This window comes from Pipistrellus hanaki (assembly GCF_964339955.1).
Source record: "Pipistrellus hanaki genome assembly, chromosome: 1".
NCBI lineage: Eukaryota > Metazoa > Chordata > Mammalia > Chiroptera > Vespertilionidae > Pipistrellus > Pipistrellus hanaki.
The window spans coordinates 70,002,076-70,074,164 of NC_140503.1; the positions used below are offsets into that span (position 1 = coordinate 70,002,076).

Genomic DNA, 72,089 nt, shown 5'->3' on the forward strand with positions numbered 1-72,089 from the left:
GGGGTTGTAGCTCTACCAGGGACAGGCCAGTCTGCTGCTTTTTCTGATGTTTGTGGCACACAGTTGCTCAAGTTTTCACTGGGGTGGAGTATTGTTCATTATTTGCACTTTGATTGCACATTACACATATACATAAGTAAGGCTTTTGTGACTCTTCCACCCTCACCAAAGCCTTACTTAAAGTTCATTTAAATTTAGTATTATGTGTATCAAAATGTGGGAGAGATGGAGGATTAGACACAGTACCAAGGATCCTCTTGGAATGAGTGAATAGAATGGAGCCTTTTTTTTTTTTTGAAGTAGTAGTAGTAGTAGAAGTAGTAGTAGTAGTGGTTTGGGCTCCTACAGGTGAAATAAAGGAATGTGGCTAGAGAAGTAAATGGAGAAGTAAATACTAACAAATAGAAAGAATATTCTCTCTGCCAAAACTGGTTTGGCTCAGTGGATAGAGCATCGGCCTGCGGACTGAAAGGTCCCGGGTTCGATTCCTGTCAAGGACATGTACCTGGGTTGTGGGCACATCCCCAGTAGGGGGGGTGTGCAAGAGGCAATTGATCGATGATACTCGCTCATTGATATTTTTAACTATCCCTCTCTCTTCCTCTTTGTAAAAAATCAATAAAACATATTAAAAAATCAATAAAATATATTAAAAAAAAGAAATAGAAAAAGAAAATCATGATACAACATGTGCTTCATAACAAATGAATAAAACAGTATAATATGAATTCAGGGAAAAATCATTTCTAGTCAGAGTAGACAGAGAAAAATTTAAAAATATAATGAAGGGCCCTACCCAGTTTGGCTCAGTGGATAGAGTGTTGGCCTGCAAGGTCCAGGGTTCGATTCCCAGTCAAGGGCACATGCCTGGGTTTTGGGCTCGATCCCCAGTAGGGGGCATGCAGGAGACAGCCAATCAATGATCCTCTCTCATCATTGATGTTTCTTTCTCTCTCCCTCTCCCTTCCTCTCTGAGATCAATAAAATTATATTTTAAAAAAATTGGAATATAATGAATACAATGAAGGATTATTCTGTTGTTGTTCATGGATAACTTGGATTTGAGCTCTGTCTTTAGTAGGTCAATTGGCAGAGAAATGCAAAAAATATAGATAATATCTGTAATTTGATCATAGTTAATAAAACACTTTTATAGTAATACTTATTTCAAATCCCCTTATGATACTGCCATTTGCTAAGCATAATAAATCAATCAGGAAGCCAAGAACCATGATTTCATTTATACGTGGGATATAAAAGTGAAACTCGTCTGGCAGGCGTGGCCCAGTGGTTGAAGTCAACCTATGAACCAGGAAGGTCACAAGTTTGGTTCCTGGTCAGGGCAAATGCCTGGATTGTGGGCTTGATCCCCACAAGGGGGTGTGTAGGAGACAGCCAATCAAAAATTCTCTCTCATCATTGATGTTTCTATCTATTCCTCTTTCTCCCTCTCTGAAGTCAATAAAAATACATAAACTCAGACTGGAACAATAGTATGTATGGTGATTATCAGAGGGAAGAGAGTGGGGATGTAGTAAAGGGGGCCAAATATATGGTGATGGAAGGTGATTTGACCTTGGGTGGTAGGAACACAATGTAATATATATCATGTGTCTCATAAATGTACATTTGAAACCTATATGATTCTATTACTAATGCCAACCCAAGAAATTTAATAAAAAATAATAAACTAGGTTCAAATGATCCTATGAGATGGACAGGGAAGTCAAGACTATTTTTATTTTACAAATGTGGAAACTGAGGCTCTGTGAGCCAGTTACTTTAGCTGAGAGAGATTGAAGTGGGACTAAAAGCCTAAGTCTTATGACTATTTTTTAATACTTTTTCGTTCACATCATCTGCTAAGCAGATTGAAAAAAAAAACAGAAACACAGAGGTGGTAGAATGTAGAGAGCACCTGGGAAGGCACCTGGGCATTCTTTAATTATTGTCATCTGAACCCAGTGGCTTGGCAAAGCCATGCCCTGGGAACACACTTTGCCAAAAAGACAAGGTTGTTGTCAGCTTGACCTTCATTTCAGCCCAGATATCAGGAAGTGAGTTTTGATATCTAAATCCAGTTTAGCACCAGGAATGCTCAGGGCTTACTCAGAATGCAAATAATCTCCTTTGTCTTGACCTTTTGGTAAAACTTCTGGTATTGGGGGGTATAAAATAAACACGCTGCATCATCTCTGGGCCACTGTCTCTCCATCAGAAGAGGGCAGTGGTCCACCTGGCCCCAGCTTTTCTTTCTATCTCTGTGTCTTGTCTCTTTTATTTCTCAGTCCCTAGCCATCCCTACTCAGGAACTGGACCCGCTTTCTAGTCACACTGTATGTGGAAAAGAGAAATATTTGCAATAGAATGCATGGTATTCAAACTGGAGCCCTTTTTATGCTCAATATCTGGTACATAGAAATTGTTTGATAACTGGCTATCAATCAATTAACTCAAGCTCAGTCTTTTCTTAAACTATATTTTTATTGATTTTATGGAGAGGAAGGGAGAGATATAGGGAGTCAGAAACATCAATGGGAGAGAAACATCGATCAGCTGCCTCTTGCACGTTCCCTACTGGGGATCCAGCTGCAACCAAGGTACATGCTCTTGACTGGAATCAAACCCAAGATCCCTCAGTCAGGGACCAATGCTCTATCCACTGAGCAAAACCAGTTAGGGCACTTAAGCTCCATCTTGAAGTCAATTTCTACACCAAACAATATTGTGAGCTGTAGTACCAAGCAGGTTGAATATTCAGCTTGGGACTCTAGCTTAGCTGACATCAGTTGTTAAAGGCTGAAATGGGGTTTTATTAGTTGATAGTCCTGTATCATATAGGTAAATCATTTCAATAATACCCCTGGGATCTTCTCACTTAGATTGAGAAAAATTAGGCTATGGAGGTGTATTAGTTTGCTATGGCCGCCATTATAAAGTATCATAGACTGAGTGGCTTAAAAAACAGAAATTTATTTTCTTAAAGTTTTGAAGGTTTGAAATTCAAGATCAAGGTGTTAGCAGGCCTCTCTCCTAGGCATGAAGATAGCTGCTTTCTCTTTTGTGGCCTCGCATGGCCTTCTCTGTGCATACACATCCCTGATATCTCATCTATTTCTTACATATCCTATATAATAAAGAAGTAATGTGTAAATTAACCATCACTCCAACACACAAGATGGCTGCCCCCATGTGGACACAAGATGGTCAATCGGCAGGGGAGGGAAGTTGGGGATGACCAGGCCAGGAGGGGAGGGCAGTTAGGGGTGATTGGGCCAGCACAGGAGGGCGGTTGGGAGCGACCAGGCCTACAGGGGAGGGCAGTTAGAAGGGACAGGGCAGCTAGGGGCAATTGGGCCAGGAGGGGAGCAGTTAAGGCATCAATTAGGCTGGGAGGGGAGTGATTAGGGGGTGATCAGGCTGGCAGGCAGAAGTGGTTAGGGGCAATCAGGGAGGTAGGCAGGCAAGCAGTTGGGAGTCAGCAATTCTGGATTTTGATAGAGATGTCCGACTACTGGTTTAGGATCGGGCCTAAACCAGCAGTCAAATATCCCTTGAGGTGTCCCAGATTGGAGAGGGTGCAGGCTGGGCTGAGGGACACACACACACACACACACACACACACACACACACGAATTTCATGCACCGGGCCTCTAGTATATATATAAAGAATGTTTTTGGTAATATACAGAGTGAATTACCCAAGACAAGGAATGGAAGGGTTGGATGAAGTGTGGTAGGGTGTGATCTGGCTTTAAGGGGTCAGTTGCTGTTTATTACACTGAGCCTTTGCTCCATTGTGTTCCACGCCCTTTCTGTGCTCAGTTCTTTGCCCTGTTCTTTTGGGTATAGTCTGCCTCTTTATCTGGACTAAGGTTGTTGGAACTGATTTTTTTTAAAAAAATCCTAACTCAAGGACATGTTTTTATTGGTTTTTAGAGAGAGGGAGAGAGAGAGAGAGAGAGGGAGAGAGAGAGAGAGAGAGAGAGAGAGAGAGAGAGAGAGAGAAGCATGGATGTGAGAGAAAAACATTGACCAGTTGCCTCCCCTGTGAGAGCCCTTATCTGGGATGAAATCCACAACCTAGGTATGTGCTCTGACCAGGAATCCAACCCTCAACCTTTTGATATATGGAACAATGCTTCAACCACAGGCCAGAGCTTTAAAAAAAAAAAAATGTGTTTTTTTAAAAAAATCTTCATTCTGTTTCTGCCACTGAGTGAGGCAAGATAGGAATCCCATTCTTAGAGAAGAGAAATAAAAAGTGATCCTTTAACAGGAGAAAACCTCCACCTAAAATAAAATAATATTTTAATTTTAGGAATTAGATAAAATAGAGGTTTTAAGGTTGGTAGTGGTGGTGGAATAAGTATTTAAAGAGGAGAACATCTACTTCTGGTCTAGAGGGAATGAGAAATCTCAGTGGAGAGAGCAGGAATAAAATAGACTTTTTATCCAAAGGTTCCTCAGCGGCTGAGTCTCCTATAAATGCTGATGTTGCAAGTCACTATCTGGAGACATCTTTTCTTTCTGTAAGGCAATGCTGAGTGACTTAGAACCTGTCCCTTCTGTTCTTCAGTTTCCTTGATCTTGAGTGTGGGGGGTGGGCAGGTTAATGAGTACATTTGGACAAGGGAGCCCCTCAGCAGTTAGAAGGCATGATCAGATAGAAGAAAGGGTAATAAGGCAATAATAGGCTATAATCACCCCTTGATTATTATTTGATTCCTGACTACAGGAACCCTAAATGTATAAAATAAACATAGTTTCAGTTTCTTTTATGTGGGTACAGGGCAGCGTGGCCAGAAAAGATAAGAGCAGTGTTGGGCAGTAGACCTTTATGTAAGGATTGAAATGTTACTATGCTGTGCAATATGGTAGCCACATGTGGCTATGGAGCAGTCAAAATGTGGTTAGTATAACTAAGGAACAGATTTTTTATTTTTATTTCATCTTTATTTTATTCAGTTTAAATTTTTACCTATGGCTAGTGGGTACTGTTTTAAATAGTGCAGGATTAGAATTGCTGTTGGTGGGCTGGTGGTACCTCTAGCTTTTCTTCTGATCCAATTCACAGTTAAGTGGTCTAGAGAGAGAAAAAAAGAAAAAGAGACAATGGGGAATAACCATAATAGACAACATTTACGGTGTGCTTACTGTAATTCCAGGCATTACCTAAACACGTAAGCAATTTATATAATTCTCGCAACAATAGTAAGTACTATTATTATCCCATTTTACATATGAGGAAACTGAGGCATAGTGAAAACTTTACTTGCCTTGGGTCGCACAACTGATATGTAAGGCGTAGAGATAAAACTCATACGCAGGTAGTTTGATTACAAAGTCCATTCTTTTACACTACACAGATTCAAGATAACGAGGTGGCATTGGGTGAGTAAGGCCATACTTCCCAAACTCTGTGCCAAGGTAAAAGTCCACAGAGGCACCACGGGATATTAAATTTTTTTAAGGAGTCCTGGTCAGTGTGGCTTGGTTGGTTGGGTGTTCTGTGCACCAGAAGGTTGCCAGTTCCATTCCCCTTCAAGGGGACATACCTGGGTTGTGGCTGGATCTTGGGTAGAGAGTGTGGAAGAGGCACCAAATGGATAATGTGCTCTCACATCTGTTTCTATCTCTCCCTCTCCCTTCCTCTCTCTCTCTAAAGTAGGGGTGTCGAACTCAATCAGAGAAGGGGCCAAAATCTAAAATCCAGCCTAAATCGAGGGCCGAATGGTTTACTGAACAGTCATAAACTGACAATGTCATAAACTGACAGCGGAGTGCAGTGATGACAGCGCGGTGTGGGCCACATTGCAAGGCCTGGCGGGCTGGATTTGGCCCGCGGGCCTTGTGTTTGACACATGTGCTCTAAAGCAATAAACTATCCTTTAAAAAAAAAAATTAAAGGAAAAACAGCAATAGTCAACATTTCCTGTATACAATCCAAATTAGCAGCTGGAAGTAATTTACAATTTGAACATTAGATTCTGCTACATTCCTTTTGATTTCAAAATATCTTTGCAAAATCTAGTTTTCGACGCCTCAGATAAAAAAGTAAGTACTATGTGAAAATCACAGAACAGGAGATGGGGGTAGCAGTGTTGGATTCCAAGGTTTGAGAAGTTGTGCGGTCTCCAACAGGCACATCAATTCCTTTAGTAATTATTTGTGGCTATTTAAAAAACATTTATTTTTTACTTCCAACTTGTGTATATTGTTTTTTAAAAACAGTTACTGAATTGTTATGAACCAACTACTTAAAAAGCAAAACTGTTAAGTATTTCTTATGACCTAGGGTTACTATAAAAATATTGTTGAGATACTAAGCTCATTATAAACTAAGAAATTGGTAACCTCTGACCGGGGTGCTGAAACTAGATCAAAATGGTCATAAAGGAGTAGAGCAGCAATTTTCAACGGTGTGCCGCAAAATTTTTCAAAGCATGCCATACATGCTTTGGCACTGACCTTTTTCCCCTTAGATTGTCATTAAAAAAACGACAAGAGCTAACACAACAACAGCTGTCCGGTGTGAATGAATCAAAATTATATCTATTTTTTAAAAGTCAGATTGGTAAAAAAAATATATTTTTTTTGGTATGCCACAGAATTTTAGGGATTATTGTTTATGTGCCATGAGATGAAAAAGGTTGAAAATCACTGGAATAGAGTATTGGGCCTTTGCTTGAGATGACTATAAAAACTGATATAAACAGTCACTTTACGTGTGAGTCAGAACTGCTTGCGCAGGGGGAGTTCCTTTGTATGTCTTACCCCTCAAACTCCTGAAATGTTAAAACTGTCAAAATAACCTTTGGACTAAAGAAACATTGTATCCCAAACAACTGTTTCTGTAGATAAGAAGAAAGCAGATATTATGGCTACCGGCCTAAAAAAACATTCTTTAGAATTAACATCGCTGTTTTAGCTTATCTGCACCTAAAGAAATTCCTTCTGTTTGTGTGTTTGTTCCCGTTTCCCTTTCTCACAAATACCCTCTCCTTTCACCTCCAATGTGGGTTTCTGCCTGAATCAGTGCTTCCTGAATAGCTATTCTTTTGGATCTCACATGCTTGTTTGCTTCTCACATTTGCCTATTATTATTTTTTTTTTCCAAATTATAAGAGGAAGTTTATTTAGAAAGTCACAGAGGTAGTAGAAGTGAGCTGGGCTTTGTGGACTCAGGAAACAAGTTACAGAGGCAAAAGAAGGGCCCTTGAAGCTTAGGAGAGAGAAGGGTAAAGTTACCACGCCTTGGAGGAAGTAGAGGGGGAAGGAATGCTCCGAGAGGGACAGCCACTGACCTATTGTTTTATTTTATTTTATTTATTTATATATTTTTTAGGAATTGCTTCTGCATGTGGCAGCTCCTTCTTTGCTATTTTTTATTTTTTTAATCCTCACTTGAGGATATTTTTCCATTGATTTTTAGAGAGAGTGGAAGGGAGAGGGAGAGACACAGAGAGAGAAACATTGATGTGAGAGAGACACATGGATTGGTTGCCTCACTGACCAGGGCTGGGAGCCTGCAACTGAGGTATGTGGCCTTGACCAATAGCGAACCCTTGACCCTTCAGTCTGCAGATTGATGCTCTATCAAACTGAGTCAAACCGGCTAGGCCATATTATTAAATATATGATTTCAGAGAAGAAGGGAGAGGGAAAGAGAGATAGAAACAACAATGATGAGAGAGGATCACTGATCTGCTACCTCCCATATGCCCCCCACTGAGAATTGAGCCCTGGGCAAGTATCCTGACAGGGAATGGAACCCTGACCTCCTGATTCATAGGACAACGCTCAACCACAGAGCCAAACCGGTTGGGCTGGCTTATTATTTTTAAGTTAATGAGGCCTGAATACAAATAATAGACATTTTATAGTTTTGACCAATTAGTATCTGCTATACACCAGTGTTCATAGTGCAGCAGATGCACACAAACACAGAACACCTGAATCTGTACCATTTAAAGGTCAAAACCTGAGGATAGCAGTAAGAGATGTAAATAAACCAAATTTAGTTAGGGGTAGGACAGGATCCAAGGTAGGGTTTAATGCAACCTAGAGGCTGGGTCCTCTTGTTGAATAGACCAAGATAAAGATGTGACTTGAGAAGACCTGCTGGATCTTGTAGGGTAGACTCCTTTGGGGCATAGGTGAAACAGATTGAAGAGATTGGGGCTTCAAGTGAAACTTGGCATTCGGGCCTTGGGTTGGCCGGGAGAGGGAGCATAACTTTGGTTGCTGAACTTGAATTCAGAATAAAGTATGTTGTGAAGTTCTGAAGGTTATACCATCTGACCAAGGAGGGGTCTGGTAAACTGTCCTTGCCTGTCACATAACAGTACATTTCTTGGGTGATGGGAATGTTTATATATAATGCAGATTTTTCCCCCATATGATGCTGTAGAATTACTATAGAAAATTGAGACTTGTCCCTGAATTTTTCTTTTGTAGATATATTGTAGAGCATCTACTTTTGGTTTCTTTACACTAACTTTAGAGAGTCCATTAAACGAATTAAGTTTGCACTTTTTAGAAAAATATATTTTTATTGATTTTAGAGAGGAAGGGAGAGGGAGAGATAGAAACATCAATGATGAGAGAGAATCATGGATCGCCACAATCCTTAGCATGTACCCTCGAGCTGAATTGAACCCAGGACTCTTCAGTCCACAGGCCAATGCTCTATCCATTGAGCCAAACCAGCTAGGGCTGTACTTTCTTATATATAAACATGTTCTAATCTTGTCTTTTGTGTAAGTTGGATTGGATTTGGAGTATTTTCTTGTTTGTTTGTTTTTTAAAAAAAAGCTTTTCAGCAATCAACTGGATGGATATTTCCTTGGGCTGAATTTTTCCAGTGACTGATCTTATCCATCATTTAATATAATGCTTTTGATGTTTCAATTGTTCATAGTCTCATTACTAAGATCATTAAGATTTAATTTATTTTTTAAATTGTATTTATTGATTTTTAGACACAGAGGAAGGGGGAAGAGAGAGAAACACCAGTTTGTTGTTTTATGCATTCATTGGTTGCTTCTTGTATGTGCCCTGACTAGGGAACCCTGGTGTATCAGGACAATGTTTTAACCAACTGAACTACAGGGTTAGGCCCACTAAGATTTACTTTAAATCAGCCTGTTATCTTTGCTAAAATTACTGAATGAATAGGGATAGTAATAATAATAAAAAAAAACAATTATAAAAAAATGATAGGATAAAACATTCATTTGGCACTGTTTCTGTTCTTTTATATATATATATATAAAATAATATATATATACTAGAGACCCAGAGCATGAAATTCATGCACCCGGGGTGTGTGTGTGTGTGTGTGTGTGTGTGTGTGTGTAGGTCACCTCAGCCCAGCCTGCACCCTCTCCAATCTGGGACCCCTTGGGGGATATCTGGGATGAAGCCTAAACAGGCTAGCGGACATCCCTCTCACAATCTTGGACACTGGCTCCTAATCACTTACCTGCCTGCCTGATTGATTCTAACTGCCCCCCCCCACCCCCGCTTGCCAGGTTGCTCCCAACTACCTTCCTCCCCTCCCTGCCAGCCTGATCACCCCAACTTCCCCTGCCTCCCCACTGGCCTAGTCGCCCCTCACTGCCTTCCCTCCTCCCCGCCAGCCTAATTGCCCCCAACTTCCCCTCCTGCCGGCCTGGTCACCCCCAACTGCACCCCCCAGATGGCCTGGTCACCTCTAACTGCCCCCTGGCAGGCCTGGTCACTTCTATTGCCTCCCCCTGCTTGCCTGGTCAACCCCAACTACCCCCCCCACCACTGGCCTAGTCACCCCTCACTGTCCCCCCTGCCAGCCTAATCACCCCCAATTGCCCCCCCCCTGCTGGCCCAGTTACCCCTCACAGGCCCCCCACCAGCCTGGTTGCCCCATGCAGCCTGCTGTTCAGTTGTTTAGTTGTCCCTCACTAACCCTCCTGCCGGCCTGGTCACCCATGCAGCCTGCTTGTTCAATCATTTGCTTGTCCTTCACTAACTCTCCTGCATGCCTGGTCATAGGCAGCCATTTTGTGAGGGCATGAGAGTTAATTTGCATATTATATCTTTATTATATAAGACTAGAGGCCCAGTGCATGACATTCGTGCGGGGGGGGGGGGGAGGGGGTAGTCCCTCAGCTGGCCTGTGCCCTTTAGCAATCCAGGAGCCCTCAGGGGATGTCCGACTGATGGCTTAGGCCAGCTCCCCGCTGGACATCCTTAGCACTGCTGCAGAGGCAGGAGAGGCTCCCATCACCTCCACTGTGCTCAGCTTGTGGCTGAGCGGTGCTCCTGGGTTGAGCATCTGCCCCCTGATGGTCAGTACCCATCATAGTGACCAGTCTTTCTGCTGTCTGGTTGACTTGCATATTACCCTTTTATTATATAGGATTAGATTTTAGGTGAGTGGAAACAGATGGAAGATTCCAATAGCTAAGCAAGGGCCATTGATTTATGATTTTATGTGAGGCTGGCTAAAATTGTAAAATGGGGAGAGGAAATAGCTGAATTTATATTTATATATATATATTAATAACGATATATTAATATATATATATCTTTATTAATTTCAGAGAGAAAAGGAGAGGGAGATAGAAACATCAATGATGAGAGAGTAATCATTGGTTAGCTGCCTCCTGGACACCCCCTACAAGGGATCAAACCTGCAAACTCAGGCATGTACCCTTAACTGGAATTGAACCCAGGACCTTTCAGTACACAGGCCAACACTCTATCCACTGAGCCAAATCAGCTATAACAATAGCTATATTCTTACAAGAATGTTATATAATATAATTTGTTACATGAGTCTTTCTCCAGTTATCTGTATTGCTTGGATCCAGTATTGTGTAAATCCAGGGATTGTCTGGTTTCCCATCTCATACCCCTCTTCGTGTTGAGGATCCAGGAATTCTTTCCCTTAAAAGTTCTATCTTCTCCCCATCTGGGCCTAGATTTAGACACAGATCCTGTAATCTCCAGGTCAGCAATGGGTTGACCCAGTTTGCTTTGTCCAGGAAGTGACTCAGACACAGACTCACTTAATTTTCTTCTGGAATTGCACGATCTAAGGTTTACAATTTTCTCTTTTTAATCTTTCACGGTGTGCTGCATACCCAGCCTGGCATAGGGTTACAGATTCAAGGGAGAGGGATGGGGGTGTTGGCAGGGAGGGGAGCTTCCCCTCCTGGCTTCTAGCCTTCTTCCCACACCGTTTCCTTCTCGCTGGGAAACCCCGGGCTCTGCGGACCGGAATAGGTGCAGGGTCGAAATGCTGGAGGTGCAGCCCTGGGAAGGAACTTGGGTTTACAACCCAGCCTCCGGCAATTGAAACTGGGTGTGTCACCATGGAGATGGGGCCGGCCTTCGTGCGTGGCTGCCATTGGCTGGGCGCTCCCGGGCTGGGGATATAAGCCCGCGCCCAGCTCACAGTGCTGAAACGGCGGCGGCAGCCTAGCTCAGCGGAGCAGAACCCTGCGGAGAAGGGCAGGCTCCCCGAGAGAGCCGAGAGCGCGTCCACGGCACCATGGAGGAGAGCCGGTGAGGCGGGCACCAGGCCCGAGGAACCCCGAAGGCCCCTGGGGAGGGGAAATAGCTGTCACCGAGCCCTGGAAACTTGGCACTCCGAACCCAGAGGTGGCCGGGAGAGTGCCCTGAAGATGCAGAGGCCTGGCATGGAGCCGGGTGCCAAGGACAAATTGGCAGGGCAGTGTGGGGCGGCTCGGGCCGGCGGAGGCGCACGTGGGAACAGAGCTGAGGAGGCGCCGCTAGACCAGGGAGGGACCGGTTGGCCCCGAGGAGTCTGTGCAGGCGCGCGCGCGCCCACACGCACGCACTTTTGGGGTGTAAGTGTAGAGGGAGGCATGCCCCCATCCCCATGTGCTCTTCACAGACTCCCTTTCTAGTGTCTAGGTAAAGCTGCAAGGTAGTTTTTGTGCCTGTATCCTGAGTTCCTCCTTCAGAGGAGATACCGCTCACGTCCCTCGCCTACCCAGCCTTTCCCTCCAAATTGGAGATTCAATTAAGTTGGGGGACGGAGTCTCCAAGGAGAAAAGGAAATCTTTATTTTTTGAATTGAGCAACAGACCCTGTCCACTACCCCCACCTCACCCCTTTGAAAACCCTTCTCTTTGCTTTGTGGCTTTTGGATGCCCAGGGCTTCGGGGTGTTCTTGGGGTCGGACGGCCAATGAGGAAGTCCTGTAATCTGCGGCTAGTTATGCTGGGTGTCTGGGTCTTACTTCTTTCGTTTCCTTAGCCCCTCCTGGGGACGCTATCGGATGAACTTTTTGCCATCTTATTGCTTCTCGTCTCCATCATCTCGTGGCCCAGCTCCATTGCCCTCGTCCCTATCCCTGAACCTAGCTACCTTCCTGGTGTATTGTAGAGCCATGTTGTTTCAAAGGTTCTTCTTTTGAAGGATAGGTTTTCCTCTAGAGAAGCTTCCTTAGTTGTAATCAGCTCTGTTGCATCTCAGTTTGACTTTTTTTTCTTCTTCTTCTTTCTCAATCTTTGATCTTTTCAGATGGGTGTGAGAATTGGACTGGACCTGTGAGAAAAATTCAAGGTTGATTGGGGGTGGGGGAGGGGCAAGTGTTCTGGGTACGTGTGTGTCCTTAGGTCTCTGAAGGGCAAAGGACCTTGGTACAGAGAAGGGGAAATGGGAGAAGACTGGGAGGAGAGCACAGCAGGGGGGAAAGTGGGAGAAAGGCTGTGGAGCAGGAGCATGATTTATGGAGTCTAGGTATTTGGAGCTCATTAGCAAAATTAATTAATTTTCAAACTGAGCTGTAAGATGGGAGGGTCTCCTTGCCCTCCTTGATTTGATTATTTCAACTATACGTCTGTGGACCCTGATCCCTTTACGTCTTGTAAATCTTTGTCACAAGGAGAGATAGTAAATTTGAAAGTGATACAAAACTTAAGTTGGGGCTGGTGGTGGAAACATTAACTTTTGTCAGGCTTTCCAATGAACTTCCTATCATGCTTTCAGTGAGTGTGATTCAGAAAGGGGAGTGGGCAGGTGGGCGAGCTTAACGTTGCCTTTCCCGAGAGAGGCGCCTCCAATCTGGGCAGCTCTTCGGCTAGCTTCTCTGTCTGTCCCCTGCCACCTCAGGATACCTGCCAGCCTTTCTGTAGTAAAGGTCCTTAGTCTCTCATGCCCTTGGTATGGGAGCAAAACTCACCTTGATTTTTTCTTCTTTCCTAGATTCACATATGAAGATTATCAACATACTGCAGAGTGGCTTCTGTCCCGCACCAAACACCGACCTCAAGTGGCAGTGATCTGTGGTTCTGGCTTAGGAGGCCTGACTGATAAATTAACTCAGACCCAGTGCTTTGACTACAGTGAGATACCAAACTTTCCCCAAAGTACAGGTACTGGCAAGGAGAGAGGGGTGGGACTGAGGGATATTGATAGGATTTTTTTTTAATCTTTATTGTTGAAAGTATTACATATGTCACCTTTTTTTCTCCCACTGACCCTTATACCCTGCCCCTGCACCCCCACCCAATGCCTCTACCACTCTTTTGTCTGTGTCCATGTGTTATGTATGCAAGTTCTTTGGTTGATCTCTTCCCCACCCCACCCCCACCCCCGCCCCCGCCCTTCCCCTGAGATTCTACATTAATGGGATTCTGATGGGAGGGCAGTGCTTCTATGCCCAGGCCTTTATAAACAGGGGCGGGCCGTATAAAGCCCATGAAATCATTTGGTCTGGCTCTGCCAAGGCATTAGGGTGTTACTCAAATGTTTGGCCAACTCTAGCAGGCTAGTTTTTAAGTCAATAATTTTGTATGGCCTCAAATGATGTTCTAAATATGCCAATGGCCCGGGGCAGAAAAAGGTCCTCACCCCTGCTCTATAGCATGGGATTAAAGACAACTTGTAAGAGTAGAAAACAAACCACCATGAACAGAGTGACTTTAGAATGAAATTCCCCTAGAAGGACTGTCATGATAGGGCATGTATGTGTCAGTGGTACTAGACGAAGACACGTTTCCTCTGCTTTAATGACTCAGCCCTCCCTGAAGCTCTACCGCACCTCCCCCGTACACCCTGTAGTCACCACAGACATACTCACACACCTACATCATCCCTGCAGCTTAAATGGAAAAAGCCTTGCTTGTACCCTCCCAGGACAAAGCCAGGCCTCCTCTGCCATTTCTAATTTCCCCGGCTCTAGGATAAGGAACAGGCTAGAGCATAACAACAGATGGACACACAGGCTACCATGTTCTTGAAAACAAATATATAAATAGTCCATGAATACACAGAACCTAACACACTGGCCCTTTTGAGGGGAAAGGGCAGATGTCCCCTATGCACAGAGGGACGGAGGATAACATACCCAGCATCCTAATAGCAGCTGGAAAGCTCTACAGCAAAGGCTTACAAAAGGGCCACGTGAAATAGAGGCAAGTTTCAAGTACAGTACAAGGGTGGTTTACTTATTAATTTTTCAGATAATTAACTTTTATTGGTTAATATAATACTTCTTTGGATTTCTACCTTCCTCTTTTCCGTGGAGAGTTAGGATTTTTAACAGATTAAAAGAATGTTTTTATTGATTTTAGAGAGAGGAGAAGGGAGAGGGATAGAAAGATAGAAACATCCGTGGGAGAGAAACATCAATCAGGAATCAAACCAGTGACCTCTTGGTTCTGGTCAATGCTCCAGTGACTGGCCACCTTGGCCAGATGACTAACCAGGTTTTTTCAGTTCTTTTTCAAACCCTTTGGAGCCAGACTGGGAGACCAGAGCAGGAAGGTGGGGATGGGGGTTGGAGAAGGAAATACTAAAAAGAGAGATGGAGAGCGAAATTTTGTAAGGGAGACAGCATTGACATTGGCTCCACCTGCCACCTCTATCTGCAGGGAGAAGGGCACTCTACTAAGTAATAAGGGGATTCATTTTTTAAGCTTTATCAATTTATTACGTATATTCCACTTGAGTTTTCCTAACCTCACCTATGTTCTATTACTGGTAATTAAAAATAAATAAATAAACTTCTCTATTTCCAAAGGTCTCTTAACACTTTCCCTTGATTTTGGTTCTTCTCCCAGATCATCCATTTTAAAAAAATATATTCCATTGATTTCAGAGGGGAAGGGAAAGAGCGAGAGAGATAGAGAAACATCAATGATGAGAGAGAATCATCGATTGGCTGCCTCCTGCACCCCCCCTACCGGGCATTGAACCTGAAACCCAGGCATGTGCTCTTGGCCAGAATTGAACCTGGGACCGTTCAGTCTGCAGGCCGACGCTCTATCCATTGAGTCAAACCAGCCAGGCAGACCATCCATTTTTTAAAAGATAACTTGGCCTTTTCATTAGAGGAGAAATGTCAGATAAGAAAATGGTAATGATGGTTATTACATCTGTGTGGGAGTTATTTTTGCATTCCCACACCCCATCATGGGCATGTGTTCCCACAGGACAGTTTGGGAGTCCTCATGGAAAAGACTGTGTGTGGGTCCAAACTCAGCTCCTTGCCCTTATTTAGTAGCCTCTTTAGGAAGAAGAATATACTATGAGCGTCCTTTCAGAAGTGAAGATGTATATAGTTTAGTTCAGGTAATACGTAGGAATACATACTTTGAGAATTTTGGGAAAGTGGTCTATAATTATTGCATTCATTTTTACCCACTAATTCTATTTTTTTTTTTTTTCTTCTCACTTATTCTTTTACCATATGGCTTTCTCATTCTTTGGAAATTTCTTTAAAAAAATGTTTTTCCCCGCTGAAACCAGTTTGGTTCAGTGGATAGAGCTTCAGCCTGCTGCGGACTGAAGGGTCCCAGGTTCCATTCCGTTCAAGGGCATGTACCTTGGTTGTGGGCACATCTCCAGTAAGGGGTGTGCAGGAGGCGGCTGATTGATGTTTCTCTTTTATCGATGTTTCTAGCTCTCTATCCTTCTCCTTTCCTCTCTATAAAAAAATCAATAAAATATATTTTAAATAATGTTCCCCTTCCTTTGATAAATGTTCACATTGAACATTCTTACCCCCATAGTCCTAATTTTTGAATGTACTTAAATATTTATTTGTAAGTTTATGATTCATTTCTACTACCACTGACCTAAATTTATGAAAGTGAATGTAATAACATCTTTTTTTTGCTTAATTATATCCTCAATTGAGTACAGTGAGTTGACTCATAGCAGTTACTCAGTGTTGTATGAAAACATCACCCCATTCATTTCCCTTTCTTTCTTTGTATTCAGTGCCAGGTCATGCTGGTCGACTAGTGTTTGGGGTCCTGAATGGCAGAAACTGTGTGATGATGAAGGGCAGGTTCCACATGTATGAAGGCTATCCATTCTGGAAGGTAAATTTGGGACATAAGTCTGGGTTGGATCTGGAAGAAAGGGAGAGAGCTCTCTATTCCTCTTTATTGCCTAAATTGGTAGATTTTTGGTTCCCTCCTTTTATGATGTATGGCATGCTTATCTGAAAAATGGATTGGTGAACTTTTAAAGAACACTTTCTGATCTCTTTTTATTTTGCTTCCAAGGTGGCATTCCCAGTGAGGGTTTTCCATCTTCTGGGTGTGGACACCCTAGTGGTCACCAATGCAGCTGGAGGGCTCAATCCCAAGTTTGAGGTTGGAGATATCATGCTGATCCGTGATCACATCAACTTACCGGGTTTATGCGGTGGGAACCCTCTCATAGGACCCAATGAAGAAAAGTACTTACTTTGCTCCTTGGTGTATAGATGGGAGGTGGTGGTATAAGGACTTGTCTGGAATTGAGGAGAGAGCTCATTGTCTTCCATTAATCTGAGATAATCCAACCTGTGCCGTAGGTTTGGAGTTCGCTTTCCTGCCATGTCTGATGCCTATGACCGGGAGATGAGGCAGAAGGCTCACAGTACCTGGAAACAAATGGGAGAGCAGAGAGAGCTACAGGAAGGCACCTACGTTATGGTGGCAGGCCCCAGCTTTGAAACTGTGGCAGAATCTCGTATGCTGCAGAAGTTGGGTGCTGATGCTGTTGGTGAGAAGGGATACTTGGCTAGAGGCTTGAAGAGAGAGGGACCTGGCAAACTAGAGAAGGGAAGGAGTAAAAGGTTATAGACCTGATAGTGGATTGGGAGAAGATTTGACTTGAGAAAGATTGAGTTTTTAGAAAGTGATTTCTAGAAAGGTATTAAGGTGGTGAAGTTTGATGTGTGACAGCATCAAACCTCCCCACTCAGCATCAGGGGCTTAAACAGCTATACTGCTAATGACCTATACTCGGTTTGGTAACTGTTTGTAAAGATTATTCTAACAAATGTCATCCATCGTCACCTTCTGTACCTCTGGCGGGAAGATGGAGCTGCATCATTTGAACTGACTTGGAAATTACCACAGACAGTTATAGATTAGGTTACACGGTGAGGAAAAGAGTCATTTAAGGATCCTGACATGTGGCTTTCCTTTCTCTCCATCAGGCATGAGCACAGTACCAGAAGTTATAGTTGCAAGGCACTGTGGACTTCGAGTCTTTGGCTTCTCTCTCATCACTAACAAGGTCATCATGGATTATGATAGCCTGGAGAAAGCCAACCACGAGGAAGTACTAAATTCCGGGAAACAAGCTGCGCAGAAATTGGAACAGTTTGTCTCCATTCTTATAAATAGCATTCCACTGCCTGACCATGAGACTTAACCAACCCCAGAGTGGCCTGGCTCTCAACATTATGGGACCCAAGTAGCTGCTACCTACTTTGGACCCTTGCTGTGGTGACATGCCTCTGGTGTTAGATAGTGGCAGAAAGGAGAGGAAGTTCCCTATCCTTCACTTTCCCCACTTCTCCCACCAGACCCTTCTGGTGCCTAGTGCTCTTTTGCTCAACTGTCTTCTTATAACAGTAACTTCCATTATTTTCACTTTCATTATTTTCAAGAGCTGGAGCCCAAGCCAAACCCTACTACACATCCATGAACATTCCCAGGATTTGACTCGGGCTACTGACTTCGGCACAGTAATGGTTGCTGCTAGCTTTCTAAGATAATGCTTTCACATTCCTGGGGACTCAGGTCTACCTCCCACAAAGCCCTGGAGACCATACAAGGACCAGCTCAATATCTATTGGACCTTAATACTACCATATTTTGAGAATAAAGAAAAAGATGAAATAATTTATTTTTATTTTTTGTGCAATTTGGGATAAGGCTGGGGCACAGGCCAAGACTGGCATAAAAGGCTGTGAGAGCACATGTCTTGTGAGACTTTCAGCTTCTCAGCCCAGTAACTAAGGACTGAGATCATGTATGTAAATTACGGAAAGGTTAAAGAAAAGGGAAGATGATGAAAATAGAGGAAGTGTTAGAAAATGATAAGGAAGGGCTAACTTATGGTCTATCAAGGCCACTTCCCTCAGGCCAGTCTTGATCTGTCCCTTGCCTTCTCAATGTTTTCCTGTTTATGCTCATGAATACCTGAATTATTTTATGTGCTGCCAGCCACTTCACGGCTGATTAGTTTTGTCAACCCCGGGTAAGTTGAGTTGGCTCTTACTCCACTTCTATTTGAGCACTTTCTTTTCCCCTATTGTTCACGTTCTGGGCTCCAGTCTTTCTCTTCATTTTTGCTTAGTCAGAACCTCTCTGTGATGCAGCAGCCAGACATGGCCCCCTTTTTTTGGCTTATTGCACTGTTTGTGCTTATCAACTTGCAGTCAGCTGGCTGGCATGTTTGACAACCACGCTATCCTCCCAGCCTGATTGCCTTTTGAGAAAGGAGAGGGCTGGATGAGCCTCTAATGGTGACATGTCAATTAGTAGAATAATATGGAAGAAGCATTTTGGATGGAAAGCTTTTGAAATCTCTCTCAAATCGTGTTAAATTAAGAATATAAAAATGGTCTTTTCTTAAGTGCCTATTCTTTTTTATTCTTCAATTACAGTTGACATCCAAAACTATTTTGTATTAGTTTCTGGTATATAGTATACTAGACAGACAGCAATAGAATTTATGAAATGGTCCCCCTGATAATTTAAGTACTTGGTACCATAGGTGGTTATTTATTACAATATTGACTATATTCCCTGTGCTGTACTTTATATTCTCATGATTATTTTATAACTACTAATTTGTACTTCTTTTTTTAAAAAATAAATTTTTATTGATTTCAGAGAGGAAGGGACAGGGAGAGAGAAATAGAAACATCAATGATGAGAGAGAATCATTGATCGGCTGTCTCCTGCATGCCCCCAACCGGGGATTGAGCCCACAACTTGGGCATGTGCCCTTGATCGGAATTGAACCTGCGACCCTTCAGTCTGCAGGCCAATGCTCTATTCACTGAGCAAGACCAGCTAGGGCCAACTTGTACTTCTTAATCCTTTCACCTTGTTCACCCAGTCCATCAACTCCCTCCTCTCTGGCAACCATCAGTCTGTTCTTTGTATCTATGAGTCTGTTTCTGTTTCACTTGTTCATTTATTTTGTTATTTAGATTCCACACAGAAGTGGTATTTGTCTTCCTCTGACTTATTTCACTCAGCCTGATACCCTCTAGGTCCATCCCATGAGATTCATGCACTCAGGGTCCCTCAGCTTACCTGTACCCTCTAGCAGTCCAGGAGCCCTCAGGGGATGTCCCACTGATAGCCCTGCTGTGGAGGTAGGAGAGGTTTCCCGCCATGCCCACTGCACTCGCCAGCTGTGAGCCTGGTTTCTGCTGTTCAGTTGACTTGCATATTACCCATTTATTATATAGGATAATATTCCATTGTATGGATACACCACTTTCAAAAAAATCAAATGTCTTCAATTTCGAAGTGCCAAATTCAGCCCAAATAGAATGTATCAGTTTAGGTAACCAAGAGAATAAAGGCACAAAATCAGGGGAGGTAGATCTTGGAGGGACACCTAAAGGATTGTTCTTGGGGAAAAAAAACCTGATGATGAGACTATTCTCCAGAGGAGCCTGCAGAACGTCTGCAAAATGGACTGTTTCTCCTGAATCTCATGATAGGTATCAAAGCATGTACTCTCCATCAAGTTAGGCTTTCTTCCCTACCCTATCATGCTCATCTTTACCAACATCAATAATGTTTGTTAATCAGGTACTTTGAATAGAACATTGTCTGAAAAAACCTAATATAAATTGATAAGACAAAGTGCTTGCAATCTAGATGGGAGACAGGAAATAGCCTGAATTAGTTGTGTCCTCTCTGCCTACTTGCAGTCTTTTCCTGTGTTATCTTGCCATTGTTTAGAATTGGCTTCCCCTTATGAACTTTTTTTTTTTTTTTTTTAATCCTCTCCTGAGGATATTTTCCCATTGGTTTTTAGAGAGAATGGGAGAGAGGGAAAGACAGAAATATTGATGTGAGGGAAACACATGGGTTGGTTGCCTCCTGCAGAAGCCCCAACCAGGGCCTGGGCCAGGGAGGAGCCTGCAACTGAGGTCCTGCAACCAAGGTACATGCCCTTCACTGGAATCAAACCAGGAACCCTTTGGTCCACAGGCCAATGCTCTAACTGAGCCAAATAGAGCAATGATTAATGAAGAGTAGCGTATCCTGGCTTGTGCTATAGGAATTCAGAGGAGAGAACCAACACTTGGGATGGGGAGTGGGAAAAAGATTGCTGACACTTGAATTAGGTCTTACAGGAAAGAGAGGTAATGCGGATTGGCAGAAGGTACTACATGCAGGTGAATTAAGGAATGCTTAATCATTTAATAGGTTGAAATAGTTAAATTGGAGGGAGCAGTGTGAGATAAGATGGTGTTAACATAAGAAACATTCAAACCTGTGAAGAATTTTTGTGAGTTTGAGCCTAATTGTTGACAAATGTCAGGAAGCAGAACTCAATGGATTGAGATAAAGCTCTAGAGCAGAGGTTCCCAAACTTGTTTGTGTCGTAGACCCCTTGCCATGTTTTTCGGTTTTGGGTAGACCCCCTACTTACCTGATATTGATTTTTTTGTAAATTTCTAACTAGTGAAGTTTAGTGTTAAAAGTTAATAAAAAATAATGTACCTACTTTTCTCCGGCATTCTCAAACAAAATAACATTGATTCACTATAATTTGTATGATAAACTACCAGTTTATATTTTTTAAAATATTTTCTCAGCACTTTCCTATTCAAGATTCAGGAAACGAATGAACGTATTTTTCTCACATTCATATTTATAGAGTGACGAATTGAACAAGTCGGTGCAAGTTCGCGAAGCTTTGAGACAAAAATTGGCAAGAATGTTTACTGCGCGTATGCTTGTAACAAGATGATACTGGTATATCATTATGTGCAGGTTTTTATCCTACAACTTACACAATTTTATAAACATATATAATAAATTTTTTACTTCATAGGTACTTTTATAAATAATGTATATGTTTTTATATTATAAGATAATATGATGTAAGTAAATAGGTACTATCAGTGTATGTTGAGATCCACTATCGTGGACCCCCATTTTCATTTCATGGACCCCCAAATTTTTTTTTCGCTGACATAGACCCCTTGCAGATTGTCATAGACCCCTGGGGGTCGATATAGACCACTTTGGGAATCACTGCTCTAGAGAATGGCAGTTTTGTACCTTGTACTATATATTACAATCAAAAGGGGAGACGTAAGTGGGTTACATAAAATCCATTGATGATAGATTAGGGAGGTGGGAGAAAGCAAAGCAGGCAAACCTCTGGGTTGGATAAAAAAATAAAATGATACTTTTCTTACATGGTTGCAAGATAGTTAACAATCAACAACTAACTGAGTAACAATGAGGGCATTTGTGGTCTTCCGCAGAGCAATGCCTGTGCCTGGAGGGGACCAGAAAAAGGGAAATTACTTTGACATTCCAATGATATGTTATCTTAGATGCAAAAAGTTGATAGGCGGGCTCAGTTCAGTTAAAGATTGACCTTTGTCAGGGAAGATACTGGCCTAAGACATGATTAGCCACCATCACTGCTTTTTAGTTTAAAAAGTTTTAATTTTGGACCATTCTTTTGGTTACTTTAGGTCTCTAAGTTTGCAAGGCTGCCATGTAGGCCTTCCCTGAGTTAGGTAGCATGTGGCCCCTTTTTGTCCACACATAACCCTTTTGGTCACAAATCAATCCAAAGGATGATGCATTGATAACCAACCCTTTGGTTAGATTATGGGGTCCTATGGTGCTAGGAAGGCTCATTATTAGGAAGTCTCAATGTCAGCATTTGTCTTGCTGAATAGGGTGGACCACTGGGGATGGGCAAGATTATAACCTTAGATGGTATTCAAAGTCGAATTATTATCCTATCTAATAAAAGTAATATGCAAATTGACTGTCACATCAAGTCATAAGATGGCCACCCCCATGTGGACACACAGGGCCACCACAAGATGGCCGCCACAAGATGGCCTGCAGGGGAAGCAGTTGTGTGAAGTTAGGGGTAACCAGGCCAGCAGAGGAGGGCAGTTGGGGGAGACCCAGGCCTGCAGGGGAGGGAAGTTAGGGGGGGACCAGGAAAGCTCAGAAAGAAAAGGATAAAATGGGGAGCTAAAAAAAAAAAAAAAATTATCTGTGTTTTTCCTTAGAAGCTTCTAATTTCCAAAATCAAGATACTCTTTCCATCATTCATTCAGTTTCATTTTAGAGCTGGCATTCTTTTTTAAAATTTATTATTTTTCATGTACCCCAAAACAACTGAATTTTAAAGTTATTTTCTGGTTAAACCTTCCCATTTCTGTAAAGCACTCACCAGTAAAGACTTCCTATCAGGGGTATTAATGAGGGCTGAGGCCTGGGAGTTTCCAACCTTGGAGGCACAATTTCTCATGTTAATTTTAGTTTTTGTTTGTTTGTCTTTGTTTTTATATCCGCAGTCTGAGCAACTTTTCGAGGGTTGTTATGTAGTGGGTCAAAGTGTGCTGTTTATGGGTTGAACTCTACGAAGCTCTCATCCCTCAAGTCCCATTTTACCCTTGTATGAGCCTCAGTTTCTCTCCCGGCTGTCTGAAACAATCGGAAGGGCCTGGGACACTGATTGACTAAAACTATGGCTGCTCCACTGGAAGAGCCAATCAGTTTAATTACAGTTGAGTTGAATTTCCATATGGGGCTCCTGTATGTTGTGAGGAATGACTTCTGACACCTCCACAAGGATTCTTTGTTGCCGAGGAACATCTGAGATTTGGGCTGGAGGGGGGATGTGCCCCTTTATCACTGGAGTTGAACGAATTTAGCTCTCATTTATACAGTGAAGAATTTTTTTGCTTAGACTCTCAGAAAGCAATTCCAACTGAAAAGCCAGAGTTAAAAACCAGCCACCCATTTTTTCCCCCTCCTATCTTACCTTAGCCTGGGTTCTGTTAACCCTTAGCTCCACCTCAAGTATTTAAAAATACAGCTCAAAGTGAGACTGGTGTGGCTCAGTGGATAGAGCGTCTGCCTGTGGACTGAAAGGTCCCAGGTTCGATTCCTGTCAAGGGCATGTACCTTGGTTGCGGACACATCCCCAGTGGGAGTTGTGCAAGAGGCAGCTGATTGGTGACTCTCTCTCATCGATGTTTCTAACTCTCTATCCCTCTCTCTTCCTCTCTGTAAAAAATCGGTAAAATATATTTTAAAAATAAATAAACAAAAATAAAAATAAAAATACAGCTCAAATAAAGTCAGACCCTTTAACAAAAGTAAAAGTAAAGGAAGTTCCTGGATCCAAGAGACAATTCACCCAAGTTCACCAAATTGGTGGGGAAACGGTGGGCTTAATGTGCCCTTTGCTGGATCCTAGGACCAGTCGGGGTCTGCAGGGTGGTCCTGGGTGAGCTGCTCCTCCTCCTCCTCCTCCTCCTCCTCCTCCTCCTCCTCCTCCTCCTTCTCCTCCTTTTTTCCCCCTGGGGGAGAGGAAGTGAAAGGATGGAGAGGGAAGGGTGTGCTTCCTGGATTTCCTGGAGGGAGAATGTCAGGATGAGCCTCTTTAGAATCCTGCTGACTACTCCACGTAATGTTAATGTGAGAAACATTCAAAACCTGTGAAGAATTTTTTGTGAGTTTATTTGAGCCAAATTATTGACAAATGCCAGGAAACAGAATCTCAAAGGATTGAGATAAAGCTCTGGAGAATGTCAGTTTTGCACCTTGTTTTAGACACTACAATCAAAAGAGGAGATGTAAGTGGGTTACGTGAAGTCTGCTGGTGATGGATCAGAGAGGTGGGAGAAAGCAGAGCGGGGAAACCTCTGGGCTTGGATATAAAGTAAAATGATACATCCTTTTAATTAGGTGCGTACAAGATAGTTAACAGTCAGCAATTAACTCAATACCAACGAGAGGATCTGTGGTCTCTGCGGAGTGTGCATGTGCTTTGAGGTGTCCAGGAAAAGAAAAATTGGTTTGACATTCCAAAGATTTATTATTGTAGATGCAAAAAGACGATAGGCAGGCTCAATTCAGGTAAAGATTGACCTTTGTCAGGGAAGATGCCGGCCTAGGATATGATTTGCCACCATAAACTGCTTTTTAGTTTAAAAAGGTTTCATTTCGGACCATCCTTGGAGGTTACTTTAGGTCTCTGAGTTTGGAAGGCTTCCATGCAAGCCTTCCCTGAGCTAGTCAGGTTAGCATGTGGCCCCTTTTTGTCCACAGTGAAGAGGAATTACACAGTTTAGGGCTGTGATGCCAGGTGAGGAGTAAGAACGTTATTCTTGAGGCAAGTTGGCAGTCATTGAAGGCTTTTAAACTTAGGGCTGACAGGTGAAAACCACACAGTAGTATTTTGATGAATTGAAGCTTAACTGAAAGCAGGAAGGCTTGTTTTGATGGGAGAATTACTTTCACCCCAAAATAGCTGTATAATTGGTGGTGCTAAAAATTTAATTTTTAATCAGGTTGAGGTATTTTTGTACTGTTTAAAAGAATTTGCTGTTGGGAGCATTTGAGGTCTTGCTCCCTACATATGTGTCAGTTTGGCTCAAACAAACTCATAAATGTTCTCTAAAAAGTAAAATAAGAATAATACGCTGTTATAAAATAAAATAAAGGCAAAGTGCAAGAATTAGAAATGAAAATATATATTTAAGTTAAATTAGTTTTCTCTTTTTTAGATTAAAATTTTAAATAGGTGATATAATTACATAATTTAAAAAATTAAGGAACTTTAAATGTATATAGTGAAAAGTTTTACCTTTATTCTGTCCTCTATCTGCCCCATCCACTGGTAACTACTTTTATCAGTTTCTTGTGTGTTCTTCCAGGATTTATAAAAACATAAACACATAAAAATATGTATTCTCATTTTTTTCTTGTCTTATTATTACACACAGAAGTTAGCATGTTATAGGTACTGTTCTGCACCTTGCTATTTTATTCTATCTTAATATATCTTGGAGGTCTTTTCACATCAATAAATCAGTGTGAAAAGTTAGGTCAGTGCTGTCAAAGATACATGTCTGGCCGAAACCAGTTTGGCTCAATGGATAGAGCGTCGGCTTGGGGACTGAAAGGTCCCGGGTTCGATTCCAGTCAAGGGCATGTACCTTGGTTGCGGGCATATCCCCAGTAGGGGGTGTGCAAGGGGCAGCTGGTCGGTGACTCTCTCTCATCGATGTTTCTAGCTCTCTATCTCTTTCCCTTCCTCTCTGTACAAAATCAATAAAATATGTTTTTTTAAAAAAAGATGCATGTCTGTCACCTCAAACATTTTAGAAGCAAAGGAAGAACATGGCCCTAATTTATTTTGTGTGTGCATTTCCCACTTTGTTTGTTGATTACTAATAGGAATACACACAAAGAGGTAATGTTACTTGCTGCCCCTTCAAAGCCAGAAGATGAGGAGACTGGAACCATTCATTCTGCTCAGTGCCTTCCGCTGAAATCCATTTGGCTTAGATTTGCATTCCCTTTTTCTTTGTAACTAGGCCTCTGCTTTTCACAATGACTTTTATTTCTAAGGGACACCATTTGAACAAACACTGGCTACCTGCCAGCTTTTTCTGTCGTTGTCAATTTGAATTTTAATAAAAATGAAAAATTCCCTGTCTTTAATCTTTATGCCAGGTTTTAAATTTTGGCCTAAATTAGATTTGATGTTGTTTGGGATTATTTTGCCTTTGTTCTCTTGTATTTAGGTCAAATAAGCTCCATTCTTTCATCAGGTTTTCACTTTCACTTCCATCTCAGTCTGTTCATTTTAAGAAGTTTACTTTATCTCACTTGTCAGTCTCTTTGTTTTCTCTTGTTCTCTTTTCTTATTCTGTTATTCATGTTTCTTATGCCATTTTGTCTGTCAGCCTTCGTCTTTTCTTTTTCTATTTTATTTTGAACTGTTTCTATTGGAGCTCCTGCTATAACCTATAATAATAAAAGGGTAATATGCTAATTAGACCAAATATCTTTCTGGGCATCATTCTGGACATCCTTTCAGCTGTTATATTTGGGGCCAGGGCCAGATTGAAGCAGCCTGGGTCCTGGGCGCCTGCCACTGGTGGCCAGAGGGAAGCCAGTGCTGGCAGGAAGTAGGAAGGCCTACTCTTGAATGAATTTTCATTCATCGGGCCTCTAGTTTTATAATAAAGGACTGGTCTGCCTGGTGAGGGACGCTAATAGGGAGGAGGGAGGTCTGAGCTCATGGCGCCTGTAGTCACCTAGGCCAGTGGTCGGCAAACTGCGGCTCAAGAGCCACATGCGGCTTTTTGGCCCCTTGAGTGTGGCTCTTCCACAAAATACCACGTGCGGGCGTGCACGAACAGTGCGACTGAAACTGTGGCCCATGTGCAGAAGTCGGTTTTCGGCTCTCAAAAGAAATTTCAATCTGTTGTACTGTTGATATTTGGCTCTGTTGACTAATAAGTTTGCCGACCACTGACCTAGGGGATGCTCCCAAGGCAGCCCTGCCCTGAGGAGAGTAGAGGAGGCTCAGGTCCATCGGGGACCAGTCTCTGTTTTCACACCCCAGTGGACACAAAGGCCGAGACACTGTGTCCTTCAGAAAAGAGTATTAAGAAGCCCGAGATGGATGGGGAGGGACCAGTGTAGCAGATAAAGGTGGGATGAGGGTGGTCTAGGGATTAGGGACTTTTCTTTTTTTTTACGTTTTTTTAAAAATGTTCTTTTCTGCTGAAATTTTAGTGTTCCCAAAAGCTTCTGTCAAATGACTCTTTTTTTTAAAAAAATATATATTTTATTGATTTTGTACAGAGAGGAAGGGAGAGAGATAGAGAGCTAGAAACATCGAAGAGAGAGAGAGTCATCGATCAGCTGCCTCTTACACACCCCCTACTGGGGATGTGCCCGCAACCAAGGTACATGCCCTTGACTGGAATCGAACCTGGGACCCTTCAGTCCCCAAGCCAACGCTCTATCCATTGAGCCAAACCGGTCCCAGCGGGATTAGGGACTTTTCAAAGCAGCTGCCTGGACCCCAAGGATATTTTCCCATTGATTTTTAGAGAGAGTGGAAGAGAGAGGGTAAGACAGAGAGAACTATTGATGTGAGAAAAATGCATCATTTGGTTGCCTCCTGCACGCGCCCTTACCAGGGCCCTGGCCAGGGAGGAGCCTGCAACCGAGGTACATGCCTTTGACCAGAATTGAACCTGTGATTCTTCGGCCTGCAGGCTAACGCTCTATCCACTAAACCAAACCAGCTGGGGCCTGATTGACTTTCTAACAAATCAACAGAGGGAAAAATGGAAGTGGGGAGATCAAATAGGAGACCACTGTAGTAGACCAGACTGAAGGTTGGTTTGGGCTTGGTCCAATTGTGGAGATGGAGGTAATAAGAAGAGGTCAAATTCTGGAAACATTTTGAAGGTATAGCAGATATGACTTAGAAGTAGGAAATGAGAGAAATAGATAAATCAAGAATATCTCCTAAGTTTTCAGCATGATACATCAGGTGAATGAAATTGCCATTTTCTGAGATGAGACCCTTTAAGAGAAGAGTAATTTTGCTTTTTCAGCTGTTATATTTGGAAAGTATAGAGTGTTCATGTGGAGTGTTCAGTGGAATAAATTAGTCTAGAATAAAAAATAAGAGTTTTAAGCTAGGTATATAAACCTGGAAGTCATTGGCAAATATATAGATTGCATTAAAACAAGTGATCTGGGAGGACCCAAGATGGCTGTGCCCAGGTGAACACCTAGCCGCAGCCGCACACAACAATTTCAATAAAATACAACTAAAATATAAAACGGACATTGCCCAGGACTACAGGAAGGTTGACTGACTGGAAATTCTACAGTGAGAAGCAAGGAGAAAACCAGAAGGAGGCGCAGAGGAGCTGGAAAAGCCCAAGGTACGGAGACGCGGCGCACGGAGAGGACGGAGCCAGAGAGGAGGGGGAGGCGGAGTGCCTGGCAGGCGTTCCCTAGCGGAGAGGAGATAAAACTCCGACTGTACTGGGCCCCCGACTGCTCTGAAACCCAGTTCTAGGCCAGACCCCAGTGACTCAGGCTCAGCCATAGGGAGCCGGGCTGTAAGGCGGAACCCCGGGGAGCAGCGAAAGGAGATCCCGGAGGCGCGCACACTGCGTGCAGAGAAGGGACGGTCGGCTGTGCCGCGGGATTGCCCTGACGGGAAGGAGACTGGGGCTCCAGACTGCTCTGAACGCCACCTCCAACTCCACTTCCAACTGAACTGAACCCCAATACCGGGCTCATTGTGGGAGAGCATAGACTGTTTGGCAGCAGGCGAAAATCGAGGGCACCTTTCTCTCAGAGGCGCCGGCAGCGAGCACTGAAGGACCCGCATAGGGCGGGGCTGACGGAAGCCAAAGCTGTAGGCTCCACCCTGAAACCCCATCCATCTGTAACTGTGAAATGTGACAACAAAATAGATCACAAACGAAAGAAATGGAGGACAAAAAGCATCTGGATATAGAGTTCAAATCTATGCTTATAAGGTTTTTCAAGAATTTCCTAGAAAAGATGGATAAGACCTATGAGGATATGAAAAGAGATCAACTAGAATTAATAAGGAGTCATCAAGAAATGATAAGGGATCAACAAGAAATAAAGAATACATTGTCTGGCCGAAACCGGTTTGGCTCAATGGATAGAGCGTCGGCTTGGGGACTGAAGGGCCCCGGGTTCGATTCCGGTCAAGGGCATGTACCTTGGTTGCGGGCACATCCCCGGTAGGGGGTGTGCAAGAGGCGGCTGGTTGATGTTTCTCTCTCATCGACGTTTCTAGCTCTCTCTTTCTCCCTTCCTTTCTGTAAAAAATCAATAAAATATATTTTTTTAAAAAAAGAATACATTGTCTGAAATAAAAAATATTTTACAGAGTCCTAAAAACAGAAGGGAAGATCGCAAGAATCAAGTCAAAGATTTGGAACATAAAGAGCCAGAAGACACTCCTCCACAGAAGCTAGAAGGCAAGAGAATCCAGAAAATTGAAGATAATGTAAGAAACCTCTGGGACAACTTCAAGCGAACCAACATCAGAATTATGGGGGTCCCAGAAGATGAGAGAGAGCAAGATATCGAAAACATACTGAAAGAAATAGTGACAGAAAACTTCCCCCACCTGGTGAAAGAATTGGACTTACAAGTCCAGGAAGCGCACAGAACTCCAAACAAAAGGAATCCAAAGAGGACCACACCAAGACACATCATAATTAAAATTCCAAGAGCAAAAGACAAAGAGAGAATATTAAAAGAAGCAAGAGCAAAGAAGGTAGTTACCTATAAAGGAGCACCTATACGATTGCCAGCTGACTTCTCAACAGAAACCATACAGGCCAGAAGGGAATGGCAAGAAATATTCAAGGTGATGAATAGTAAGAACCTACAGCCAAAGATAATCTATCCAGCAAAGCTATCTCTCAGAATCGAAGGTCAGATAAAGAGCTTCACTAATAAAAAAAAGCTAAAGGAGTTCATCAACACCAAACCAGAATTATATGAATTGCTGAAGGGGGTTCTTTCAGAAGAGAAACTAAACAAAGATAAAAATTATGAACAACAAATAGGTAACTATCAACAAGTGAATCTAAAAACCAAGGAAATTAAAAAAAAAATCTGATAAACAATAGTAACTATTGAATATAATAGAATCAGAGGTATGGAAGGGGAGTGAACTGACTATTCTTGGGGAAAAGGGGAGAGGGGGGCGTGGGAAGAGACTGAACATAAACTGTGCACCTATGGATGAGGACAATGGGGAGTGGGGAAAGGGCAGAAGGTGGGGTGGGAACCTGGTGGAGGAGAGCAATGGTGGGGGGGGGGAAAAAGGAACATTTGTAATAATATGAACAATAAAAACTTATTTTAAAAAAATAAAAAATAAAATAAAACAAGTGTTCTGGATGATATCATCTGGGGACAGAAATCAGGATGGGGAGAAGGACCCAGCAAAGGGGTTTGAGAATGACCCATTAGTAGGGTAGGAGAAAAATCAGGAAGTAGGATGTCTTGGAGGGCAAGTAAAGAGAGTATTCAAGGTCACTACTAACTTTGACAAATAGTCTCAGTCGAGCAACACCTTGATTGGAGTGAACACCAGAGATATGAGACATGAGGAAATAGAGACAGCATGTACAAACAACCCGGTTGAGAAAAGTTGCTATATAAGGAGTGGTAGTTGGATGTAGAGTTAAGAGAAAGGACTTTTATTTTTTATTTTATTATTATTATTTTTTAAAAATATATTTTATTGATTTTGTACAGAGAGGAAGGGAGAGAGATAAAGAGTTAGAAACATCGATGAGAGAGAGTCATCGATCAGCTGCCTCTTGCACTCCCCCTACTGGAGATGTGCCCGCAACCAAGGTACATGCCCTTGACCGGAATCGAACCTGGGACCTTTCAGTCCCCAAGCCGACGCTCTGTCCATTGAGCCAAACCGGTTTCGGCTTATTTTTATTTTTTTGATGGGAAACATTTTGAAATGGAAAGGAACCAACTAGAACTTGGGTGGGATTTGAAGGAGGAGAAAAGATGGATAGTGAAAGGAAATGAGTCCATATTGGGAGTTTACCTTTGACTTGATGCCTGTCCATAAGAGGGCAGAGAGCTAAGAAACAGAAACTGCTCTGTAAGGTGGCCCCCATAGGCACTAATGACTCTGTTTATACTTTTCAAAGGTATTAGAGGGAACACATTCCTTCCTTCCCAGAACCTCAGTGCTAAAATCTAGCTTCAAGACCCCAAAGGCTACTAGTATAATGTCACCAGGAGGGACATTAAGAGCTGGAGGGAAGAAAGCAATTATAAAGTTGGTTGTGTGTGTGGAGGAATGGCTAGTACAGAGAAAAGTTGTAGCTATTATGTTGAAGCATTTAAAAAAACTGAGGCTGTCTTATAAATAGGTTGATTCCCCTGGGAGTAACCACTGCCACTATGATTTCAAAAGGGCCATTGATGCTGAACCAAAACTGTGTGGCCACATTTTAACAAAAATGCCAAATAAAGAAGAACCTAATCTGTGATGAGAGGGAGGAAGACAATACACCTTTTATGTGAATAACCACAGAACGTAACATGTACATAATGCATTACAGTGCAAAAATGATAAACATTCTTTGTCCTTACTTTAAAAAAAAAATATATTTTCATTGCTTATAGAAAGGAAAGGAGAGGGATAGAGGGATAAAAACATCAGTGATGAGAGTTAAAACCCTCAATCAGCTGCCTCCTGCACCCCTCGCCCCCCATTGGGGATCAAGCCTGCCAACTGTGGTGGAGGAGGGGATTGAACTGTGACCTCCTGGTTCCTAGGTTGATGCTCAACCACCGAGTCAGCTGGCCAGGTTCTATTTTAGTTTTGATATTTATAGATACTACTGAGTAAGTATCATTAATCTTATTCTAATTTTCATTTTTCAGATGAAAAAAGAGAGGCTTAGAATAAGGTTACTTGATTTTTCCACCATCACACAAAGCAAAGGAATGGCTAAGCTAGGATTCAGATTCAGGACTTTTGTCTTTATATCTTTGAATCTACATACAGTGATGTGGCTGGATGATGTGTCAAAACACATCACATATTTAGGCTGAATATGAAAGATCTCAGGGAAGTTAAGATTGGTAGCACATTAAAGATGAATCAGGTAATGAGGAACTGTCCTCCATTATCTAATCAATCAATGATTTTTTTTGTCTTCTATTATTTTAAAAAAGATTATTGAGCCCTGGCCCAGAGGCTCAGTTGGATAGAGAGTCATCTCATTACGCCAAAGTTGTGGGTTTGATCTTGAGTCAGGGTACATGCAAGAATCAACCAATGAAAGTATGGATGAGTGGAACGACAAATTTATCTTTTTCTCAAATCAATAAATAAATTTAAAAAAGAATGATATTAAATGAGAACCAAATTTATTCTATGCAACTTTGAAGAGAGGACCAGAACAAGGAGACAGATTGCACTAACTATTAATTTAATATTAATTAATAAAATTAATTCCACAAAAAAGAAATTATGTTCTTGAACTGTTGAAGTTGGTGCTAAATGAATATTTAGCAAAGCTATCAAGGGAAATCTTTGCCCTTACAACTTCTAAAATTGTGGGAGTGGGGGATGGCAGGTGGCTAGGTTAGAAAGAGTAGGGAACTGTGACTGATCCCAGGAAAAAGTGAAAGCAATTCACTGCATTATCAGGCAGGGAAGGCAACTCTGAGTTAAGCAATGGAAAAACCAGCAGCAGCATACCTGCAGGAGTTGACCAGGGTGGGGACCAGTGTCGTAAGGAGGAGGGAAGCAGGAAGGGTGACACAGGAACTTTGGGGGGGGAGCCTTGCTCGGAGTTTCAGTCAGTTGGTGAAAGAAGCCTTTTGTCCTGAAAGGCAGTTTAGAGGGAGGTGTTTTGTGGGCAGTAGTCTGTGAGGAAAGTGTTGGTCAGGGAGAGGGTATAAGGCCAGTAGTATGAACAGCAGGGCTTGTTGAGAAATGTGCTTTGTGGGGAACTTGCTTTGCTGGGGCTGTGTCTGGTGTGGTGAGAGACGCCACAGGGGCAGAAGGAAGCAACCCAGCGATTGGTTTTAAATATATGGATATAACTCAAAACTTTAATTAAAATCCTATGGGATTATAAAAATACATATTAAAGTAGAGCAATTGGACAATATCAAGAAGAAATAAAGACCTCCTTTGTCCCCTCACTGTTACCAGTTTGGTGTACTTGATATATATTTTTGAAATTTTATGTCTCCACTTTGTCTCAAAATTTTTTACTTTGAAAATCTTCAAGCCTTGAGAAAAGTTGAAAGAATAGCATGATAAACATTAGTATTCATACCTTCTACCTAAGTCATCGATTGTTAAAATTTTGCCACATACACACCCTTCTGTTTTCCTGAGTCATTTGAAAGTAAGTTGTTGCAAACATCATGTCAATTCGCTTTGAAATACATTGGCATGCATCTCTAAGAATAGGGACATTCTCCTACATGGCATCATTACCGTTATCTCACTTAAGAAGATCATTATAGCCCTTGCTGGTTTGGCTCAGTTGATAGCGCAGCCACCTGTGGACTAAAGGGTTCCAGGTTCGATTCCAGCCCAGGCTACATGCCTGGGTTGTGGGCTCCATCCCCAGTAGTTGGTGTGCAGAAGGCAGACCATCAATGATGGATAGGGAGCCTTGATAGTGAAAGGAAATGAGTCCACATTGAGAGTTTATCTTTGACTTGATGCCTGTCCATAAGAGGGCAGAGAGCTAAGAAACAGAAACTGCTCTGTAAGGTGGCCCCCAGAGGCACTAATGACTCTGTTTATACTTTTCAAAGGCATTAGAGGGAACACATTCCTTCCTTCCCAGAACCTCAGTACTTCATTTGTTGTATGCTTAATTTTTGACTGGTCCTTTTTTTGTGTTGCTCCCTGAAATTTTCACTATGTTCCTTGAAATTCTCATTAAGTTTCTTGAGCATCCTTATAAATTGTTTTGAACTCCATATCTGGTAGTTTTCTTGCTTCCATTTTATTTAGTTCTTTTTTTCTGGAAAGTTTTCCTGTGCTTTCGTTTGTGACATGTTTCTTTGTTTCTGCATTTTGGCTGCTTTCCTGTGTTTGTTCTTTATTTTTTTTTTTTTTTAATATATTTTATTGATTTTTTTTTTTACCCCCTCCCTCCCCCCCACACATCCCCTCCCTCCCCAGAGTTTTGTGTCCATTGGTTGCACTTATATGCATGTATACAAGTCCTTCGGTTGATCTATTATCTCCCCCCGATCTTCCTCCCCTCCCTGCTGTAATTAGATAGAGCTGCTATGTCTGCCAGACTTTGTATAATCACCTTGTATAGTAGGTGTTCTGTAGGGCCCAGTGGTTCAGCCTTCCCAGTCATCTGAGTTGGGCATGCCAGGTGTACTCCAATGTTAGGTGTGCTCTGTCTTATTATAGTTGAGTCTTGATTAATTTTGGCATCACTGGGAGGGATTAACCTCCAGGCCAATTGGTTATGAAGATCAGCTGTGACTACAGAGGAAGAGCTGCTGTGCAGGAGGCAACCCTATGGAGCAGGGCTTGCTTCAGTGGGGCTTTGGTGCTCACTGAGTACACCTCTTGAGTGTGTCACTGGTGGATATGGAAGAGTTGTAATCCAGCATGTTTGAAGTTGACCATCAGGTGTACTGGCACTGGGGCCTCCTGGGAAGTGAAAAGTCAGCCTCTGTCTATGCCCTGCCTGGAGCTACCCAGAATGTGCTACAAAGCAATCTGCAGATGGCTGCTACTTGTGTTGAGCTTGAAGGTGCCCAGGAGAGACCAAGCTGTGACCCACTAGTGCAAGTCCTAAAGCCAGTTATTGAGAGGTATAGAGCATGCTGAAGCCAGCTAGTGCTTGTTTGAGAGATTTTAGAAAAGTCCAAAACATGAGGCAAGAGAGGCCAGTTATACGGAAAAGCCACTGGAAATGGTTTGGATTACCTGCAAATACAGAGAACCAGGATCTAAGGAAATTATCAGGACAGGGGAAAAGTGTGAGCCAGATTGATGGAGATTCAGATATGGAGAGCCTATCAGCTCTGTGGCAGGAAGGACTCAATAAAGGAACACTGGTCTCTGCCAACACTTTTTTTGGGAGAAAGCTCTTGTCCTGATTCCAGACAAGTTAGTTTCTCCCTGAATGTCCCAGGTTCCTTTAAAGCTGCTGGAGCTCAGGATTTCAAATAAGTCCATGTGCAGGCCATTTAAGAGGAACTTCCTGGGCTGAAACCAGTTTGGCTCAGTGGATAGAGCAATGGTCTGGGGACTGAAAGGTCTCAGGTTCAATTCCAGTCAAGGGCATGTACCTTGGTTGCGAGCACATCCCCAGGGGTGTGTGTGCAAGAGGCAACTGATCAATGTTTCATGTTTCTCTCTCATCATCGATGTTTCTAACTCTCTATCCCTCTCTCTTCTCTATAAAAAATCAAATATATATATATATATATATATATATATATATATATATATAGAACTGCCTGGGACTCCTGCAGCCTCTGTGTCACTCAGTCACAATCTTCTGCTGGTTTTTACAGCCAGAAATTGTGAAGACTTCTCTTTTTGGTCCTGGGACCCTGGGCTGGGGAGCCTGGTGTGGGATAGGAACCTCACTTCTAGAAACACATACAGCCAAGATATTCTTCCCCATTTTAAACCATCACATGTGGAAGTGGGATCAGCTGGTTCCAAGATTCTGCTTGGTATCTCTGTCCTATCAATCTCCATATGTTTCTTTAATTACCTAGTTGTAAGACTTCCATTCAGCTAGGTTCCAGGTGGTTCTGAATGATGGTTGTTCTATGTTTTAGTTGTAAATTTTGATGTGGTTGTGGGAGGTAATGAGTACCAAGGTTATGCAGTATGCCAGTATGCAGTTTTGACCAGAAGCCTCAGCCTCTTTCTTCTTTCTTTCTTTCTTTCTTTCTTTCTTTCTTTCTTTCTTTCTTTCTTCTCTCTCTCTCTCTCTCTCTCTCTCTCTCTCTCTCTCTCTCTCTCTCTCTTTAAAGGAAACTGTTAGTTATGCTGTGGTTAAGACTTCTATTTTCACCCTTGAAAAAAACCCACATTTTATCACAGCAATACATGGTCAGACTTAGCCCCAATTTAAACACTTATATAAAGTCATAACCAGTTTTATTGCAAAAGGACCCAGTACATATTTACCAATACTAGTATCTTAATAGCTACCCAACAAGTCCATATATAGAAACATAATCATGAGAAGCAAGAAGTACAGCCCATCCCTTCTGCATATTAGCCACTTATTCCTCCTGAGCAACAGTATTCACCTCACTGAGGTCTGTGAACAGTCACTTTTTGCATTCATCCTGAGTGAAAGATGGGATGACTTAAGTATAAATGCAACATATTATAAACAATTTCTTTCCAAAAAAAGTCACAAATTAAACCAAAGTATTTTATAGATTTGCCTTCTCTTAAGCTCTCTCTCCCCTTATCCTGCCAGCCAACTGGATGTCTTTGAATATGAAGGTGACTATCTTAGCGTGGCTGGCACATAGATTAGTATCTTCAAATAAACCCACCAGGTAAGCTAAGTAGCCTCCTGCAGCACATGGATGGCGGTTCTCTGAAACTCAGTGGATTTCTGGTAACAATGGATTTCTCCAAATCCAATGGTCCTGGGCCTGTAGTGATGAGATTTTTTTCACCCCTCTGCTAGAGGGGGCTCCTTTCCTGGCTGCGTTAGTGGCCAGATGTGAGGCACTTTCCCAGCCATGGGTTTGTGAGCAGTCTGGTTTGGGCCATATTCTACCCAGCTCTGAAGTCTTAGGCCACTTCTTCATCGGCCATGCTGCTTCTGCTGCCCAAGTTGGAGTCGCAGTCATAAGCAAAGTAAGGAAGGTGCTATAATGAACAATCAAACTGTTAGAGGCAGAAATAGAATATTGAGGACAAGCTATTATAAGAAATAAAACAAGAGGGAAAAGAAGATAGCTGCTGATGGGAAAGAAAGACTGCAAGATAGTGTGTGAGTGAGAAAACAAAGGGGGAGTGTGTGGTTGCACGGGGAGTCTTTGTTGGTAAGTTGAGGGACAGCTATACTCCAGGAGACTGTGGGGGACTGCTGGATGGGACTCCCCTAACCGGGCAGCTCCCACTGCTGCTGGGTTTCCTCCCAGAGCGACCGGATCAGATGCAGAGACTGCGCCATCTTGAAGGGAAAAGTGGATGTGGTCTGGAACCTGAAAAGCCCAGGGAATCTACAACTATGGCACCCATCGAACAGCTGTGAACCGAGAACACGGGTCCCCAAATGGCGCAAGCACATGGATTCAGAGGAGCTCTACTCTCCACCACAGAAAAAAGAGAGAGAACTATATAACCAGACACTCAGAGAAGAGAGACCATGGGGAGACAAAGAAACAGCCCATGTATGAAAGAAAAGCAGGCATCACCAGAAAAGGAAGTAAACGAAATGGAGGCAAACAACCTGTCAGAGAAAGAATTCAGAGAAATGATCATAAGGTGGCTTAAAAGAATGGAAGACAAATTTGGTAATATATGTAAGAAACAAGAAGAAATTAAGAACCAAAAAGAAATTAAAAAATGACATCGCTGCTGTAAAGAATTCAATAGAAAGTATCAAGAGTAGACTAGAAGCCAAAACTGGTTTGGCTCAGTGGACAGAGCATTGGCCTGCAGACTGAAAGGTCCCGGGTTTGATTTCAGTCAGGGGCATGTACCTTGGTTGTGGGCACATCTTCAGTGGGGGTTGTGCAAGAGGCAGCTTATCGATGATTCTCTCTCATCGATGTTTCTAACTATCCCTCTTTCTTCCTCTCTTTAAAAAAATCAATAAAATATATATATATTTTTTAAAAAGAGTAGACTAGAAGAAGCAGAGGACTGCATCAGTGAGCTAGAAGACAAGGTATAAAAAAAAACAAAAAACCCAAGTGGAGCAACTTCTAGAAAAAAAAATAAAATAAAACAAGAAATATTAATCATGCTCTGTTAATTGTAATTGTCTTATTCTGATTTAGGAAAGCCCACTCTAACCTGGCTGAGAGTCAACCTTGGACCTGGCAGTTAACCTTGGAACTGGGAGTCAACTTTGGAATTTGGTCCATCCCCATTCAAGAACTGCCTCTTATCATGGAAAAATTAACAACTTGTTGCCCAAATAATGTGCCCCAGGCCACATTGCCTACTTCGCATGCCTGTAATTCCTACTTCCCCAAGTAATCTTTGTCCTACCCTCTAGAGGCAGCTGACTTATGAGGGGTTGCAGACTTTTGTCGATGACCTGCAGCTCTCTTATATTACCTGCATTATTGGAATAAATGCTCAGGTATGATTAAACCCTGCCTTTGCTTAATTGACTCAAGTAGTGACAGGCAGCCTGGACCTACTAGTTGTCCAGTTACAAAACCACTTTGGGGATGGGAGTAATTATCATAAAACAAAACAAAACAAAACACAAAGTCAGGGAAAGAAGATGACTGTTAAAGGAATGTATCTCAAATGGAGAAATCTTAAACAGTGAACAGCTAATAAGAAATAATATTTTTTTTGAGTGCAATAGAAAGAATCCTCAAGAATCATGTCATTAGGCAATTTATTTTTATCCAACAAGCCTTGCCCTGTATGAGCCATGGGGCCCTGAAGAGAATCTGAAGGTATTTTTGTAGGCTCAGGCAAATGAGCAACACCCATTCTTTCTTCTGTTTCCTCTCTCCCAGGGCTGGCTGATTCCACTTGCTCCTGATTCCCTCCTGAGTCACTCTTGGAGGTAGAGAATGACAAATAGGGGCCACAGTGCTTCTAACCTTCCTGGTATCTCTCCCCTGGTCTCCAGCACTGATTCCCCCACATACATTCACCCCTCTCCTGTCTCTCCCTCAGCCCTTTGAGAATTCCATTTTAATCTTGCTCATGGTAGAAAAGAATAAACAAAAAGAGTCACTATTATCAAGCTACTAACTGTGAGAAATGCTCACCTGTCTGAATTCCAATAATGGACTTGGAGGCAGAAGTATGGCTAAAATGAGACTTTTAATATGTTTTTGAGAGTGGATGTTTGTCTGGTTATACAAGCCCACCTGGGGTGGTGAACACAGTCTATTTATTCAGTCCATCCTCCAGTTCCTCATTGGCTGAGTACTATGAGGTCACATGTGTCCTCATATATCCCCTAGGCCTTATTGTCTCCTATTGGGTCATTTATAATAACTGGGCTGAGGCCTTTTGTAATTGCCTTCACTTCCCTTTGTCTAGTGGACTCTTCCTGGAAAAATGCACTACCAGCCATGTGCACAGTTCTCATAACCTCTCCCCACCCATTCCCCACATTCTGTTTGCCTTGGGGAAATTCAGTAACCAACTGGCCATGTACTATGAAGATGAATCATAGAGAGGCCTGGCTCCTACACTATTAAGATGAATCATAGAGAGACCTGTCTCCTACACTAACTAAAATCAAGTAGGCTGAAGCATAAAGAAACTATTCTATTCTTATGCTAACAAGCCTGGGAACGTAAACTTTTGAACTCTTCCTGTAGATAACCTTCTGACAACCCCCTGAAAGACTTGGGGGAGAATGTTCATATGTCCAGACCACCTGACATTCATTATGCAGACCATCAGACATCTGGAAGATTATAATCTTGGGCCAGTCCAGAATGCAGGATTGATACTTCTCAAATATGAATGTTTAACCATAAGAACCCTTAACTGTTCATTCTTTTTTTGGAGCACTCTTGGTTTTGCCTAGTTGTGTTTCTGGTTTGCAAGATACTTGAATAAATCTTTATCAACTATGTCTGGTCAAGTCCTCCTGATGCATATATAATTGGGGGCCAGCAATAGCTGGCTGCTGCCCAGTTTCAGACCTGATATGGCTCAGCATTAGGACCAGTGTGTAAGGTGAGGCTAGCCACTACCCAGGGCTGAAATAGCACCACTTTCTACGAGTACTTGCCTCCCTAGGCTCACTCTTCCTTGAAACCTCTGCTGTTTTGCAAAGTACCTCCCAGAACTGGGCAGTGGGAATTGGAAAGCAGATATAGTTCAGGAAGTGGTTATACTACTGAGTGCAAACCTACCCCCCTTTCCCCCCCCCAAAAAAAAAACCCACACAAAAACCCCACAACAGCCTGAACTCAGTCATCCTTCAATTTTTTTTTCACAAAGCCCACAAACTTCCTTTTTGTAATTTCCTTCTCCTTCAAGGTGATTTTTTTTTTTTATTATGAAAATTTTCAAACGTACACTGAGTAGAGAAGGCTACAATTAATCCTTAAGTGCCCACCAATTTCAACAATAATTAACATTTTGCCTATCTTGTTTATTTCTCTTCCCTATTTTATTATTTTTACTGACATATTCATTTATTGTTAGAGTACTTTTAAAGCTAATTATAAGTTTATTTTAAAGTGGGGAGTTGAGCAGAGGAAACCAAGCTTAATGCGTTCAGCTCTCAACCCTAGCTCCCCATCACTACCTCAGAGTTACACCAGGTGAAAATCCAATTTCATAGTCTGATATTCATTCTTCTAATAAATAATGTTGACTACATTCTTTATGCCAGAAACTGTACTGAGGAAAGAAAGAGAGCTAGGATAAGAACCTCTCAGTTCAGCGGGAAAGAAAAAAAGCAAAAGGGTAATACTGTTGGTGTGGCTTGACTATTTATATACTAGAGGCCCAATGCACAAAATTCATGCAAGGGGTTCGGCCCTCGCAGCCCCTTCAGGACTTCATCCAGAAGGAGGCCCAGAAGGACATTCAGCTGTCTGGTCTAATTAGCATATTATGCTTTTATTATTATAGATTACTAGGAGCCTGTTTGCAGGAAGATTCCTGCCATCAGCCACTGCCACCTGCCCTGCCGGCCACCGCCACTGCTGCTGTTGCATGCATGCGTGCGTGCACACACACACACCGCTGCCACTGCTGTCCATGTTTTCCCTCTGGCAGCCACCTTTCTTTCCGCTTTTCCTCCCTCTTCCTAAGCTGTCTTCAGTCTTCACTCCTCCCTCCCTCCGTGTATGCAAATTAGCCGCCATCTCTGTTGGGCTACTCACTCTGATTGGCTGTGGGAGTAGCGAAGGTACGGTCAATTAGCATTTTTCTCTTTTATTAGTGTAGATAGCTGCAGCAAGAGTGTTAATTTGCTGTATAGGCCTTTTTACATCTGCTTTGTGAATCTAAAGCCATATATTATTGACAAGGCCACAGAATTAACTTCTTTCAGGAAGTTTTCAAAAGGAATCTCAAGTGGGCCTTTTAAAAGCCTCTGTTGCCGAAACCGGTTTGGCTCAGTGGACAGAGCCTCAGCCTGAGGACTGAAAGGTCCCAGGTTCAATTCTGGTCAGGGACATGTGCCTTGGTTGTAGGCACACCCCCAGTGGGAGGTGTGCAAGAGGCAGCTGATCGATGTTTCTAACTATATCTTTCTCCCTTCCTTTCTGTAAAAAATCAATATAATATATACTAAAAAATATATACTCTGTTTTTTTGCTATCTTAAATACACAGAAACCAAGCCAAATAAACCCCTTTTACCCAATTTCACCCACAATACAATTTGGGTAAATTCCTTTCTTCCCCCAATCCCCACAATGTCTTAAAGTTCCTGGTGTGCCAGGAAGTTATCTTCCTTATCTCCTGCACAGCTGTGGTGCTATAAGCCAGGTCCTAGGCAAGTTTTTCTGAGAGCCTTGGTAGGAATTGGTTCATTATAATGGATTTAGTGAGCATCATTTTCAAAATAACATTCTGGCCTTTTTCTATTCCTGACCAGCACACATGCCCAAGTTTTGGGTTCAGTCCCCAGTCAATGTATGGGAGGTAACCCATTGATGTTTCTCTCTCTCTCAAATCAATAAAAAATTTATTAAAATAACAAAAATAACATTCTGGACAAAACTTTGGTTGCATAACTTATTTTTCCATTATATCCTGGTAAAAAAGAGGACAAGTTCTTAGTGGACCTATGCAAATAACTATTCTGAAATAACAAGTAAGGAGCCTTGTTAAGAGTTTTTGAATTCTTGGCTTGGGTATGTAGGGCAATGAGAATCAGATAACATTTAAAAATGTTTATTTCACTCAGAGGGAAAGGGGGAGAGGTTGAAGAGGATAAAGGAGAGATAAATGGTTATGGAAGAAGATTTTACTTGATGCAGTACAAAATATAGATGATGTATTATAGAATAATTGTACACCTGAAATCTATATAATCTTTTTAATCAATATAATCCCAATACATTCAATAAAAAGAAAAATGGTTATTTCAGTTAAAAACAAAAACAAAAACAGAGCCTAGTAATTTGTTACGAATTACAGAATTTAAGAAGAAGAAAAAAGCCTTCTTTATATATTCAGAATGGTATTAAAACAACAACATTAAGTAGAACATTAAAACAATTCAAATGAATAACCACAAATTTTCCTTTTCTGTTCATTTAGTCCTATATAATTAAGTCTTTTCTGCTAAATATTGAGCTAGCAATTTCACAAAACTATCAACTTTTTTATTAAAAAGAGTTCTGAAAATCTTGTCTTAATCCACTGGTTTGGTGTGAAAATTATCTAAGTAATGTTAACTCAAAACCCATACTTATGAGTCTATGCTTCAAAGCATTAATAATGTGAAGTATCTGGTTTGGTCCTTTTTTATGGGCCCTTCTTTGTTGAAGATACAAATTCTGGCCTGTAATTTATAGGAGAACCTTCAGGAAAATATTAGAGTAAGACAAAAGGTATTTGTAAGTGTCAGAACCTTAAAATGCTCAGGGTTAATTTATATCTGATAAATTGCAAATGTGAAAGGTTATGAAGATTCTTAAGAATAATAATGCAACTTACAGGGAAATTTGATTATTTATTTGGCATGCAAAACTGCTACAGGGGATGGATATACTATATTTATATAAAGCTATCCATATAAATTTAGTAAATATTAAACCCCGCTTGTTACTCTAACTGGATTTTCTTTTCAAAACTGGAATTTACATGCTAAAAAGAAGAAGTTTCCACCTTCTGAATTCCCACCAACTCCCTAGAGGAATCACTGGCTGGACCAGAGATTTTTAAAAATATATATATTTTATTGATTTTTTTACAGAGAGGAAGGGAGAGAGAGAGCGAGTTAGAAACATCGATCCTGCATGCCCCCTATTGGGGATGTGCCCACAACCAAAGTACATGCCCTTGACTGGAATCAATCCTGGGTCCTTTCAGTCCACAGGCAGAAGCTCTATCTACTGAGCCAAACTGATTTCGGCAGATTTTTTTTAAACCAGAGATATTAAGATGGGTTTTTGAGACACAGGAGGTCAAACCCCCTGTTCCCATTCCCCATCTTCTCAAGTTGTGGACACTTGAATAAACCACTTTCCCTCTCACCAGCACCTGTCTCACAAGTTAGGCTTTCTTAGTGGTGGGAAGCTGGACCTGAGGGTCATTTTCCCAGTTCCAAACCAGCTAATAAAGCCATTTCAAAAATATTTTTAGGTAAAATGTCTCTAAAGATTATTATTAAGCCTATTTCAAAGAAATCAGTGAATGTCACACTGATTCATAAAAATGGATAAACAGGACTTTTATAGAGCAAGAAATCCAACTTTCCTAGCATAGGTGTAGGCTGTGAGAAGACAGAGAACTTGGCAAAGGAATTTCTAAGTTAGCTATGATTTTGGGTAGTTCTTCCTGTAAACTTTGTTCTGAAGTGTGGGATGGTTGTGGTCTGTTTTATTGATCATATGCTATTGCTAAAACTCCTCCAACTTTACAGAAGCTGCCAGAATCACTCAGAAAGAACAAGACATAGTGTGATAATTCCCCCAGAAGATCATCTAACACAGTGGCTCTCAACCTTCCTAATGCCTCAACCCTTTAATACAGTTCCTCATGTTGTGGTGACCCCCAACCATAAAATGATTTTTGTTGCTACTTCATAACTGTAATTTTGCTATGTTATAAATCATTATGTAAATATCTGTGTTTTCCGATGGTCTTAGGTGACCCCTGTGAAAGGGTTGTTCGACCCCAAAGGGGTCGCAACTCACAGGCTGAGAACTGCTGATCTAACAGATAGACTTGGGACTATGCAGGGCCTGAACAAGTGAGAGCCCAAATCATGGGAACTGCAGTGGTTAGAGATGGGATAAGAGAATTATAACTGAAAGATCTGGCAGAGGTTGGAAAGGTTGGGTTCTGTGGATTGTAGCATGTTTGTGTGAATTCATTTTACAAAAGTGAATTTTTATGATTCCTAATAATAACTGAAAATATCCATCTTAGATATGCAAGATAGTTTTGGGCATTGATGGTAACCAACTGTTCTCTAGATCCATGAGGAAATGACCTAAACTGAGCAGGCTATCAAGGGCAAGGCCAGGATGTAAGAGAATGAACAATGGGTGGGAGTTAATGGATCAGGGTTCTGTTCTTGTTCTGCCTTAGGCAAGTAACTTTTATGGTAAAACAGGAGAAATAATTCTAGCTTGTGTGTGTGTGTGTGTGTGTGTGTGGAGGTGTTGTGAGGGTTATATGAGGTCATTTATGTAAAAATGAAGTAAAATGTAAAGCCATGTATTTAGCTTCCTAGAAAACCAAAACAACATTTTTGTGTGGATTGGAAGAAAAACCCCTTCTCAGGGAGAAGTCAACCCTGGGTCAGTTTGTATAATTTGTTGAGCAGAGCATGGGTTAGGTTTCAGCCTCTACTTACCCACTTGGCTAGCCATGCTTGAATGGAGCATAATCTTCAGAATTATTTCTGCAAGAAGAATCACACTATGTAACATTATAAGGAAGCATCACTAGCAAGATGGGATTAAAAAAAAATCTTTATTGTTCAGATTATTACAGATGTGCCTTCCCCCCCCCCCCCCCCCATAGCTCCCCTCCACCCAGTTCCAGGCCCACACCCTCCCATCACTGTCCTCATTCATAGGTGTAAGATCCTTGCCCAATCTCTTTCCATACTCCCCAAACCACACCCGCCCCCCAATTGTCAGTCTGCTCCCTTTTCATGTCCCTGATTCTGTTACGTTCACCAGTTTATTCTGTTCATCAGATTTTTTATTCATTTGATTTTTAAATTCACTTGTTGATAGATATGTATTTGTTATCACTGTTTTTCTTTTTTTAAAAAAATATATTTTATTGATTTTGTATAGAGAGGAAGGGAGAGAGATAGAAAGCCAGAAACATCAATGAGAGAGAGTCATCGACCAGCTGCCTCTTGCACACCCCCCACCAGGGATATGCCTGCAACCAAGGTACATGCCCTTGACCGGAATCGAACCCGGGTCCCTTCAGTCCCCAAGCCGACGCTCTATCCACTGAGCCAAACCGGTCCCGGCTATTATCACTGTTTTTCATAATTTTTTTTATCTTTACCTTTTTCTTCTTCTTCCTCTTCTTAAAGAATACCTTTCAGGAGAGAAACCAAGATAGTGGCAAAGGTAAACACTTGAAATTGCTACCTTACAAAACCACTTCAAAACTACAACTAAAAGACAAAACGGATATCATTCAGAACCACAGGAAGGATGACTGAGTGGAAATTCTACAACTAGAAAGAAAGAGAAAAGCACACTGTGACTCAGAGGAGGTGCGGAAGTAAAGTAAAAAGATATGGAGGCGGGCAACTGAGAATCAGGAGGGAGACATAAACTCCCGACTGCTCTGAACTCCAGTTCCAGGTGAGACTCTGGGGATCCAGACTCATATGGGGAGAAACTGGACTGTCTGTCTTTGGGCAGAACTCAAGGGAGGCTTTTTCTCAGAGGTACTTGCAGCAATTACTGGGGAACACTGAGACCCAGGACCTCTTAGGGCAGGGCTGAGGATCAGCCATAGCTGTTTACTGTGCCCTGAGACCCCGCCCCATCCAAGCTGTGCACAGAGGCTTTTGCATATGAATAGCCTGGCCCTTTGTAATCTAAAATTACCTAACAAACTGCAGCTGGGTAAGAGAGCCCCATAGCTGCCAAAAGAAGGCCCAAGTTCCCATAGCAGCTTGCATTGCTTCACAGCTGGACCTCATCTGGGCACCTCCAAACCCCAAACAAAGAAGAGGAATCTGAAGATTTCTCCATAGCTCCTGCTGGGTGGCCTTAGGCAGAGGCTAAATTTGTACCTCCTCAGATCCATAAGGGACACACTCAGGGGTTAGACTCAGAGAGCACCAAAGCCCCACTGAAGCAAGTCTTTCCCCATAAGGTGTCTCCAGCACAGCAGTTCTCCCATTGTAGACACAGCTAATCCTCACAGCCAATTGGCCTGGAGGTCAACTCCTCCCAGTGATATCAATAACAATCAAGGCTTAACTACAACAAGATTGTGCACACAACCCACAAAGGGGTGCACCAAGAGTGTCCACCTCAGGTAATTAGGGAGACTGAGCCACTGGGCCCTATAGGATACTTAGCACACAAAGCCACTCTATCAACACAGGGAAGCAGCCAAATGTGGAGACAATGAAATAAGTCACAAATGAGGAAATAGAGGAAAGCAAACTACTGAATATAGAGTTCAAAACCATGGTTATAAGGTTTTTCAAGAATTTTCTAGAAGCTGCTGATAAATTTAGTGAGACCCTTGAGGATATAAAATAGGACCAACTAGAAATTAAGTATACACTGACTGAAATAAAGAATAATATACAGAGTTCCAACAGCAGACTAGAGGATTGCAAGAATCAAGTCAAAGATTTAAAATACGAAGAAGCAGCCGGCACCGGTTTGGCTCAGTGGATAGAGTGTTGGCTTGCGGACTGAAAGGTCCCGGGTTCGATTCCGGTCAAGGGCATGTACCGTGGTTGTGGGCACATCACCAGTAGGGGGTGTGCAAGAGGCACCTGGTTGATGACTCTCTCTCATCGATGTTTCTAACTCTCTATCCCTCTCTCTTCCTCTCTGTGAAAAATCAATAAAATATATTTTAAAAAAATAAAATAAAATATGAAGAAGCAAAAAAACACCCAATTGGAAAAGCAAAAAGAATGCAAAAATATGAAGATAGTATAAGAAGCCTTTGGGACAACTTCAAGTGTACCAACATCCAAATTATGGGGGTGTCAGAAGAAGAGAGAGAGAGCAAGATATTGAAAACCTACTTGAAGAAATAATGACAGAAAACTTCCCCCACCTGGTAAAAGAAATAGACTTACAAGTCCAGGAAGCACAGAGAACCTCAAATAAGAGGAATCCAAAGAGGACCACACCAAGACACGTCATAATTAAAATGCCAAGGACAAAAGACAAAGAGAATCTTAAAAGTAGCAAGAACAAAACAGTTAGTTACCCATAAAGGAGTACCCATATGACTGACAGCTAATTTCTCAACAGAAACTATGCAGGCCAGAAAAGAGTAGCAAGAAATATTCAAAGTGATGAATAGCAAAAACCTACAACCAAGATTACTCTACCCAGCAAAACTTTAGAATTGAAGGTCAGATGAAGAGCTTCACAGATTAAAAAAAAATAAAAAAAAACAACAACAAAGGACTTCATTATCACCAAACCATTATTTTTGAAATGCTGAAAGGTATTCTTTTAGAAGAGGAAGAAGAAGAAAAATGAAAAGATAAAAATTATAAACAATAAATACATATCTATCAACAAGTGAATCTAAAAATCAAGTGAATAAAATATCTGATTAACAGAATAAACTGGTGAATATAATAGAATCAAGGGCATAGAAAGGGAGTGGACTGACAATTGTGGGAGGGAAAAGGGTGTGGGGGGTGCAGGAAGATACTGGACAAAAATCGTAAACCTATGGATGAGGACAATGGGGGGTGGGGGGTAAGGGCAGAGGGTGGGGTGGGAACTGAATGGAGGGGACCTATCAGCACTGCAAAAGACCAACTTGGTAGACTTTGCAGATGACAGAAAAGGCTCCCAGACCACCATTTGAAAACTCTAGCTTGAATGACAAAATAAAACATTCTCCATCAAGGGGCTTGCTTATGTCTTTGAGAGGGTTTGTATGGTGCTTTATTAACTTCCAAAGGGCTTTTAAAAATATTAACTCATGATGTCACTTTTAGTTAAAAAAGTTATTGGAATAAGCATTGTAAACTTCCTAGTTTAACTCATTCAGATTATAGGGACTGATAGTTATGGTGCAGCTTTGGATATTCTCTTTTCTAGGGCTAAATTGTCAGAATTGAAAAATCTAGATATTCATATAGGAAATTGGCAGAGTAGTAGAGAGTGGAAAGCCGAGAAAGGCTTCATAGGAAAGATATGAAAAAAACTTATGATTGCCGAAGCCGGTTTGGCTCAGTGGTAGAGCGTCGGTCTGCGGACTGAAAGGTCCCAGGTTCGATTCCGGTCAAGGGCATGTACATCGGTTGCGGGCACATCCCCGGTAGGGGGTGTGCAAGAGGCAGCTGTTCGATGTTTCTCTCTCATCGACGTTTCTAGCTCTCTATCTCTCTCCCTTCCTCTCTGTAAAAAAATCAATAAAATATAAATAAAAAACAAAACAAAAAAAAACCTTATGATTGACTCATATACTCCAAATGTTCAAATGTTCAAAAATGTGAAAAGCAAAATAGCCATTTTGGTTAGATGACCCAAATAAAGGCCAAAGACCTTGACATTCCAGAAGTAATGAGAAATGATTAAAGGAAGTATATAGAGAATGTAAGGAAATGACTTGGTTTAAAACCCATGGGCAAGATCTTGGTGCTATAAACCACGGTAGAGTGGGTGTAATTCAGGAATGGAACAATTTATTGACGAAATTAAACTGCAGTTTCCAAGGCTCAAGACATTTCCTGTCTTAGATGTCTGGGTCTGTCTCAATGCCAAAACAGCCTTACTTCAAAGTGCCTGTGGGAGCAGAAAGGAGAATTGGCTTAGTGTGTTTACGCTGAGTGGGGGAAGTGGGAGGGGAGTAGGCTTAGGAATAAGTCTGGGTTTAAGAGCATGTGGACCACAAGGTGGTCATCATTTTTCTGAAGACCAACATCAAATGCACTTCTCAGAGGGAAGGCAACCCTGGGAGAGAAGAACTTGTTAAAGAAGAGGAAACAATTTTGGAAGCTACGTAAGTGTGCCGGTAAGCCACAGTGGTGTTGGGTGCCCCAGGGAACAACATGGATTGTACTTTCTCTTTTAAAAATTAAAAAAATGAAACATTTTCAATGTTAAAGAAAAATTACAGCAACGATACAAGGAATCTTGAATATCCTCTATCCTAGATACATTATTTAAAAAATCTTTTTACACTTTCTTAAAAATAATTTTTTTTCTCTCTAAACCCATGTACACATATACATATAACCTATATTTTGAACCACATGGGGTTTGAGAATAGTTTGCATACACCATGTCCCTTTGCACTTTAATATTTCAGGGTTCATTTCCTAAGAACAATGATTCTCTTAAATAATGATAGTACGATTTTACAAATTCAGTATATCAAGCATTGATACAATATTCCTGCCTACTCAACAGATTATAGCAATTTTTTTTTTCTTTTAGGGTAGGCCTTTTTTTTTTTTTTTTTTTTTTTTTTTTTAAATACATTTGTGGTTTTTAAAAAATATATATTTTTATTGATTTCAGAGAGGAAGGAAGAGGGAGAGAGGGATAGAAACATCAATGATGAGAGAGAATCATTGATCCACCGGGAGCGGGCCTAAACTGGCAGGTGGACATCCTCCGAGGGCTCCCAGGCTGCCAGAGGGATATCTGACTGCCAGCTTAGGCCCGATCCCCTGAGGGCTCTCGGACTACAAGAGGGCGCAGGCTGTGCGGAGGGACCCCTCCAGTGCATAAATTTTTGTGCACCGGACCTCTAATCTATAATAATTTCTCTCAAATAAAGTGTGACACTGTAGTTGTTTGTCTTCTCAACCAGTCTCTTGGATTACTTGGAACTAATTTCTGTTGAGAGTCAACTTCCCTCTACTGTTGCCCCACAGATGAACCAATTTTAGAACCATATCCCCTGCTTCTTCCTGTTCTGTAGGATCCACAAATCATTACACAACAACAGGGAATGTGATGTGGAGGGACAGGAGGTGACTTGAGGGGTATGGCATAATGTAGGGGAAGGGAGAGGAGATGCCAAAGGCTTTGCTGTCAGGGTTTAAGGAGCCTAGGGTCTTTAGTGGAGCCAAGTTTCATCTCAAGGTCAGTCCTTCCTTTTCCCCACAGGAAAAATGAAGCTGCCTCTGATGCAAATCTGTTTTATGATGTTGCTGCTGCTGCTGGGCCTTGGGATGGGCCTGGGTTTGGGCCTTCGGATGGCTGCATCGGTCCTGGAGGATAGTGATCACTCCCTGAATGAATTGTGGTCCAGTGATTCAGAGGACAAGGCTGGAGCCATGAAGGAGGGAGAGGGCACCCGGACAACAGAAACCCTGCTGCTTAGCAACAAAGGAGTGGTACTACCTGGCTGGCCTGAAGAGACCATCGTCAATGAAGATGAAGTTGGAGGAAACAAGATGCTCAGAGCTGAGGCTCCTTCTCAGAGTGACAAAGACTATCCCAGGCTTGACCTGATGGCCCGGGAATGCAATACCATGATGGCACACAAGATGAAGGAGCACAACCACACATGCATCACCCAGTACACATTCATCCACGAGGAGCTAGATACAGTCAAAGCTGTCTGTAAGGGTCCTCTCATTGCCTGCGAGCTCCAGGGAGGCAAATGTCACAAAAGCTCCCGTCCTTTTGATTTGACATTTTGCAGGCTATCCAAACCAGGCCAAGTCACTCCTCACTGCAATTACCTAACATTCATTTTTGAAAAGTTCATCATTATATCCTGTAATGACATGAAGGTCCAGGTAATAGCTAGATAATGAAGCAACTTACTTTCTTCTTTTTTTTCACCTTCCCCTCTTCCTCTTTCCACTTCCTCTTTCTCCAGCTATTTTCTCCCTCTTAGGTATTCTGCAATAAAGGTTCTGGGAGCCTGCAGATATAGAAAATCTCCAAATGTGCAAAAATAGCAGGTGGAATGTTAAAATCTGTGGTGGTCTAGTTTGTGTCATAAATACCAGCTACACCAAAATTCAATAAAAATTTTGGTTTCTGGTAAAAAAAAACAATACATGAAGGTTCTGGGAAACAAGGCTGGCCTATTTTTAAAAATAATTTCCTCATAAAAACACAGTTCTTCTTTGCCCCAGGGTTCATATTGCTTGTATTGTGTTCCTGGGATCTGCGGTGGCAGAGTAGGTTAATGATATCTAGATCTTCCTCTCATCCTATCTCCTGCCCTGGAAATAAATTGGTGAAGAAATAAATGTATTCCTGTGGTCCTGGTCATTAGTCTGTTTGCCTTTGGGTATGGACTACAAGAGTTGAATGCATCCCTTATCCATGCCTTTCCCTGCTACCCACCCTGAGTCTCTAGAGTGAGAAATCTGGACTTTCCACACAGCACTTCTCCCCTGCAGATGCAAACTAAAGTAATTGCATCTCTGACTGAATCTGGAGAACTATGTGGAATGGGTGTTTTTCTTTCCTTTTTTTTTTTTTTCTTTCTTCTTTTTGTTGGCGCTTTTTTTGATAACACTGGTTAACAAACTTATTCAGGTTCAGTTGCACAATTCCACAACACATCATCTGCCATTGCATTGTGTGTTTACCACCCCAAGTCGAGGGAACGGGGTCTGAATAGGGCCTAGACTTAGGAATTTGGGGGTCTGCTGGTAAGGTGTTATGGTCTTGCAGACCAAGACAGAACTCATTCTAGTGACTTACTAATTCACCATACAATGAATTGTGTAGCTTTTGGTTAAGAAGAAGTCAAACTTGAGACCCTTTCACATTTTATTACCAACCCTAGGAACTGGACAAATTCCTAACATGGCTAATATTCTCTGACATGCACTCTTCTTTCTTCTCCTCCCACCTCACATAGAAAGTTGCCCTCTGGTGTCTGGAACAAACAGTGACATCTAGGTGAGGTACTCTGAGCTTGGACTGACATCTGTTGCCCTTAGTCTCATTTCTTTCAATTAGCTGCCTCCAAAGAGTTCTGAAACTTGTGCCCAGGGGGTCATCGTAGGCCCCTGAAGCCAGACCCCAGTTCCAGGAGTGTGGCCTGGCAAATGGATGGCTCCTTCTAGTTGGTGTGGTATTTCTTTTGTGGGATCACATGATAGCAGGTCACCAGAATGGTGCTGACATGTTGATTTTGGATGACTCAAACACATCCTTTACATAGGATAATTTGGGACTCTGGGTGACCAATGGTCACTACTGGTCTTTGGACTTGAGCACTTGTGTTGGATGCTTTCAGCCATCCAAGTGCTACTCCTGTTCTACAGCACTTGATGGTGGCAGGGGTAGCAGTACGCGTTTCTTTTCCTTTGAACCCCCCACTGCTGGCACCAGAGTGGTTACTACACCATTTGCAGGCTCCACACCACATAGAAGTGTGGGAAGCTGCTCCTGTCTCCCGAAAGAACTTGTGAGACCATTGTTTTGCAGTGCCAATGGGGCACTTCCAATCAATGTCCTCTCTTGGCTCTGATTTATGGGTGGTGGTATACTTTTTCCGAGTTGGTCGTAATCTGTGCAAGATGAAAGATAGTCATTACTTGCATAAACAGGACTGTTCTTTCACTCTGCCCAGGGGCCCCTGGCCTGTCCTTCTGGCTGGTGGCAATGTGTGGAGGACAGAGATGTGGTGTAGTCAGTTACGAAAGAGGTCACATCCTAGGAGTGCAGTGATCATGGCCTAAAGAGTTCAAGAGAAGATATAATTAGAAGATGTGTTGTTTTGTGTTTACACTGTATAATTCCGAAAGGCAAATTCCCCATGACCAGAAAATGAATTATTATTCTCATTCTCCTGCATACTCCAGGTGCTATGGTCTGAATGTGTGTTCCCCTGTCCCCAATTCATGTTAGAATCCTAAAGCCCAATGTGACAGTGTTGAGAAGTGGGGCTTTGGGAGAGGATTATGTCATGGAGTCTTCATAAACGAGATTAGTACTTTAATAAAAAAGATCCTTCAGGGAGGAGAAACCAAGATGGCGGTGTAAGTGAGCGGCTGGTCTGCCGCTCCCACAACAATTTAAAAGTTGAAACTGATATGAGGGACATCTATCGTCGAAAACCACGGGAAGGAGGTACTGGGTAGTTAATAGTCAACAATTAACATGATAATGAGGGCAGTGAGAGACCGATGGGGCTCTTGGAATGTGACCAGCTGGAGAAGTGGAGGAGTGGTGGGCCCTGAGCAGCCAGGCCCGGAGCAGCAGCAGCCAGGCCTGGAGCAGCCAGGCCCAGAGCAGTCAGGTTCAGAGCAGCAGCCGCCAGGCCCCGAGCACCCAGGCCCGGAGCAGCCAGGCCTGGAGCAGCAGCAGCCAGGCCCGGAGCACCCAGGCCCGGAGCAACCAGGCCCGGAGTGTTGTGGGGTCGAACCCTGGGTTCAAAATGAAAGAAAAGAAGGAGCAATGCAGCCAATTCGGGTACCAGAGTGTTATGTCTGTCATCACAATGGACTCAGAGAAGCTCCTATGTCCTTTCACCCAAAAGGACTGAGAGCTGCCCAGACGACAGCAAAGTGGGAGCGGAAAACTGAAGGCTACGCAAGGGACTGAGGTGCCAACATGGAGTCATCTGAAGAAATTAAAGACTGAAGTGGAAGCTACTTCTTTAATCATGTTCCTGCACAAGCTAGCATCTGTTAGCTTCCAGTCTTCTGCAAAGTCTTGTGCAGCAAGTCCAAGGACTCTGAGTAACTCTACACCAGCAACAAAAGAGACTCATTTAGTAGCTAAAAATATTTATATGTCCATAATTCTGATTTCTCATTTTGTTGTTTTGCATTGGCATTGTTGTTATTATTTAATAGCCAGAGTTTTGCTCTTGACATTCAAGTTTTGAAAATAACATGTATGTGGTTTAGTTTTTGCATTGGCAACAAAAACAACAACAACAACAACAAAATCTGAAGACCAAAATAAACTGGTGAATATAATAGAATCAGGGGCAAAGAAAGGGAGTGGATTGATAATTATCAGGGGGAAAGGGATGTGGGGGTGCAGAAAGAGATTGGATTAAAATCGTATAACCTATGGATGAGGACAATGGCGAGGGGGTGGCAGGAACCTAGTGGAAGGGAGCTATGGGGGGGGGGCGGGGAGAAACAATTGTAATAATCTGAGCACTAAAGATTTATTAAAATAAATAAATTAATTTTTAAAAAAACAACCCCCCCCCCCCCACACACACACACACACAAACAGACCCAGAGACAGAGAAGCATTGATCAGACCATCAAACCTCAGAGGGAGCCGAAACCGGTTTGGCTCAATGGATAGAACGTTGGCCTGTGGACTCAAGGATCCCGGGTTCAATTCTGTCAAGGGCATGTACCTTGGTTGCAGGCACATCCCCAATGGGGGTGTGCAGGAGGCAGCTGATCAATGTTCCTCTCTCATCGATGATTCTAACTTTCTATCCCTCTCCCTTCCTCTCTGTAAAAAGTCAATAAAATATGTTTAAAAAAAAAAAAGAAAAGAAAAACTCAGAGGGAAAGTAGGGGAGGGTGGGGGTAAGGAGGAGAGATCAACCAAAAGATCTGTATACATGCATATAAGCATAAGTAATGGACAAGACACCAAGGGGGTGAGGGCATGGGGGGGGGGGGGCAATGGGAAGATAAGGACACATATGTAATACCTTATTCAATAAAGAAAAAAATTAAAAAAAAAAGTTGAGAGAGGTTTTATAAGGAAGGAAAAGGACATCATGACTACCAGTAAGTTTATTTTATGGAGACATACAGAGGTTGTAATGGTGAAGCAAAGAAAATAAAGGGTATTGGCCAATATTTGTTGTGTACTTACTTGTGCCAAGCTTTTTTTTAAACATTGATTTTAATTTTCACAGCACTCTCTGAGATAGATTTTATAAGCACATTCTAAGATAAGGACCCTGAGGCACAGAGATATTAATGACTTGACTAATGAAACCATACTTTAAGTAAAATTTAAACCTAAAAAAAAAAAAGCCCTCAGAGCTCTTTAGTCCCTTCTGCCATCTGAGAATTATATGAAGATCTTCCACCCAAAAGAGGGCCCTCCCTGATCATGCTCACACCCTGGTCTTGGACTTCTAGCTTCCGAAACTATGAGATATAAATTTCTGTTGTGTATAAGATGACTGGTCTATGGTAATTTGTTCCAGCAAACTAATGGAACAAGTAAGTAAACTTGCATTTGTGGCCATTATCAACAATGTAACTTTTTTTTTTTTTTTTTTTTTTTTTTTTTTTAAGTGCTGCCTTTTTCTTTTTCTTGTGGCGAGAGATACAAAATTACCCAAGAATGAAGAAATGGTTCCTAGGTTTAACAGGAAGAGATAGTGCCTGCACACCACAAAGAATCTGCCTGTGTACTGATTGGACAATAAACAATTATGCATCTTTTCTCTACCCATAATTCTAAATCTTCATTTAATAAGACATTATACTTCACTTGGACCTACAAAATTTAAACATTTAAAAATCAAATAAATGAGGGTCCATGCCCCTTTCCCTTCCTCCCCCATTGGGCCAGGGCCACCCACACCCAAATCCAGGGTAATGTCTCAGGTTCATGTCCGTGACAGGCTCTCCTCAAACCCCTCCAGTGCTCTCCCTCTTGGCAGACAATGTAGGCCCTCTTCAGCTCTTCTTCTTCCCAAGGTGGAAAGCAATATCATCAGGCAGAGACTCACTCCTGGTAGGATAAAAAGGGACTCCAAGAGGCAGAGTTGTTGCTATTTTTAGTAATACTTTGATTTAGCAAGTGATTTCCTACTATTCCTGCCTCTGTGCCCTGCATCCTTCCCATAAGCCTGCCTTTTCCTCTTCACATTTGCAAACTGGGCTTCAGTTAGTCTCTAGAAAGTGATTCCCATCACAGAGATTTCACCTCCAGGAGAGTTGGGCTAGCTCTCTATTAGAATTATGATTTAGAAACCAGGTAGAAGTTGGATTTAGGGGAAGGATAAAGGGAAGAGGGAAATGGTGGTTGTAAGGCTAAGCAGAGGGACTGGGAGTGAAATGTGTGTTCACTTTGAGGCATAACAGCCTTACCGATTTATGTAGGATTTTAGGAGGCACTGGGATGCTCCACTATTTGAAAATGTCAGCCCTCCAGTATCAGCATGAGGCTGGTGTTTGGAATTGCATCTTTATGAACTTACTGTGTATCCCTACACCCAAGGATATAAAATGCTCAAAGAATGAGCAGCATTTTCAGCACTTTTACAGGTGACAACAGAATAGCAAAGAGCAAAAGAGCACTTATTCTGGGAATGCTTTTGCATGAGGTTGGCAGTGTGGTAATTACTGGGTAGCCATTCATTTAAAAAACAACACATCATCATCAACAACAAAACTAAAAGTAAGCATTGTATCTGTCCTTATAGCACAATTACAAGTGAGACCTGTAGGGGATAATTATGTTAGGAAGAGGGAAGGTGATGTAATTAGATTCAGCATTTGGCACTGCTCTCAAAAGCTGGCAGGGCTAAGTTAGGCCAACAGACAGCAAGCAACTGCATTAGTTGCCTGGGGTCAGAGTAATGTATTTCCAAGGTGAAGGAAAGGCTACCTAAGGGTAAGCTGGTAAACACAAATATTCTTTACAGGGGAGAGGGAGGTGTAGCCACCCCCCAGCTGCTGGGAGCTTGCTGAGAATTTGTGTTGTGGACTCCCCTTCAGCCTGAGGGGGCCTACTCACTGGCATGCCTCAGAGGTTTTGTTCTTCCCTCAAGGGTGGCCCACAGCTAATAGGGATACAAGAACCGGACCTTTGGTCTTAATTTTATGTCAATCCTGTTCTACAACTTCCAATGGGATCAGGTTTGAGGCTACACTTGAAGCTAAAATCACGTGGATGTTAAGCTTTTACTTCTGCCCTATCCTGTTTCCTCACTTCCTTAAAGGTTTTTCCTGAGAGCATTCTCTCAATAAATCACTAGATCAAGAATCTCCATCCTGGCTCTGCTTTTAAGCCACTGGCCTAATACCTTTGCTAAGAGCAAGACAAACAGAGGCTGGTTCTTTAAGATGTACATCAAGCATGTCAAACTCAAAGGCTAATATAGGCCAAATAAACAAGGTTTGAGTTTATGTGAGCTGCAAAAAAAAACCCCAAAAGCTTCAATTTCATAGAAACGTAGGTTTATTTCAATAGAGACATGCTGAATATAAAGGGCTGAAATAAATGAGTAATCCTATACAATAAAAGTCCAGGTGGTGTTGCATGACACCCTTGCCATCATCACAAGATGGCCACTGCAACATAGTCATAAGATGGCTGCCACAAGATGGTCACCACAAGATGGCTGGCAGGGGAGGGCAGTTGTGGGTGGTCAGGCCAGAAGGTGAGGGCAGTTGGGGCAACCAGGTCAGTAGGGGTGGGCAGTTGGGGGAGACCTGGCTAGCAGGGGAGGGCAGTTGGGGGTGAACAACTCTACAGGGCAGGGCAGTTGGGGGCCAGCAGGCCAACAGGGGAGCAGTTAGGCATCAAACAGGCTGGTAGGGGGAGAAGTTAGGGGAACATCAGGCTGGCAGGCAGAAGCAGTTAGGGACAATCAGGCAGGCAGGCAGGCGAGCAGTTAGGAGCCAGCAGTCCTGGATTGTGAGAGGGATGTCTGAGTGCCGGTTTATTTGGACATCCCCCAAGGGGTCCCAGGTTAGAGAGGGTCCAGGCCAGGCTGAGGGAACCTCCTTCCCCCATGCATGAATTTTGTGCACCAGGCCTCTAGTCTATTTAATAAAAGTCTAAGTGGCCATTACAGTGGAATGACCAGAACAACTGGTCGCTATGATGTGCACTGAACACCAGGGGGAAGACTCAGTGCAGGAGCTGCCCTCTGGTGGTCAGTGCACTCCCACAGGGGAATTGCCGCTCAGCTAGAAGCTGGGCTCATGGCTGGCAAGTGCATCTGCCACAGTTTCTGGAGTCTCCCAATGCTGCAGCAGCAGGCATAGTGGGCCAGGATGAGTGCAAGCAGCATGTTGCCCAGCCTCAATTTGGGCTCCTCCCTGGATGCCTGCTACTTGGTGCACTGCTACATCCCGAGCAGTCCCAGACTGCGAGAGGGCACAGGCTGGGCTGAGAGACACCCGCTCCCTCCCCACCCCCCCACAGTGCATGAATTTCATGTACCCAGCCTCTAGTCATTAACATAAAATAATAGAACATTTTAATAAAAATTAATATATTTTTCTTGAATATTATCAAGAAATATTCTAGAATAACTACACAAATTAATAAGCATAATGCAAATGAACTTATTTTTCTTTTTTCTCCAAAAGCAAAATATTTCCTGTTGCCTACACCAAACAAGTCAATCCAAGATTAATGACGTGGCAATCAGCTACTAAAATATTTGCTGCTAGTATTAGTGGAGAGAAATGGTGCACCTGGGCATAAGGCACGTAAGGTAACTGAATGCAACACAATTACAATAATCAGTCATTAATGAAAATTGTAGTTCATTATTAATAATTATGAATAACAGGATATTATAAAAATTAACTTACAAAATTTTTATTAAAACATTTCCTATATACTGATATATTAGCTGGGCCGCAAAAATATTCATTGTGGGTCTCATGCAGCCTATGTGCAGGGAGTTTGAAAATGCTTGTACAGATTCTAAGGGAAGGAAGGGAAATTCATTTTACTTGAAGATCTTCAAGGAGCTAAAGGTCACTCAGGTAGGCAGCTAAGGTAGACCTAGAATGTCAGTGTCTCATATCAATTAAACACACAGAATCTGGAACTGCACAGCCTATGTTCAGACCCTAGTCCTATCATTTACTAGCTGGTCTTGAGTAAATAAACTCTGGATTCTTGTTCATCAGTAAGTGGGAAATAACCTGAGCAGAACTAACAGAATGTCTTGTACATCTAAGGTGCTCAATATATATGAATAAACTCATACTTTTTGCATGGATCATTCTCAATCATTGGCTAACATGCCCCAATCTTCCTTTTATGTATAGTTACCACCACTCACAAGAAAGATGGATTAGATCTCCTGGACCTTAACTCAATAGTGTTATAACTATATATTTTCAACTTTCTTGATCTGGGGACAGTCAGTTATCTCTCATCAATATCGGAAACTTACAGAAGTTGCTTGATAAGAGCTTTATGGTTTTTCATTACTGTGGTGGCATTAATGTCCACATATTCATTGATACTTTTTCCTTCAAAAGATCGGCTTAAGTCTGGGGGGAAAGGGCAGATGTGGGGTGAGGGGGTCAATGGGGAATAAAAAGGGGACATTTGTAATACATTCAACAATAAAGATAATTTTAAAAAAAAAAGTGAGCTTAATTCCCCTCTCCTTGAGTGTGGGCTCAACTTAGTGATTCAGTTCTAATCAATAGAACATAATCTAAGTGAGTGATGGCATGCAGCTTCCAAGATAGGTCAAATAAAGCATTAGACTTCTTCCCCTCTTTCTCCTTCCCCCCTTCTCCTTCTCCTCCTCTTCTTCTTCTTTTTTTTTTGTTTTTTTGTTTTTTTGTTAGGACAACTCAGCAAAATAAAAGTCCTATTTATTGTTGGACAACTTTTTTTTCACACATACATCAAACAAGCTAACTACAACAACAAAAACCCCACAATAAATAGCAATATCATAGACAAAAAAAAAAAAAAAAAAAAAAAAAGGATAAAAAAAACCTTTTTTTTTTTCCTCCTTTGAAATTTTAATGAACATGGTCACATCACAAACAAAGCCAGAAGTTGGACAAAGAATGCGCCAAAGGCTGGTTTGGCCATCCCAAGGTCGTTAAAAATGGCTGACCCCTAACAATATGTACACGAATATAAAAGATCACTACGAAATACAAACACATTTTCCTTTTTAAAGTAATTTTTTAAAATATCAGGGCCTTGCAAGTTTTGGCTCTTTTTTTCCCCCCTGTTGCAAATTCACGTTGTGGGTTTGGCTGGGCGGTGGGTGGGCAGGCGGCAGGAGTCTCCACAGGAGCGTGACCACATTCACATTCTGGGAGGGGAAGTAGGGGGTGAATAGGTCACGGAGGCTCTTATATACAATATTTTTTAAGTTTAACTTTTCCTTCTTTGCTGTCTAGTCATCCTGATCGGTCTTCTGCTTCTTGGTGTCAGCATCGTCATCCCCAGGATCTTCAGCTGCTTATTTGCCCGTAGCTGCCTCAGCACCCTCACCTTCATCACCTCCATCTCCCCTCCCCTCCCCTCCCCTCTTCTCCCCTCCATCTCTCCCCCCTCCACTCCCCTCCGCTCGATCTCCCCTCTCCTTCCCTCCATTTCATCTCCCCTCCCCTCCCTTCCCCTCCATCTTCCCTTACCTCCCCTCCCCTCCATCTTCCCTTCCCTTCCCTCCATCTCTCCTTCCCTCCCCTCCCCTCCCCTCTCTTCCCCTCCCCTCCCCTTCCCTTCCTATTGTTGAGAAGTCTGGTGCCATTTTGAGTTTTTTTTAATTTCATGAACAAGCTTTAAGGATCTTGTTACGCCTGTGTTCTCAATTTTCACATCGATGTGAGCATGTATAGGTCATATTGCACTGGAAGAATAATGGTGGTAGTGATAAGGCAGGACAATAAGAAGCTAAGAAATTCCTAGGTCCTGGCCGTGTGACTCAGTGGTTGAGAATTGACCTATGAACCAAGAGGTCACATATTGATTCTCAGTCAGGGCCCATTCCCAGGTTGTGGGATCGATCTCCATAGGAATCAGGGCTAAACTGGCAGGCAGATATCCCTCCAAAAATCAGGGACTGCTGGCTCCTAAACGCTCGCCTGTCTGCCTTCTTGATCACCACCCAACTGTTCCCCTGCAAGTCTGATTAACTCCTAATTGCTCCCCTGCCAGCCCGATCACCTCCAACTATCCTTCCCTCTGGCCTGATCTTGCTCCCAACTGCCCTTCCCTGAAGGCTTGATTGCCTCCAACTGCCCTCCCTTGCAGGCCTGGTCCCTCCCAACTGCCCTCCCCTACTGGACTGATTGCCCACAACTTCCCTCCCTTGCAGACCTGGTCTCTCTCAACTGCCCTCCCCTGCTGGTCATCTTGTGACAGCCATCTTGTGTCCACATGGTGGCAGCCATCTTGTGTGTTGAGTGATGATCAATTTGCATATTACTCTTTTATTTACCATTGAGCAAAACCGGTTTCAGCGCATATTACTCTTTTATTAGATAGTATAGGTATGCCAGAAAAGGCAGAAAGGGAGAAAGGAATAGAAGAAATAATGGTAGAAAACTTCCCTAACCTGATAAAGGAAAAAGTCACACAAGTTCAGGAGGCACAGAGAACCCCAAATAAGAAAAACTCTAACAGACCCAAGCCCAGACACATAATAATTAAAATGCCAAAAATTAAAGACAAAGAGAGAATCTAAAAGGTAGCAAGAGAAAAGAAAACTGTTACCTACAAAGGAGTTCCCATAAGGTTGACACCTGACTTCACACCAGAAACTCTACAGGCCAGAAGGGAATGGAATGAAGTACTCAAGGTAATGAAAAGCAAGGATCTGAGACCAAGATTACTATATCCAGCAAAGCTATCATTCAAAATAGACAGTCAACTAAAGAGCTTCCAAAAAGGGCTAAAGGAATTAATCACCACCAAGTCAGCATTACAAGAAATGCTAAAGGTCTTGCTGTAAGTAATTGCTGAGAAGAAGAAACAGAGAGAGAAACCTAGCCATACAGAATTAAAATGGCTATAAATAAGTATCTCTCAATAATAATCCTAAAAGTAAGTGGATTAAGTGCTCCAATAAAAAGTGTAGGGTAGCTGGATGAATAAAAAAACATGATCCAACCATATGCAGTCTACAAGAGACCCACCTCAAAACCAAAGACACTCATAGGATGAAAGTGAAGAGATGGAAAAATAGACACTCTCCCTACCATCCTTCATCACTACTCCTTATCCCATTTTTTATATTTAATTATAGGGAATAATTATAAAAAGACATAAAGGTCCAAAGAGACATATGAAAAAATGCTCAAAGTCACTAATTACCCAAGAGTTGCAAATCAAAATGACAATGAGGTACCATCTCATACTTGTCAGAATGGCTACCACCAATAAATCAACAAATGACAACGCTGGTGAGGATGTGGAGAAAAAGGAACCCTAATACACTGCTGGTGACAATGCAGACTGATGCAACCATTATGTTGCATATGTATGGAGTTTCCTCAAAAAATGAAATATGGATATGCCATTTGACCCAGTGATCCCACTTCTAGGAATATATCTTTTTTCTTTTAAAAAAATATTTTATTGATTTTTTAAAGAGAGGAAGGGAGAGGGATAGAGAACTAGAAACATTGATGAGAGAGAAACATCAATCAGCTGCCTCCTGCACACCCCCTACTGGGGATGTGCCTGCAACCAAGGTACATGCCCTTGACCGGAATCGAACCTGGGACCCTTCAGTCCACAGGCGGATGCTCTATCCACTGAGCCAAACTGGTTAGGGCTAGGAATATATCTTAAGAATCAGGGCTAAAGATTCCCAAAGCACCAATCAGAAAGAATGCATGCACCCCTATGTTCATAACAGCACAATTTACAATAGCTAAAATCTGGAAACAGCCCAAGTGCCCATCAGCAGATGAGTGGATAAAAAAGCTGTGGTACATTAATACCATGAAATACTATGCAGCAGTAAAAAAGAAGACTCTCTTATCCTTTGAGACAGCATGGATGGACCTGCAGAGTATTATGCTAAGTGAAATAAGTCAGTCAGGGAAAGATAAGTATCACATGATTGCACTCATATGTGGAATCTAAGTAACAAAATAAACTGATGAACAGAGTGGATTCAGAGATAGGGAAACATAGAACAGAGTGCAGAATCTCAGTTGGGAAGGTGGGGGAGGGTGGTGGGTGGGAGGTAATCAACCAAAGACTTTGACTGCATATATGCATGGCCCATGGACACAGACAAAAGGGTGCTGAAGGCCTGAGGCAGGGAGGGGGGCAGGGATGGGGATTGGAGGGGGCAACAAGAGAAAAAAGAGGACATATGTAATACTTTCAACAATAAAGAATTATTTTAAAAAACATGAAGAAGCTCAGCTGGAGTGGTTCGGTTGAGTGTCAACCGATGAATCATGAGGTCACTGTTCTTTTTTAAAAATATATATATTATTGATTTTTTTTTTAACAGAAAGAAAGGGAAGAGGATAGAAAGTTAGAAACACTGACCAGCTGCCTTCTGCACAACCCCTACTGGGGGATGTGCCTGAAACCAAGGTACATGCCCTTGACCAGAATCCAACCTGGGACCCTTCAGTCCCCACGCCGATACTCTATCCACTGAGCCAAATTGGCTAGGGGAAGATAACTGTTTTGATTCCTGGTCAAGGCATAGGCCTGGGTTGAGAGCTGGATCCCTGGTGGGGGGACCTGCAGGAGGCAGCCAGTCAATGTTTCTATCTCTCTATCCCTTTCTCTTTCTCTCTCTAAAATTAATAAAAATGTATTTTCAAAAATTACATTAAAAAATATAAAGAAGTTTCACAGACAAAAAGAGAGACATTACTATCTAAATCAGACAGATTTCTTTTATCATACTGATTCTCCATCCTTTTTTGAAGTGAAATAGTCATAGATAAAGCCAAATCTATTATACATAAAGTGAGAAATGGAATTGTGAATAAATGTGACTATGTCAGAGAGAGATGAATTGTTTGTAGTTTTGTGAACAGCGATGAAGAAGCTCAGTTATGTACCTGTTTGAATCAAAGGTATGGGAATCCACAAAGTACTTTGGAGAGTTTACTATCCTGAATATTTAGGTTATTTATTCTGAGATGTCTCCTATTAGAATCTACACCTTCATTTCCCCATGAATATTGTGTTGTATGAAAGAACAGAACACACAAATTATCTATGAATATAGCAGTAGAAAGATAAATCACATTTTCTGAAGGGGCTTTGAGATCTTTTTGCTATAAATTGTGTCACAGAGAAAGATAATTCCAAACTCAGAAACCCCCAAGTAACCATACCAGAGACACTTCGCTAGGGCAAATACACTTTATTATTTCTGCTCAACTAGAGATTTACATAAATACAACTTCGAAGCAAACTTCAGGCAATGTTTTCTGTTTTTCTTGGTAGTGGTCATCCTTCACTACAGGCATTCATCCTCCTTACACATTCAACACGTTACATGACCTGTTTGAAACCACACCTCAGAGCACTGCCATTGAACCTAGCCCACGTTGCCTGTGCATGGTGTTAGGAGAAGAGAGGGAGGTGGATGATTAAAACGAATAGGTCAAAGTTACCATTCTCAATTTTGACCTGGAAGACTCAGTATGGAGAGGGATATATTCTCCCACGTTCAACTCTAAGATAATACTCTTCTAGGGTTGTGGGAGGAAGGTATCTTCCTAATGGCTGGCACTTTTCTCTTTGCCAGGACTTTCCAAAATACTATTTACATAAGCAGGAATAATTTCTCCAATATCATCTTGCCATAGACAAGTAATAAGAGCATATCCCGTCTTGAAAATTGTTTCATACTCACAGTATGGCATTCGAAGTCCCCCTGTGTAGTTACAGTACGCTCCTTCTATTGGTTTCTCGGTCTTGTGACATTTCTTAACTCCATTTTTACATGCCACATACTCGGTGTAACATGCCTTTTGCAACTCTTCAAATGCTATGTTAAGGAAGTGATGTTCTCTGTGACAGCAATGATTGGTGTGAATATTTTTAAATGCTATTTCATGAGTACACAAGTTATCATCAAATACTTCGAAAGCAGCCTCAAGGACATTCTTTTGGAAACATTTTTTGGTAGGTGGTTTGATAGGCCCTTTACTATATATTTCATCCATATAATCTGCAAATTTTTCTTGCCGCTCTTCAGAGACCTCCTGAAGCATTACAACCTTCAACAGCAGGAGCAGCAGAGACAGGGACTTCGAGGTGAGCAGGGTGCACATATTTTCCTGTTGGAAATACCGGAGACATAGAGGTACTTTCTGCTGTGATACTGTGCTCCTTTTATCCCTGGGCAGGCTCCATTTCCACCACCTATTGCCTCTGTGAGCTCTAAGACTTTGAACCATTTTAAAATTGACAACTTGGAATCTAAGTACCTCTGAAATATTGACTAAAATCTGACCTTACAAGACCTACATTCAGTCTAGAAGATAGTGGATAAGAAAGGGAAAGGTGAAGGAAGGAGGAAGAAAAATGAAGAAAGGGAAGGGGATAAAAGTCAGAAGGGAAGGAAGGAAACAAGAAAGGAATAGTAGTGATGGAAAGCAAGGGATAGACAGAGGGCAGAAAGGAAGGAAAAAGGACATCAAGACAGCAGTGGGCAGATCCGGTCAAGGCCATGTACCTTGGTTGTGGGCCAGTAGGAGGTGTGTAGGAGGCAACTGATCGATGTTTCTCTCTCATCGACGTTTCTAACTCTTTATTCATCTCCCTTCCTCTCTGTAAAAAAAATCAATAAAACATATTAAAAAAAAAAAAAGAAAAAGAAAAAAAAGACAGCAGTGGGCAGAGAGGAAGGCAGAAAGGAGGCTCAGGTGCTCCCTCCAGCTGGAACAAATAAATCGGTTCCCTTTTTAGGGGTTAAGAACTTGTGCTGAAAAGAGCTCTAAGTGATCTACCCTCCCCTCATTAACATCCTGCTTCATCTTGTGATGTTCTCCTCTTGCTCACCCCTGACCAGATATGCCCTTGGAGAAGGGACCAACCAGGGTCCATAGGGTCAAATGAACACCCTATGCTGAGCTTCTTCGTGTGTGTGCGCGCGCGCGTTCGTGCGTGGATGTGTGTGTGTGTGTGTGTGTGTGTGTGTGTGTGTTTACTACTATCCCATGCTTGAAATGGCTCAGTCAATTTTGCAGCCTCCTCTTACAACTTGGAATAACTTTTCCACTAGGTGGCATAATTTATCTTGTATTTTGTTTTTTCTTTCTCTCCTGTCTCTCCCCATCCCCCCACATATGTAGACTTCAGGGGTTTTGCTATGATCAGGTTTTTGCATTCTTAAACACTCTCCAATCTTGTGCACCTATTTGCAATTACAGTAATCTCATCATCAGAGATGTTAACTATTACATTACTTCCCTCTCAGTGTGTTTCTATGTCTATTCACCCCACAGTAGGCTGCACCAATATTTTCCCAGTACTTTAAATATGTATGAGCAAGTGTCTTTTGCTACACAAATGTGTAAAACTGGGTAGATGACACATTTTCTAAAATAATTGTATTACTTTAAAAATATTTAATTTGGTATACACTGATGAAACACATTATTATTATGCTTCCTGATAATTATGTTAAATGCTAACATATTAAAAACAAAACAAAACAAAACAAAACAAAACAAAACACCTTTCCTTAAAAGAGCCTGAGCAGAAGTAAAATGTGTCCCAGAGATCATGCCCAGCTGCTAGACATCATTGCACAGTCTACTTTTTTAAGTCATCTCTCATAGAGAACTCCCATGGTCCTAGTAATCATTTTCCCTTCCCATTCCAAATTTGACTGTTAATCATTAATTTTCCAAGGAGTCTTTCTTCCCAGAGAAAAACAAGTTCTTCAGGTATACTGAAGAGGCTTGCAAGTCTACCTTTGCCCCATGGTCTTACCTCTTTCAGTCCTTGTATTGTCTATGCTCCAGACAATGAATGTTTCAAGGGCTGGGCTGGAGAGAGCCTGATACTGGGGATATTGACCTTTCCTAAGAATACAGGAGCTAGAAGTAGGAAAAGAGAAGAACAAGTGTGAGCAGCTGAGATAAATACATCCTTGGGGTCACCCTAAAATAAAAATAATAAACAGTAATGGTGAGTATAATGAGCTATTTGCCAAGTACTATGCTAAGGACTATCCACACATTATCATCATTATCATCCAAACAATCTCATGATAAAGGTATTATTTTTAAAAAATATATATTTTTTATTTTATTTTTTAATTTTTTAAAAATTTATTTATTTATTTATTTATTTATTTATTTATTTATGTATTTATTTATTTATTTTTACAGAGAGGAAAGGAGAGGGAATGAGTTAGAAACATTGATGAGAGAGAAACATTGATCAGCTGCTCCCTGCACACCTCCTACCAGGGATGTGCCCGCAACCAAGGCATATGCCCTTGACTGGAATCAAACCTGGGACCTTTCAGTCCTCAGGCTGGTGCTCTATACACTGAGCCAAACCGGTTAAGGCAAGGTACTACTTTTATATATATTTTTTTAACATATTTTTATTGGTTTCAGAGAGGAAGGGAGGGGGAGAGAGAGATAGAAACATCAACGATGAGAGAGAATCATTGATTGTCTGCCCCATGCACAACTCTTGCTGGGAATCCAGCCCACAACCTGGGCATGTGCCCTGACTGTGAATTCAACCGTGGTTCAGAGGTCAATGCTCAACCACTGAGCCATGCAGCTGGCCAGGTAAGGAATTACTTTTAGCATTGTATTTGTTTTTATTATAATTAGCATTTCCTTGTGAAGGAAAGTTGCTTAAAAATCTTATGTTAGGCCCCGCTGGTGTGTTTCAATGGTTGAGCATCGAACTATGAACCAGGAGGTCACTTTTTGATTCCCAGTGAGGACAAGTGCCTAGATTTTGGGATTGATTCCCAGTAGGGGGTGTGCAGGAGGCAGCCAATGGATGAATCTCTCTCATTATTGTTGTTTCTATCTATCTCCCTCTCCCTTTCTCTCTGAAATCAATACAAATATTAAAAAAATAAATAAAAATATATTTTTAAAAATTTTTGTTAGGTCTGGCAGAGTCCTGGTTCAAGCCCAGGTTACAAGTCTACCTTTCCACATTTCTGATCTTAACTGCTATTCTCTGTCACTCTAGTTTCCATTCCTGAGCTAACTGCACATCCTTTTCTAGGCTGCCTTTGGACCTCTATGCATAGAGACCAACAGAAGCAGTAGCCAGTGGTACAATGTCTTTGAGCCCCTAGAAAGCTGTGATAAGCTGGCCCACACTCCATGAACCTATCTGTGCTGTTGCAGAAGGACTTTCCTTGGTTTTCTTTTCTTTTTTAATATATATTTTATTGATTTTTTTTGCCCCCCTCTCTCCCATACATACCCTCCCTCCCCAGAGTTTTATGTCCATTGGTTGTACTTATATGCATGTATACAAGTCCTTCGGTTGATCTATTATCTCCCCCAAATCTCCCTCCCCTCCCCGCAGTAATTTGACAGTCTGCTTGTTGCTTTACTGTTTTCCTGGGTTTTCTTACTCCATTGTGCACTTGGTATAAGAGAAGTTCTCCCTTAAAGCAATCTGAAAGATTCTCCGGTATTGGTAAGCCAGAGACCCTGACTTACATGGAGATGGAGATGGAGATGGACAGCCTCTAATTCCAGGTTAGATCAAAGACTGTCTGTAACTGAGTGGAAAGGTCAGAGAGTGGCAGAGTTAAAGAAAGGAATGTGGAAGTGGAAAGTGGAAAGAGTAGGAAAATTATTTTTCTGAAGATGGGATAGGAAAGAAAAAGATGGTCTAAAAAATGGTGATGTGAGAGTGGACACTCTGGGTGTGACCATGTTCCTCCCATCCCTTCCCTCACACTCTCCTTAGTCTCCTCGGGAATCTCTTCAGAGGAGTGACTCCATTATGACAGTCCAGGGAGCTCCGTACACATTTCCACCAAGGAGAACCTGGAGCCTCTGTGACACCTTAGGTTGCAGAGAACCTGCAGCCTCTGTGACACCTTTGGCGGCAAAGTTCAAGCTCCTGTAGTCCTTGTAACCTACTGAGGACACACTCCAGGGCCTGCAGGACGCTTCTCCATTCTATACCTACTCACCGTCCTTAATCCTTTATGAATTTGACTTGTGGTTTTATGCTTCTCGAAATTCTTTTTCGCTCCAAAAGTACATGCATTTTTACTTACATTCTATTTTATTACCTTAATGGATTGCTAAATTTAAGTCTTTTGTCCATCTGAAATTTATTTTAAGGTATAATGAGAGGTGATCTTTTCCCCCATATGATTTCTACACAATTCCAGTAGCAATTATTTGGGGCAATAAAATCCATTCTGTCATCCTTAACAAAAAAGTTACCTTGCACATTAATTCTATTTTAGAATGACCAATTGTGCTTTGAGAACAGATTATCTACTCAAGTGCGGATAATACGCATTCACTTATGATCATTTTATAAAACACTAATATCTACTGAAGAAATTACATTCATTCCTTGTGTGCAAACGTTTAATACAGAAATAGAACACAGAGGCACAGTGTAGGAATGGGGATTAATTAAATATATAATTAAAAATGAGAGAGAGAGAGAGAACACAAAAAGATAGTGTTGAAACATGCTCATGCCAAGTTTCTTAATTTTTTGCCTAGTAATCTCACCTAGCAGAATCACCTGGCTTACCTGGCCTCCTTGACGTTGTTTTTCCCTTAGACCTCATTAATCAAAGTCTCTGTGAATGGGCCCAGAAATCTGCACTTTTTTTTTTTTTTTTTAAATTTTACTCATTCTAATGGGTGCAATGCGGCATCATGGTTTTGATTTGCAATTCCCTAATGACTAATTGTGTTGATCATCTTTTCTTATTTTTTTTTTAATAAATATATTTTATTGATTTTTTACAGAGAGGAAGAGAGAGAGATAGAGAGCTAGAAACGTCGATGAGAGAGAAACATCAACCAGCTGCCTCTTGCACACCCCCTACTGGGGATGTGCCCGCAACCAATGTACATGCCCTTGACCGGGATCCAACCTGGGATCTTTCAGTCCGCAGACCGACGCTCTACCACTGAGCCAAACCGGTTTCGGCAGAAATCTGCACTTTAAACAAATTTACAAAGTGAATCTTAGTCCACTAAAGTCTGAGAAGCACTTTCTTAACTTTACCAGGGTAGGGCAAAAGCAGGTTTACAGTTGTTCACATGAAAAATAATACGATAATTTATAAATAATAATATAGGAATAAACTCTGTGTTTCATGTGCTCACAACTATAAACCTACTTTTTTCCCCACTCTGTACATAAAAATGTGCTTTATGATAACGAAAACATCCCAAAATGGTGGAGAGAGAAGCCCTTTCCGTAAATGACTTTGGAAAAAGATTGAGATGAATTACTTTCCCTGTTTGGCTTTTGTGAATAATGCTGCTTTGAATATGAGTGTACAAATATCTGTTCTCAAGTCCTACCCTTTTTTCTCTGCTTTTAAACTTGACTGGGAGAGTGAGAGCAGCTTAGTTTTTATAGGCTGGCAAGAGCCTGAGGAGGTTGTCTGTCCAGGGCCCCTCCTAGCATGCAGGCCCTGAGTTCCCCATCAGTATTCTATATTTAATCACAATTAAAATTAAATTAAAAAGAATGAGTCATAGCACCTTAGGTAGATAAATATATACTATGTATTTCTGAGAGATTATGAACTGGTTATAAGTGAATGTTTTGTTTTGTTTTATTTGTGGGTTTTTTTTTGTTTTGTTTTGTTTTTAAGAAAAAGCAGGATTTATAACAGATCTCATGCACTGGATCTCTAGTATATAATAATGACATAGCCTCAATCACAAAGGGAGAAACTTGCCAAAACCGGTTTGGCTCAGTGGTAGAGCCTCGGTCTGTGGACTGAGAGGTCCTGGGTTCGATTCCAGTCAAGGGCATGTACCTGGGTTGCAGGCACATCCTGATTGATGATTCTCTCTCATTGATGTTTCTAACTCTCTATTCCTCTCTCTTCCTCTCTGTAAAAAAATCAATAAAATATATATATTTTTTAAAAAGGGGAAAAACTAAAATCGTATTTTTCAAATTGGCAATAATTGTAATACCTTACAAAGTCATTGCTGACAAGAATGTGATAAGGTAAGCAATCATGCATGTCTGATTAGAATTAAAAAATTTGGCAAAAATAATAAAAAGCTTTAAAAACAAACGTTTACCTCCAGTTTTAAATGATAGAATTTTAAGCGTGGAAATATGGATGGCAATTTTTTCTTGATGGAGACAAAATTTTGAAATTTGAAAATATAAATTTCTGAAAATTATGGAAAACTTTAAATTGAATGTGATATGTTTATAGAAATGACAAAAATAGCACAATAATAATCATTGCAATAAGAACTAACTTTTGAGATAGCATTCTATAGTCATGGAATTATACATTCTTAAAATACATTATTTTATATAATTTACAAATATATTAATGAATTGAGTTTTACAGATATGAAACATTTCTAATATTATTGTAGTAGGGCTGTCTGGTTGCAAGTGACAGAAGTACCAATCAAATTTACTTAAACACAGGAAGAACTATTTGACTCACAGAAAACAGAAGTCCACGAGGCACAGCAGGATGAAGAAATTAAATTCTTCACCAGACTTGTTTCCTTTCTCTCTTATTCTATTCTGCTTTCTCATGCAGGGGCTCTTCATGCAATGGCAGAGAAAATCATTGTCTCCTTTCATAGCCTATATTTGAGGTCACGGTGGAAAGTGTCATTCTTTTGCACTTTCATCCAAAAAAAAAAGAAAAAAAGAAAAAAAAAAAGAAAACACACCAAACACACAAAAAAACAACTTTTCTGATAGGCCCTGTTTCTATCACATGAATAAACCCAGGCATGTGGAGTCCTCTGATTGGCTGACCTGAAGCTCATGTCTTTCTTTTGAGAAGTAAAGGCAAAAGCAATGAAAACGGCAGCAGAATTCCAAATGCTGACAGAAGGGTTGTTCCCTACAACACGAAAAGGGAATGGAGACCAATACAAAAGCAACAATGTCCATTATAAATGGCTACTGAAAAATCAAGACACAGAACTATATCTACAACATTATCCAATTAATGGAATGCAGAAAACATGGACGGGGAGGGGAATCAAAACAAAGCTTTAGTAAACTATTATTTCTGAATGTTTACTTTTGTATTGTTATCTTTAAAGGTGCCTATTTACCTAATTTAAAATAAGTAACTCTAAGGAACTGTCATTTAATTTTAAAGATCTGGTTAGTTCATGTTCTTATGTTAAGTGTCAACTTCTCAGAATGCCACATTTTATCAGCGAACTTCCACTTTTATCAGCATCAGGAAGTCAGTTCCTTCATTTGAGTGGTTGAGCTCAGATAGATTCAAAAGCTCCGTCCTTAGAATTAGAGTTACCTTGTGAGTAAATCTCATAGTAGCTCTTAGTTAAATTGTATAAGAAAAATGTAGGCACCCTTTGCTGGGTTGCTCAGTGCTTAGAGTGGTGGACCA

At 41.7% G+C, this 72,089-nt stretch overlaps 2 protein-coding genes across 4 annotated transcripts; both read left to right on the top strand.

Moving 5' to 3' along the window:
- The first annotated feature begins 11,420 nt into the window (after positions 1–11,420).
- PNP (purine nucleoside phosphorylase) lies at positions 11,421–21,953 on the top strand. Its single transcript, XM_084862351.1, has 6 exons — positions 11,421–11,553; positions 13,222–13,391; positions 16,243–16,346; positions 16,533–16,708; positions 16,826–17,016; positions 17,456–21,953. Exons 1-6 carry the CDS (start codon positions 11,540–11,542, stop codon positions 17,671–17,673), a joined length of 873 nt encoding a protein of 290 aa, XP_084718477.1. The 5' UTR covers positions 11,421–11,539; the 3' UTR covers positions 17,674–21,953.
- Positions 21,954–48,830: 26,877 nt separating this feature from the next.
- On the top strand, positions 48,831–53,734 carry RNASE10 (ribonuclease A family member 10 (inactive)). Of its 3 annotated transcripts, XM_084862454.1 has the most exons (3): positions 48,831–48,920; positions 50,024–50,661; positions 53,370–53,734. In XM_084862454.1, exons 2-3 carry the CDS (start codon positions 50,029–50,031, stop codon positions 53,373–53,375), a joined length of 639 nt encoding a protein of 212 aa, XP_084718580.1. In that variant the 5' UTR covers positions 48,831–48,920; positions 50,024–50,028; the 3' UTR covers positions 53,376–53,734. The 3 variants fall into 3 exon arrangements, with proteins under 3 accessions (XP_084718580.1, XP_084718578.1, XP_084718579.1); XM_084862452.1 differs by lacking the exon at positions 53,370–53,734 and having other exon boundaries at positions 50,024–51,135; XM_084862453.1 differs by lacking the exon at positions 53,370–53,734 and having other exon boundaries at positions 48,831–48,908; positions 50,024–51,135.
- Positions 53,735–72,089: the final 18,355 nt, after the last annotated feature.

Coding starts and splice junctions, on each gene's coding strand:
- RNASE10 (XM_084862452.1), top strand. CDS start 50,029: ATGAAGCTGCCTCTGATGCAAATCTGTTTTATGATGTTGCTGCTGCTG.
- PNP (XM_084862351.1), top strand. Junction 13,392..16,242: donor AAACTTTCCCCAAAGTACAG/GTACTGGCAAGG, acceptor CTTTGTATTCAG/TGCCAGGTCATGCTGGTCGA. Junction 16,709..16,825: donor ATAGGACCCAATGAAGAAAA/GTACTTACTTTG, acceptor CCTGTGCCGTAG/GTTTGGAGTTCGCTTTCCTG.